The sequence below is a fragment of the Chlorocebus sabaeus genome, chromosome 21 (genome assembly GCF_047675955.1).
Source record: "Chlorocebus sabaeus isolate Y175 chromosome 21, mChlSab1.0.hap1, whole genome shotgun sequence".
Classification (NCBI taxonomy): Eukaryota; Metazoa; Chordata; class Mammalia; order Primates; family Cercopithecidae; genus Chlorocebus; species Chlorocebus sabaeus.
In genome coordinates this window covers 3,032,448-3,104,536 of record NC_132924.1, presented here as the reverse complement: position 1 = coordinate 3,104,536, position 72,089 = coordinate 3,032,448, and the positions used below count along the sequence as shown (strand labels likewise).

The following is a 72,089-nucleotide window of genomic DNA, read 5'->3' as shown; positions in this document are numbered from 1 at the left end:
TCAGGTGTTCTGAATCCCTTTTCCTGCCTGGCTTCTGCACCCAAGAGGCTTTTTACCTATTGCCGAACCCTGCACCTAGCTATTGTGACTTTTTTCTTGTTCTTAGGTTCTGCCCACAAGGGAGATTTTGACTTACTGCTGTGCTCAAAATGAAGGTGATGTGACACTTTTGCCTTGGACCCTCCCTTGAAGACATTGTAGCATATTTCTCAGCTCGGTGTCAAAATGATATGTCTTCTTACTAGACTACCAACATGGGGCATTGTGACATATCTCTGGGCCCATCAACTATTTGATGTAACTCTCTTCTCTTATATGGACTTTGCTCACAGAAGGGACTATTAAATATCTCGGGGCCCAGCAAATAGGTGATGTGACTCTTCTCTACTGCTTGGGCTCTGCTCATGAGAAAATTGTGATGGATTGCTGAACTGAGCAATGTATGCTGGGCCCTGCATACATTATGTATTTTGACAAGGTGCTCGATTGCAAACTAGGTGGTGCTACTCTCTTGCATTGTTTCTGCCCACCGGAGTATTATGACAAAACTTTTCATTCATCACCCAGGTGATGTGACCCCCACTCCTCTGCTTGGACCTTGCCGAAAGAGGAAACTGTGATATATCACTGTACTCAGCACCTAGGTGCCATAACTTGCCTTTTTCCCCAGGCAATGCATATACTGGGAATTATGACACATCTCTGGACCCAATATGTGGGGACTAAAATACTTCTGCCTGTGTTCCGCTGATCTAGAACCTTGTGAAACATCTCTCCATCTATCACCCAGAGGATCTGACTCCCCTCTTCTGCCCGTACCTTGTCCACAAGAAACATTGTGACATGTCACTAGACCCAATAACCAGGTGGTATGTCTCTCCTGCCTTGGCCTTTCTCACAGGGAGCTTTGTGAAATATCACTGGACCCAGCACCCAGGTGATGTGACACTGCTGGCCCGTGTCCTGCTTTCAGGAGGGGATTGCAAAATATCCCTGGCCAAAAACCCGGATGATGTTTTCTGGGTTTGGTCCTTGTCCTCAGCGGAGATAGTGACATATCCCTAGCCTAGCACCCAAATAATGTGACACTCTTATTTGCTCACTTCCTACAGGTGGGATTGTGACATATATCTGGGGCCAGTTCACAAGTACAATGATGACTCTCATACCTCAAATCAGCCAATAGGAGAGATACTGTTACTCATAGCTAGCTTAGAAAAATGGGTAAGATCCTGGGTCTTCTCTTTGTATGAAGGTTATTCAAGACTACTGCTCTTTTGCATATCACATAAAGTCCTTGGGTGGTACAGCGTGACATGCCAGAGCCCAGCACACAGGTGAGATTGTGTTTCTCGTATGCACACACCACCAACCATAACGATTGTCACCCTCAAACATGGACAGATCCCACTGGTGAGGTCCTGAATCTGACACGGAGATGTAGTTCACAATTGGAATTGTGATTGTCATTTGTTAACATCTGGCCACAGTTTGAATGGTGACTCATTTCTAAACTTACCTTATGGGCAGGTGATGACTATTATTTTTACCCAGCCAATTGAAAAGATGTTGACTCTCATACCTGGGCTTAGGACCACAGGTACAATCATTGATCTGTACCAGCATGAATGTTTCAGAGCATATTGTTATTGTGACTCTCACGTATATTATATAAAGCCCTCGAGTGGTACAGAGAGTGTCCTAACAAGGCCCAGCACACAGGTGAGATTGTGACACTGGTATGCAAACTAAGTTGATGGTAAAACTTGTCATCCTTCACATGAACACAGCCCACTATTGCGGTTCTAAATTTCAGACACTTAAGCAGTTAAAAGTTTTAAAATTGCCTCTCATACCTGGATCTGATCTCCAGGTTAGTTGGTACTCTCAGAAACAAATTCAGCACACCTGTGAGGCTGTGACTCCACTAAAGCAACACAATCTGCAGAAAGGATTGAGGCGCTCATGCACAGATACAGTTTACCAATGAGACTGTATCTCATGTAGTTAGACAAAAAGCACAGAAGGTGCTAATACTCACACCTACAACCAGGACATGTGCGGAATTTTTAGTCTCATCCCTGGACTTTCCTGCAGGTGTGATTGTGAAATATACCTCTGCTCAGCACCTGAGTGATTGAATCTTCTGCCTAGGCCCAGCCTGGAGACGGAATAGTGACATATGGCTGGACCCACCGTCTACTTAATGTGACACTATTCTCCTGCATTGATGCTGCTCACAGGAGGCATTTTGAAACATTGCTGGGCTTTGCACACAGGGGATTTGAGTCTCCTCTCCTGCCTTGGTGCTGGTCACAGAAGAACGCTGTGACATATACTTGGCCCTTTACCCAAGTTATGTGACTTTTCTGCCATGCCCTGCCCACTGTGGCCATTGTAACATACTGCTTGGTCCATAACTAGTGTTATGTTGCTGCTGGCCTCTTCCTACAGAGGGCATTGTGATGTATCTCTGTACCCATTACCCAGGTGTTGTGTCTCTGTGCCTTCTTCCTGCTAGCAGAGGGGATTGTGATCTTTCACTGGTCCCAGTGCTTAGTTGATGAGACTCTTTTTGTCTTCCTAGGTCCTGCCAATAGAGGAGATTGTGTCATATTGCTAGGCCCAACAAAAACCTGACATTACTGGCTGGGCATGGTGACCCATGCCTGTAATCCCAGCATTTTGGGAGTCCAAGGGTGGGGGGGTGGATCATGAGGTCAGGAGTTTGAGACCAGCCTGGCCAAGGTGGTGAAAACCCGTCTCTACTAAAAATACAAAATTACAAATTACAAAAACACAAAAATTAGCCAGGCATGGTGGCAGGTGCCCGCAATCTCAGCTACTTGGGAGGCTGAGGCAGGAGAATTGCTTGAACCTGGGAGGTGGAGCTTGCATGAGCCGAGATCACGCCACTGCACTTTAGCCTGGGCAACAGAGCAAGACTCCATCTCAAAAAAAAAAAAAAAAAAAAAAAGAGCTGAATTTTGCTCAGCCCTGCCCTCAAAAGGTATTGTGACATATTGCTGAACCTAGCACCAAGGTGATGTGAGTCTCCATGTAAACCTTGCCCACAGGTGGCATTGTGGCATGTCCACAACTATTTGATGTCATTCCCCTCTGTTACCTTGAGTTTGCTCATAAAAGAGATTGTGACATATTTTTGGGCTGAGAACCTAGGTGATGTGACTCTCTTCTCTTACCTGGGCCATGCCTACAAAATAAGGTGACTTATCACCAGTACGCAGGTGGTGTGATTCTTCTGCTTGGTCCCTGCCCACAGAGGTAATTTTGACTTACCTTGGGCCCATCTTATAGATGATTTGACTCTCTTCTTACTGGGGTCTATCTATGGTTAGAACTGTGACATATCATTTGGCCCAGTACCTATGTTATATAACTTTTTTTTTTCCCTGAGTCCTACTAACAAAGGTCATTGTGATGTATCTCTGGGCCCCTCACCTAGGTGATGTGAATCTCCTGCCTCACTGTTTCCCTCAGAAAGTACCATGATGTATTTCTTGACCCAGTATCTAGGTGATGTAATTCTCTTCTACTGCTTGGGCTCTGCCTGGGCACAGAACCTAGGTGACATGACTCTCTTCTCCTACCTGGGTCCAGCATACTTTGTGTATTTTGACATATGGCTGGGACCAACACCTAAGTGATGTGACTCCTCCCTTGGCCCTGTCCACAGGTGTATTATGACATATCTCTTTATTCATTACATAGGTTATGTCACTTTCTTCTGCTGCCTGGGCCATGTCAAAAGGGAGGATGGGACATATTACTTGACCCAGCAGCTAAGTGATATGACTCTCCTATTTGCCTAGGCTTTGCAAGTGTTTAGTATTGTGACAAATCACTGGGCTCTACATTTATAGAATTGGAGGTTTCTACCTTGGCCCTGCCCACAGAGGGACTATTTACATCTCCCTGCATCCATCACCTAGAAGATGTGACTTTTGTTCTTCCTGCATCCTGCCCACAAAGAAGATTGTGACATATCGCTTGGTCCACCATTAAGGTAATCTGCCTCTCCTGAGAGGTCATCACTCATACTGAGCATCGTAAGATATTACTGGGCCCAGAACCCATGTGATGTGACTATGCATTCTGTGCCTTGTTTTCAGGAGTGGATTGTCAAATAAGATCCCTCCCTGAGCACCCAGGTAGTGTGACTCTCCTGCCTGGTTCCTGTCCTCAGGGAAGATTGTAACATATCCCTTGCCCAGCACCCAGGTGATGTGACTCTCCTGCTTGCTCTCTACCCATAGGCAGGATTATGATATATATCTTGGTCCAGCTCACAGGAGAGATGATGACCCTCTTCCTAGAAACCAGTCAATGTAAGAGATACTGTCATAGCTAGGCTTAGTGAGTTAGGTAAGAGCCGGGGTCTCCTCTTTGTATGACAGTTATGGAGAAAGCATTGTGACATATTGTGGAGCCCAGAACAAAGGTGATTTGAGTCTCTTACCTGGAGCCTGATTACAGGGGCATTGTGACATATCTCTGGGTCCATCAACTATTTGATGTGACTCTCCTCTGTTACCTGGCCTTTGCCTATAGAAGATATTGTGACATATCTCTGGGCCCTGCACCAGGTGATTTGGCTTGCTTTTTCTACTTGGGCCATACCCACAGATAAAGAGGGACTTATCACAGAGACCAGCACACAGGTGATGTGTTTCTGCCAACAAGTGTTATTGATACATATCAATACATATACATATCTGTGGCCTCAACATGTAGATGATGTGACTATTTTCTTTTTTTTTCCTTTTTTTTTTTTGAGATGGAGTTTCGCTCTTGTTGCCCAGGCTGGAATGCAACGGTGTGATCTTGGCTCACTGTAACATCCACCTCCTGGGTTCAAGCGATTCTTCTGCCTCAGCCTCCCGAATAACTGGGATTACAGGCATGTGCCACTACACCTGGCTAATTTTGTATTTTTAGTAGAGATGGGGTTTCACCATGTTGGCCAGGCTGGTCTCGGACTCCCGACCTCAAGTGATCCACCTGCCTCAGCCTCCCAAAGTACTGGGAATACAGGCGGGAGTCACTGCACCTGGCCTAATTTTTATTTTGTACAGATTATTTTATCTCTTCCATAGTGATAATGGAATGCACAGCTTTTTAATAATGGAAGCTTTAGGAACTCAGGAATGAACAAGTGGCTATTGGCTGTCTAGGTTCTTCATGGGTCCACACTTAACATTAAATTTATGTCCTCTTAAGTACCAAGTTTGTGTCTCCAAATTAGGAGCATAGCACAGATAAATGAGGGGTTCTTATAGGTAATTTGACTTGGACTACAGAGTTTATTAAAATGGCATATCTAAAAAATTTTAGTGCAGCTTCAGTGGACTTAAACGTTCCTGCCTGACGGCTTTGAAGAGTGCAGCAGACCTCCCAGCTCAGCGTTTCAGCTCCGCTAAGGGTCAGACTGCCTCTTCAAGTGGGTCCCTGACCACCATGTATCCTGACTGGGAGACACCTCCCAGTGAGGGCTGACAGACACCTCAAACAGGAGAGCTCTGGCTGGCATCTGGCAGGTGCCCCTCTGGCGCTTCCAGAGGAAAAAACAAGCAGTAATCTTTGCTGTTCTGTAGCCTCCTCTGGTGATACCCAGGCAAACAGGGTCTGGAGTGGACCTCCAGCAAACTCCAGCAGACTTGCAGCAGAGGGCCCTGACTGTTAGAAGGAAAACTATCAAACAGAAAGGATTAGCACGCCCACTCAGAGACCCCATCCGAAGGTCACCAACATCAAAGACCAAAGGTAGATAAATCCACAAAGATGGGGAGAAACCAGCCCAATAAGACTGAAAATTCCAAAAACCACAATGCTTCTTCTCCTCCAAAGGATCACAACTGCTTGCCAGCAAGGGAACAAAACTGGACAGAGAATGAGTTTGATGAATTGACAGAAGCAGACTTCAGAAGGTGGGTAATAACAAATTCCTTTGAGCTAAAGGAGCATGTTCTAACCCAATTCAAGGAAGTTAAGAACCTTGAAAAAAGGTTAGACAATTTGCTAACTAGAATAACCAGTTTAGAGAAGAACATAAATGACCTGATGGAGCTGAAAAACACAGCACAAGAACTTCATGAAGCATACACAAGTATCAATCGCTGAATCAATAAGTCAGAAGAGAGGGTACCAGAGACTGAAGATCAACTTACTGAAATAAAACAAGCAGACAAGATTAGAGAAAAAAGAATAAAAAGGAATGAACAATGCCTCCAACAAATATGGGACCATGTGAAAACATCAAATCTACATTTGATTGGTGTACCTGAAAGCAACGGGGAGAATGGAACCAAGTTGGAAAACACTTTGCAGGAGATTATCCAGAACTTCCTCAACCTAGCAAGACAGGCGAACATTTAAATTCAGGAAATATGGAAAACACCACAAAGACACTCTTCGAGAAGAGCAACCTGAAGACACATAATTGTCAGATACACAAATGTTGAAATGAAGGAAAAAATGTTAAGGGCAGCCAGAGAGAAACGTCGGGTTACCCACAAAGGGAAGCCCATCAGACTAACAGCAGATCTCTCGGCAGAAACCCTATAAGCCAAAAGAGAAAGGGGGTCAATATTCAACATTCTTAAAGAAAAGAATTTTCAACCCAGAATTTCATATCCAGCCAAACTAAGCTTCATAAGTGAAGGAGAAATACAATCATGTACAGACAAGCAAATGCTGAGAGATTTTGTCACCACCAGGCCTCCCTTATGAGAGCTCCTGAAGGAAGCACTAAACATGGAAAGAAACAACTGGCACCAGCCTCTGCAAAAACATACCAAATTGTAAAGACCATCAACACTATGAAGAAATTGCATCAACTAATGGGCAAAATAAACAGCTAGCATCATGATGACAGGATCAAATTCACATATAACAATATTAACCTTAAATGTAAATGGGCTAAATGCCCCAATTAAAAGACACAGACTGGCAAATTGGATAAAGAGTCAAGACCCATCAGTGTGCTGTATTCAGGAGACCCATCTCACATGCAAAGACACACATAGACTCAAAATAAAGAGATGGAGGAATATTTACCAAGCAAATGGAAAGCAAAGAAAAGCAGGAGTTGCAATCCTAATCTCTGATAAAACAGACTGGAAACCAACAAAGATCAAAAGAGACAAAGAAGGGCATTACATAATGGTAAGGGATCGATGCATCAAGAAGAGCTAACTATCCTAAATATATATGCACCCAATAGAGGAGCACCTAGATTCATAAAGCAAGTTCTTAGAGACCTACAAAAAGATTTAGACTCCCACACAATAATAGTAGGAGACTTTAACACTCCGCTGTCAATATTAGACAGATCAATGAGACAGAAAATTAACAAGGATATTCAGGCCTTGAACTCAGCTCTGGACCAAGTGGACCTAAAAGACATCTATAGAACTCTCCACCCTAAATCAACAGAAAATATATTCTTCTCAGCACCTCATCACACTTATTCTAAAATCGACCACATTATTGGAAGTAAAACACTCCTCAGCAAATACAAAAGAATGGAAATCATAACAGTCTCTCAGACCACAGTGCAATCAAATTAGAACTCAAGATTAAGAAACTGACTCAAAACCGCACAACTACATGGAAACTGAACAACCTGCTCCTGAATAACTACTGGGTAAATAACAAAATAAAGGCAGAAATAAAGATGTTCTTTGAAACCAATGAGAATAAAGACACAATGTACCAGAATCTCTGGGACACATTTATAGCAGTGTGTAGGGGGAAATTTATAGCACTAAATGCCCACAAGAGAAAGCAGGAAAGATCTAAAATTGACACCCTAACATCACAATTAAAAGAACTAGAGAAGCAAGGGCAAAAAAATTCTAAAGCTAGCAGAAGACAAGAAATAACTAAGATCAGAGCAGAACTGAAGGAGATAGAGACACAAAAAACCCTTCAAAAAAATCAATGAATGCAGGAGCTCATTTTTTGGAAAGATCAACAAAATAGACAGACTGCTAGCTAGACTAATAAAGAAGAAAAGAGAGAAGAATCAAATAGATGAAATAAAAAATGATAAAGGGGATATCACAACTGATCCCACAGAAATGCAAACTACCATCAGAGAATACTAGAAACACCTTTACACAAATAAACTAGAAAATCTAGAAGAAATAGATAAATTACTGGACACATACACTCTCCCAAGTTTAAACCAGGAAGAGATTGAATCCCTGAGTAGACCAATAACAAGATCTGAAATTGAGGCAATAATTCAATAATAGCCTGGTAGAGACACAACCATATGAGAAAATTTCAGGCCAATATCCCCAATATCCCTGAACATTGATGCAAAAATCCTCAATAAAATACTTGCAAACCAAATCCAGCAGTATATCAAAAAGCTTATTGACCATGATCAAGTCAGCTTCATCCCTGGGATGCAAGGCTGGTCCAACATACGCAAATCAATAAATGTAATCCATCACATGAACAGAACCAATGACAAAAACCACATGATTATCTCAATAGATGCAGAAAAGGTCTTCGACAAAATTCAACACCCCTTCGTGCTAAAAACTCTCAATAAACTAGGTATTGATGAAACGTATCTTAAAATAATAAGAGCTATTTATGATAAATCCATAGCCAATCTCATACTGAATGGGCAAAAACTGGAAGCATTCCCTTTGAAAACTGGCACAAGACAAAGATGCCCTCTCTCACCACTCCTATTCAACATAGGATTGGAAGTTCTGGCCAGGGCAATCAGGCAAAAGAAAGAAATAAAGGGTACTCAATTAGGAAAAGAGGAAGTCAAATTGTCTCTGTTTGCAGATGACATGATTGTATATTTAGAAAACCCCATTGTCTCAGCCCCAAGTCTCCTTAAGCTGATAAGCAACTTCAGCAAAGTCTCAGGATACAAAATCAATGTGCAAAAATCACAAGCATTCCTATACAACAATAACAGACAGAGAGCCAAATCATGAGTGAACTCCCATTCACAATCGCTACTAAGAGAATAAAATACCTGGGAATACAACTTACAAAAGATGTGAAGGCCCTTTCAAGAAGAACAACAAACCACTGCTCAAGGAAGTAAGAGAGGACACAAAGAAATGGAAAAACATTCCATGCTCATGGATAGGAAGAAGCAATATCGTGAAGAAGTAATTTATTGATTCAATGCCATCCTCATCAAGCTATCATTGAATTTCTTCACAGAATTGGAAAAAAACTACTTTAAACTTCATATGGAACCAGAAAAGAGCCCGCATAGCCAAGACAATCCTAAGCAAAAAGAGCAAAGCTGAGGCATCACATTACCTGATTTCAAACTATGCTACAAGGCTACAGTAACCAAAACAGCATGGTACTGGTACCAAAACAGATATATAGACCAATGTAACAGAACAGAAGCCTCACAAAGAACTCCACACATCTACAACCATCTGATCTTTGACAAACCTGACAAAAACAAGCAATGGGGAAAGGATTCCCTATTTAATAAATGGTGCTGGGAAAACTGACTAGCCATATGCAGAAAACTGAAACTGGACTCCCTCCTTATACATTATAGAAAAATTAACTCAAGATGGATTAAAGACTTAAATGTAAGACCTAAAACCGTAAAAATCCTGGAAGAATACCTATGCAATACCATTCAGGACATAGGCACAGGCAAGGACTTCATATCTAAAACACCAAAAGCAATGGTAACAAAAGTCAAAATAGACTAATGGGATCTAATTAAACTAAAGAGCTTCTAAACAGCAAAATAAACTATCATCAGAGTGAACAGGCAACCTACAGAATGGGACAAAATTTTTGCAATCTATCCATCTGACAAAGGGCAAATATCCAGAATCTACAAAGAACTGAAACAAATTTACAAGAAAAAAACAACCCCATCAAAAAGTGGGTGAAGGATATGAACAGACAATCCTCAAAAGAAGATATTTATGTGGCCAATAAACATATAAAAAATGCTTATCATCACTGGTCATTAGAGAAATACAAATCAAAACCACAATGAGATACCATCTCATGCCAGTTAGAATGGCGACCATTAAAAAGTCGGAAACAACAGATGCTGAAGAGGATGTGGAGAAATAGGAACACTTTTATACTGTTGGTGGGAGTGTAAATTAGTTCAACCATTGTGGAAGACAGTGTGGCGATTCCTCAAGGATCTAGAACTAGAAATAACATTTGACCCAGCAATCCCATTACTGGGTATATACACAAAGGATTATAAATCATGCTACTATAAAGACACATGCACATGTATGTTTATTGCAGCGCTATTCACAATAGCAAAGACTTGGAACCAACCCAAATGTCCACCAATGATAGACTGGATAAAGAAAATGTGGCACTTACACACCATGCGATACTATGCATCCATAAAAAAGGATGAGTTCATGTCCTTTGCAGGGAAATGGATGAAGCTGGAAACCATCATTCTCAGCAAACAACAAAATAACAGAAAACCAAACATCGCATGTTCTCACTCATAAGTGGGAGCTGAACAATGAGAACATATGGACGCAAGGAGGGGAAATCACACACTGGGGCCTGTTTTGGGGTGGACGGTTGGGGGACGGATAGTAGGTGATGTGCTGATGGGTGCAGCAAACCACTATAGCATGTGCATAACTATGTAACAAAGCTTCACATTCTGCACATGTACCCCAGAACTTAAAGTACAATTAAAAAAAAATCTAATGTAAAAACAAAAATTTTAGTGCTAGCTGATTTAGCATAAAAATGTGGCAGATTATTTACCTGATGTTCAATTAATTTGTGTTTTCCCTAAATTAGCAGTTTTGTGTGTTGGTCTCTTCATTAGAATTTTCACAGGGTTTTTTTTTTTTTTTTTTTTGAGATGGAGTCTCACTCTATCGCCTGGGCTGGAGTGCAGAGGCGCCATCTCGGCTCACTGCAACCTCCGCCTCCTGGGTTCAAGCAATTCTCCTGCCTCAGACATCTGAGTAGCTGGGATTACAGGAGCCCACCACTAGGCCCAGCTAATTTTTTGTATTTTCAGTAGAGATGGGGTTTCACCATGTTGACCAGGCTGGTTTAGAACTGCTGGCCTCGTGATTTGCCTGCCTCGGCCTCCCAAGGTGCTGGGACTACAGGTGTGAGCCACCGTGCCCGGCCGAATTCTCACAATCTTTACCTAATTCAAACAATATAATTCTAACGTGATCAGAAATCTGTACTCAACTCATCTGGGCCTTTTCCATCTTTTCATGAACCTCCTTGAAAACATAGTATTCTAGGATTTTTCATGCTTTTAAAGTTTTTAGAAACTACATCAGAATTAAGCCATTAGCTGTGGAAATGACTTTACATGTTTGCAAAGAAACAAATTAAAAGAAATTAATTATATCTGTTGCCTACAATAATTTATCATAATTACCATAATTATGAATGAGTATATACTCAGATATATTAGATTTTTAGAAATTTCATACAATTTTGACATAAATATTAATAACATATTTATTAAAATATAAGTTAAGGAGGTCAAATATATATATATACACACATATATATACACACACACACATATATATATATATACACACACACACTTTTTTTTTTTTAAAGGCGGAATCTCCCTCTGTTACCCAGACTGGAGAGTAATGTCACAATCTCGGCTCACTGGAACGTCTGCCTCCCGGGATCAAGCGATTCTTCTGCCTCAGCCTCCTGAGTTGCTGGGATTACAGGCACCAACCACCACGTCTGGCTTAATTTTTGTATTTTTAGTAGAGACAGCGTTTTGCCCTGTCAGCAAGGCTGGTCTTGAATTCCTGACCTCAGGTGATTCATCCGCCTCTGCCTCCCAAAATGCTGGGATTGCAGGCATAAGCTACCAAGCCTGGCAAACATTATTTTTATTTTGATAATGCTTCCAGGTAAGTTAACTTTTTTTTTTTCAGTCGAAGTTTGCTCCTGAGTAGCTCAGATTACAGGCACTCGCCACCATGCCCAGCTAATTTTTGTATTTTTAGTAGAGTCAGGGTTTCATCATGTTGTCCAGGATGGTCTCCATCTCTTGACCTTGTGATCTGCCCACCTCGGCCTCCCAAAGTGCTGGGATTACAGGCATGAGCCACCTCACCCTGCTTGTTTATCACTCTTTTGCATGCTGCATTGGCACTCTATAGCATCCAAAAGTTCGGGGTCTAAAAAAAAGACACTTTTTAAGCAAAATTTCATGTTGGGAAGCCTGTCAAATATGTTATAGGGTTAAAACACTTCACTAAAATATAGGATCACAGGTCACTATAAAGTAATAGCCATTTATTTATCCAAAGTGATAATTAAAAGATTTAAAAAAGAAAATCATTTACTGTTTGATACAGGAAATTCAGTTTTCCAGTCAAAAAATCTGAGAACGATAGCATGAGAAAAATTCTATCTCTTTTCTACTTTCTTTATTTTAAACTTTATTCAAAAGGTGAACAAAAATATTTTACTATGTCATATTGATATGTAAAATTTTTGTTTGAAAGAAAATCAACTTTTACTTTTGTATTAGTGTATTATTAATACTAAAGCTAATTTTAATAAAACTTTATAAATAAATCCATCAAATGTGTCATTTTTGGCTACTGTAGATTTTCATAAATGTTTTATAGTCTGTTATAATAAATTTTTCATTTTTTTATATTATATTTTTGGTTTTTTCTTTTAATTTGAAACAATCATTAAGTAATTTCAAACTAGATAAAATGTTTCTAACTTTCTTCATTAAAAGCATATTTTGCCTTTGTTTATGTATTATGCAGAATTGTTTTTCATACATCTAGTAGTTTTAATTATATCCATATTAATTACGTTAACTCTTAACAACCTTGGGTTATTTTATTCCTGCTGCCCTCTGCTCTTTTTATGGCCACGGTCTGTTCCACCTCAGAACTGAAGAGAGATATTGGTCGGGAGAGGCCAATATCTTCCCTCACCTCTGGCAGAAAAGGAATGTTCAGGCCCTTCAACCCCCTGTTGTCGAAGCTGCACTTTAATGTGACAGCTATTGGCCATGTATGACTACTGGGCGTCCAGAATGTGGCTGGTCTGAACTGCGATGTGCTAGAAAGGTAAAATACAGAGTTAGAGTAAAGATTTAGTTCCAAAAATACATACACTTCATTAATAATTACATATTGCTCAGATATTAATATAATATTTTTGATATAGTGGGTTAATTAAATGGTTAGAATGAATTCCACCTGTTTCTTCTTCCTTCTTAAAGTTTGACTGCTAGAAAATTCAGAATACACATGTGGCTCACGTTTTATTTCAGAGGATTGCCTCCTTTTTAAACTCTCAATTGGCCTGCTCAAAGGACCAGAATTCAGAAAGGACATAAAATCTGGAATTTTAAAATAATTGTTACATTATTTTCATGTGTGAATAGCCACATAATACATTATTCATAAATGCATATGACTTTATACGCAGATTAAATGCAAATGCCTTCTGGGGTGGACCTGGCTCAACTCAGGGAGGAAGCCCTGCCTGAAAAGGCTGCAGCTTAGGTTTCACTTTATCTTCTTCCAGCCCAGCATCTGAGCGTATCTTCTGTCACTCCTGAGGGAGCGGAGCAGCAAACGTTATCCAATCAGCATCGCTGGGCTGGGAACCGTCCAATCAGGCACGCAACTGGAGTGGACAGGACGGCTTCCGGGATTTGGCGGGGCCTTTGTCTCTGGCTGCAGCCGGAGGTCCTGGTTTTCTCTTCACTGCTCAGTGTCCTCTGCTCGTAGAGGCCCAGCCTCAGTGTCCTTGTGACCTGCAGATATTGGGAGATCCACAGCTAAGACGCCGGGACCCCCTGGAAACCCAGAGATGGTGAGAGTGCTGGATCCGACATCCCGAGAGAGGGGGAGGGGCTGGTTGGAACCGGTCGGAAGTGGCTGTGGCTGGACTCGGGCCTCCAAAATCCGCGGCCCCGAGTTCTTGGCGCAGCTTGGCCCTCAGTCTCCCGCGGCCCGGGGTTCTCTTTGGCGCAGCTCGGTCCTTAGTCCCTTTCAGCCGTAAGATGGCGGCTGGGCTGACAGCCGGGGCCTTGGGCGTTCTGTTTTCTCCCTGCGCAGTGACTGTGCCCTGGCCTGGAGCCCTCTCTGGGCAGCTCAGCACCCGCAGCGCCGCATCTCTACCCGATTGTGCAGGGATGCCGGGAGGGTCATCAGGAGAGAATCCTGACTCGGAATGCGGGGTTCATGAATGTTTAAAAGCTTTAGTCTGTGGGGTTCCTAGTCCATCTTTTTTCTCTTAAAAATCTGTGGAAGTCACCGCAAAAATATTGAAGAATTTAATCAAAGAGTAATTCAAGAATTGTGGAACACCCAGCTGTGGTTTGTAGTTTGTTTTCCATGGGAGGGACTTAAGAAAATACTCCTATAAGGTGCATGATAAAGGAAAGCAAATTCAATAATTGGTTAGGGAGAGTTATGTAGTTTCTTAGTTTTAGATCAAGGTGGAAATTTTCTGGTCACGTAATCAGAGCTTAATTGGCAGTTTATGGTTGATTAAGCCTAAATTTTGTTTTCCCCAATGTAGTAATTTACAAAAAAATGCATTTGAGTTAGACTTTTTTAAAAGTAAAAACCCTGGGACTAGAGCCACCTCAGTCTAATTGTCTGCCATTTAATTATTTTCACACTCCACAGGGGACAGATTTTCCCCTGTAACTTTCACATGTGTCTCAAGCAGGGTCTCAAGACTACTCCCTATTCCCCATTCTTTTAGTCTAACTGACTTGCAGTGAAATGCTAAATTTCCAGTTTCTTCTGACATTCCCAAATGCCAACTTCCACTCCCTAATTCACATTATCAACTATTTGTCCTTTAGTGTACATTTTAGATACTGTATTTTAATTAATCATTGTTGACAAATTATTGGGTGACACTTTAAAAAAATTGTTTGCTGTTTGAAAATATTTCCAATGAGAAGAAAACAAAAAATAATCCCCTGACACTGTATTGTAAAAAAAAGTCTGTGCCTATTTTCCTTTTGTCTTCCCTAGGCACAGAGATCTTTTTTTTTTTTTTTTTTTTTTTGAGACGGAGTCTTGCTCTGTCGCCCGGGCTGGAGTGCAGTGGCCGGATCTCAGCTTACTGCAAGCTCCGCCTCCCGGGTTTACGCCATTCTCCTGCCTCAGCCTCCCGAGTAGCGGGGACTACAGGCGCCCGCCACTTCGCCCGGCTAGTTTTTTGTGTTTTTAGTAGAGACGGGGTTTCACCGTGTTAGCCAGGATGGTCTCGATCTCCTGACCTCGTGATCCGCCCATCTCGGCCTCCCAAAGTGCTGGGATTACAGGCTTGAGCCACCGCGCCCGGCCCAGAGATCTTATCAGAATGTTTTTGGGTCAGGGGTTCCCTTTGGAAACTTTATGGGGTGATGTGTCCTCAGCCACCTTGCAGTTTTCTCCTGGTCCTGGATTTCAGTACTGTGGATAAATCAAGATATCTACTGTGGCTGTGTATGCTAGAATCTCTGGTAAATTTCAGCTCCTGGCCTGGAATGGAACTCTGGGTGTCTGGGAATGGAAGACATAGGACAATCTGAGGTTGGAGTGTAGCCTCTCAAGGGAGCAGGTGGATGCCCCGGGGCTGAGAGGAATCTCCTTCCTTTGGAAAGCTAACTCTTTGAGGCATTAAGATTGTGTTGGCTCAACCCAGCTTCCATTTCTGAGGCATATTGCTGGTCAGCCAATCAGATGCTGGTATTGAGAGGAAAACACAGAAATAATTTCTGCCCCCTGGATTCTCTAAGATTTGTGAAAGAAAAAATGGTATCCCAGAAGACAAAAAAAAAAAAAATTCAAACTTGACTCTAGTGAGATGGTACAAGAACTTGCAAAGTGAAATGCATAGGGTGGTCACTGAGCACTTAAGTGAGCAGGATGGGGTGGGAGAATCTCTCTAGTGATTGGGTGGCCTGACTTGACACATAAGTCAGACACATCTGTTTTTTAATCAGCACCGCCACTCCCTGGGTTTGTCACCTTGAAAAGATTTGTTCACTTATTTTGATTTCAGTTTATAACTGTAACTTGCATTTTATTAGTAGGATTTAAAAGGTAAGAAAATATTTACAAAGAGCATAAAAGAGGTGAGTTTCAGAAAAAAAAATATCTAATCATATATTCCATTTATTAAGAATTCTAATTTACCTTTTCTTTCCCAGACTTAGTTTAGGAATTTTCTCAGGTATGTTTTTTATGCCTGTGTGATGTCCAACAGTATTCCAAGGCTTAGTTTTTAGAGTGCTACCAGGGAAACAAAAAGGAAAAAAACCTCTCTTCCATTTTGGCTGTAGAAAATGAATACATTTTTACAAGAAAATGTGGTAGATAATTGATGAATTACATAGATTTATGAAAACAGCAGTTCCTCTTTTTGCAGGGTACGTTTGTTACAGTGAATACCTCTGTGCTATAGCCTGTCATCTTGGTTTGTAAGGATAGTGCTACATTTTTACTTTATTTTATTTTTGAGACAGAGTCTTGCTCTGTCGCCCAGGCTGAAAGGCAGTGGTGCGATCTCGGCTCACTGCAACTTCTACCTTCCCGGCTCAAGCAATTCTCCTACCTCAGCCTCCCAAGTAGCTGGGATTACCGGCATGTGCCACCATGCCCGGGTAATTTTTGTAGTTTTATTAGACACAGGGTTTCACCATATTGGGCAGGTTGGCCTTGAACTCCTGACATCAAGTGATCTGCCCGTGTTGGTCTCCCAAAGTGTTGGGATTACAGGCATGAGCCACTGCACCCAGCCGGTTAATGCTAAATTTTATAAGATGAAAGTTGGTACCTCCTAGAAGTGTTCTCATATGACCAATTGATTACTACATGATTTTAAATGAAAATCATAAAATAATACATTTATCATCTGAAAGGAATAAATACTTTTGCATTTCTTGTTGAGGTATGAAATGTAAGCACCTTAAAATTTCCTTCCTTTGGCTGGGCGCGGTGGCTCACGCCTGTAATCCCAGCACTTTGGGAGGCCGAGACGGGTGGATCACCAGGTCAGGAGATCGAGACCATCCTGGCTAACAAGGCGAAAACCCATCTCTACTAAAAATACAAAAAAAAATTAGCCGGGCGTGGTTGGCGGGCGCCTATGGTCCCAGCTACATGGGAGGCTGAGGCAGCAGAATGGCCTGAACCCGGGAGGCAGAGCTTGCAGTGAGCTGAGATCCGGCCACTGCACTCTAGCCTGGGCGACACAGCGAGACTCTGTCTCAAAAAAAAAAAAAAAAAAAAAAATTTCCTTCCCTTGGCTGGGTGCAGTGGCTCATGCCTGTAATCCCAGCACTTTGAGAAACCGAAGTGGGCAGATCACCTGAGGTCAGGAGTTCAAGACCAGACTGGCCAACATGGTGAAGCCCTGTCTCTACTGAAAAATTAGTCAGTCATGGGTGAAGGGCACCTGTAGTCTTAGCTACTCGTTAGCCTGGGGCAGGAGAATCGTTTGAACCTGGGAGGCAGAGGTTGCAGTGAGCCAAGAGTGTACCACTGCACTCCAGGCTGGGCAACAGAGCAAGACTCTGTCTCAAAATAATAATAATAATAAATTCCTTCCCATGTATAAATACTGTGCATAATTTTGCTGAATTTTTAAAGCTGTTTCAAAACCCAAGTGAATAACCTTGACATGGAAATTAAAGCTTGTGCCCAGTGATTCCAAGCTAAGGCTAATACTGAGCCTGCAAAGGGAAGGGAGGTTATTAAAAGCCCAGTTAGTTCTTTCTTGGAAGCCTCCCCTGCTCACCCCAGCCATGGAAGAAGCCTTTATTCTGAGAGAAGCTACAGAGCCCTGGACATCGGGGGACCCACAGGCAGATGCAGTTAACATTAAGATGGAAGAGGAATGGGAGAGTCTTACTAAAGATGAAGTTGTTATCGTTTTGAGGCAGTATTTTACTTTTTTTTTTTACTTTGTAAAAACAGAATGAAGTTTCTCTAAAAAAAATTTGAATTTTAAAGGAGTATTGCAACAGAAGGAAGTACCAACTATAAGATCTTTAAGAATTGCAGAGTTTATGCAGACGAAGACTTTTTTTCTTAGGGAGGAGCAAAGAAGTTTAGAAAGAAGATCACAGGGGAATGGCAAATGAAAAGTGAAAAAATCATATACTAGATTAGAAAATGTTTTATCCTGAAGTCATCAAGTTTTTAGGAGGGACAAAAAATGGGGTTGTATGTTGGCTCAGACTGAGGGTAGCTCAAAGTTCAGGAGCCTGTGGAAAGGAGATAAACTTAAGTGAAGTTTGATTAAGAAGAATTTTATTTTGACCACTGAAGAAAAATTCAGCTAATTTTTTAATATGAAAAAGAACAAAATATGCAGAGTGAGTGTTTGGTTATTAAATAGTTAAGAAAAAGAGCACCATCGAAGTCATAATGGGAAGGGTGTTTCTTTTCATAAACTGTTCCTGGAGAACACAAAGGATGGGGAATTTTATTAATCACAGCTATTTACCAGGATTATCTATGTGCTTCATCTTTCTCCACCTCTTTTCTTTGTCCTGTACATTTTTTCCATTTAAATTTTCCTGGGTTGTATCTTGTATAATAAACTGGTCAACATAACTACAGTGTTTGCTGAGTTCTGTGAGTAGCTCTATCAAATTATTGAACTGGAGGGAGTTTATGGGAGTTCTAAATTTTCAAACAGTAGTTTTAGAAGCACAGATTGGCCCATATGGTGTTTGGCATCTGCAGTGAGGACAGTGTTGTGGGACTGAGCCCTGAATCAGGGTCTGCTGACTCTGGGGTCGGAATTCAAATGTTAAACAATGTGTTAGTTTTGGAGAATTGCTTGATATTAAGCAAACTTTACAGATTTGGTGCCAGAAGAAAGATATCAAACAGGCCTGGCCTGGAGTGGAACTCCGGGTGTCTGGGAATGGGATGCTCTACTTTCCTGTACACAGACTGTCACACTGCCCATTGTCCTGTGATTCCAGGTCTCCTGCCATGGTGAGAGAGGACTGAAAACTTAGAGGAAAGGCGCTCTGATTATAGACCCACTTTTCTTGCAGCTGCCATCCCAGAATTTCCACCCACTCACAAACATACCCACTAGACATTGATGTGTCCACCCCCCTCTCAGGACTAGGCACTGCCCTCAGGTATTTCACTACAGCATTTTTTTGTTCTAGTGTTTTTTGCCAAAAACCCACAAAAGTGTCTACAAGTGTGGCATATTGCTATTCCCAGACACTGAATCTGCAGAGCAAACTGCTCTCTCTACTAACCAAGGGTTCTGGACCACCTGTTCATAATCTCATCTGCTTGCATGGACACAGATAAATCAGAGGACAGCTCCATCTGGGCCACTGTCTGTAGCACAAACCAGTCCTCTCACCTACATTGCATTCTGTCACACCCATGGATTTTTTTCCTTTTAACTTTTATTTCTGTTTTGGGGTACACATGCAGGTTTGTTATATAGGTAAAATTGTGTCATGGGGGTTTGGTGTGCAGATTGTTTTATCGCTGAAATACTAAGCATAGCACCAAACAAGTATTTTTTTGACCCTTTTTGTTCTTTCACCTTCCACCCTCAACTAGGCCTCTGTTGTGCCCCTCTTTGTGTCCGTATGTTCTTATTATTTAGCTCTTATACATGAGAAAATATATTTGGTTTTCTGTTTCTGCATTAGTTTTCTAAGGCTAATGGTCTCCAGCTCCATCCATGTTGCTGCAAAGGACATGCTCTTGTTCTTTTTTATCGCCACATGGTATTCCATGATGTTGATGTATCATATTTTGTTTGTATTAAATATTTTGTTGTATTTTATTTTTATTGTAATTATTTTTGGAGACAGGGTCTCATCCTGTCGCACAGGCTGAAGTGCAGTGGTGTGATCTTGGTTCTCTGCAGCCTCAGCCTCCCTGGCTCAAGCAGTCCTACCTCAGCCCCCAAGTGTGTACTGACAGGTGTGTACCGTTATGCCCGGCTAATTTTTCTTTTTGTATTTTTTGTAAAGACGTGGTTCTTTCACATTGCTCAGTCTGGTTTTGAACTTTTGAGTTCCGGAAATCCACATGCCTCAGCTTATGAAAGTGCTGTGGTTACAGGTGTGAGTCACCGTGCCCTACCATACCATATTTTCTTTATCCAGTCTACCATTAATAGGTATTTAGGTTGATTCCATGTCTTTGCTATGTGAATAGTGCTGCAGTGAACATGCATGTGCACGTGTCTCTATGACAGAATAATTTATATTTCTTTGGGTATAAACCCAATTATGAGGTATCTGGGTCAAATGATAATTCTGTTTCTAGTTCTGTGAGGAATCACCACACTGCTTTTCACAATGGTTGAACTAATTTATGCTCCCACAGGTAGTGTATAAGCATTCCCTTTTCTCTTCAACCTTGCCAGCATCTCTTATTAACAACAGCCATTCTGACTGGTGTGAGATGGTATCTCATTGTAGTTTTTCTCTGCATTTTTCTAATGATTAGTGATGAGTATTTATTTATTTATTTATTTATTTATTTTTTGAGACGGAGTCTCGCTCTGTCGCCCAGGCTGGAGTGCAGTGGCCGGATCTCAGCTCACTGCAAGCTCCGCCTCCCGGGTTTACGCCATTCTCCTGCCTCAGCCTCCCAAGTAGCTGGGACTACAGGTGCCCGCCACCTTGCCCGGCTAGTTTTTTGTATTTTTTAGTAGAGACGGGATTTCACCGGGTTAGCCAGGATGGTCTCGATCTCCTGACCTCGTAATCCACCCGTCTTGGCCTCCCAAAGTGCTGGGATTACAGGCTTGAGCCACCGCGCCCGGCACAGTGATGAGTATTTATTTATTTATTTGAGACAGAGTCTCACTTTGTCACCCAGGCTGGAGTGCAGTGGCATGATCTCGGCTCACTGCAACCTCTCCTGCCTGAGTTCAAGCGATTCTCCTGCCTCAGCCTCCTGAGTAGCTTGGATTACAGGTGCCTGCCACCGTGCCTGGCTAATTTTTGTATTTTTAGGAGAGACAGGGTTTCACCATCTTAGTCAGGCTGGTCTCGAACTCCTGACCTCGTGATCTACCCGCCTTGGCCTCCCAAAGTGCTGGGATTACAGGCATGAGCCACCACGCCTGACCGAGCATTTTTTAAATTTGCTTTTTAGCCACATGTATGTCTTCTTTTGAAAAGTGTCTGTTCATATTTTTTTGCCTACTTTTTAATAAGGTTGTGTTTTTCTTATAAATTTCTTTAAATTTCTTATAGATACTGGATATTAGACCTTTGTCAGAAGCATAGTTTGCAAATATTTTATTTTATTCTGTAGGTTGTCTGTTGATAGTTTCCACTGCTGTGAAATAGCTAGTTTAATTAGGTCCTATTTGTCAATTTTAGCTTTTGTTGCAATTGCTTTTGGCATCTTCATCATGAAATCTCTGTCAGTTTGTATGTTAGAATGGTATTTCCTAGGTTATCTTTCAGGGTATTTTATAATTTTAAGCTTTACATTTAAATCTGTAACTCATCTTGAGTTGATTTTTATATATGGTGTAGGAAGGGTATCCACTTTCAATGTTCTATATAGTGTTAGCTAGTTATTCTAGCATCATTTATTAAATACGGAATTGTTCCCGCATTCCTCTTGTCAGCTTTGTCAAAAGACCGAATGGCTGTAGGTGTGTGGCATTATTTCTGGGCTCTATTCTGTTGCCCTGGTCTATTGGTCTGGTTTTTGTTGTTGTTGTTGTTGTTGTCTTCTTCTTTTTTTTTTTTTTTTTACCAGTACCATGCTTCTTTGGTTACTGTAGCCCTGAAGTATAGTTTGAATTCAGGTAATGCAATGCCTCCAGCTTTGTTCTTTTTGCTTAGAATTGCCTTGGCTATTCGAGCTCTTTGTTGTTCCATATAAATTTTAAAATCTTTTTTTTTTTTTTTTTAAAGTTCTGCTAAGAATGTTTTTGGTAGTTTGATGGGAGTAATATTAGATCTGTACATTTCTTTGGGCAGTATGGCCATTTTAATAATTTTGATCTTTTCTATCCATGAGCATAAAATGACTTTCCATTTATTTGTGTCATATCTAACTTCTTTAAGCAGTGTTTTTGATTGTTATTGTAGAGATCTTTCACCTCTCTGGTTAGCTGTATTCCTAAATATTTTATTCTTTTGTAGCAATTGTGAATGAGATTGTGTTTTTGATTTGGTTTTCGGCTTGGATGTTGTTGATGTAGAGGGATGCTACTTATTTTTGTGCATTTATTTTGTATTCTGAAATTTTGCTTCAGTTACTTTTCAGTTTATGGAGCTTTTCTGTGGGGACTATAGGCTTTTCTTAATGTGTTGTCTGCAAACAGGGATAGTTTGACTTGTTTGGTTCCTATTTGGATGCCTTTTATTTTTGTCTTTTGCCTCATTGCTCTAGTGAGGACTACCAGTTCTATGTTGAATAGGAGTGGTGAGAGAAAGCATCCTTGTCTTGTGCCAGTTTTCATGGAGAAATGCTTCTAGCTTTGTCCATCCCGTATGTTGGTTGTGGGTTCCTCACAGATAACTCATTATTTTGAAGTATGTACCTTCAATGCCTACTTTGTTGAGGGCCTTTAATTATTTTAATGCGAAGGATGTTAAATTTTATTGAAAGCTTCTTCTGCATCTATTGAGATAATGTTGTGGTTTTTGTCTGTATTTCTGTTTATGTGATGAATCACATTTATTGATTTGTGTATGTTGAACTAACCTCATATGCCAGGGATAAAGTCTACTTGATCATAGTGGATTAGCTTTTATGATTAGCTGGATTCAATTTCCCGGTATTTTGCTGATGACTTTTGCATAAATGGTCATCAAGGATATTGACCTGAAATTTTCTTTTTTGGTTATGTCTCTGTCAGGTTTTGGTATCATATGATACTATTCTTATATAGTGGGATGGGAAGAGTGCCTTCTCAATTTTTTGGAATAGTTTTAGGAGAAATGGTACCAGCTCTTCTTTGTACATCTGGTAAAATTCAGCTGTAAATCTCTCTGGTCCCGGTCTTTTTTCGGTTGCTTGGCTATTTATTAGTAATTCAGTTTTGGAGCTTGTTATTGGTCTATTCAGGGATTCAATTTCTATGTTTGCTCAGTCTTGGGAGGATGTATTTGTTCAGGAATTGATCCATTTCTTTTAGATTTTCTAGTTTGTGTGCATAGAGGTGTTCATAGCAGACTTCAACAGTTATTTGTATTTTTGTGGGGTCAGTGGTAATGCCTCTTTTGTCATTTCTAATTGTCTTTATTTAGATCTTGTCTTCATGAATCTAACTAGTGGTTTATTTAACTCATTAATTTTTTCAAAGATTTAACTCCTAGGTTTCTTGATCTTTTGTATAGTTTTTCATGTCTAAATTTCCTTTGGTACAGATGTGATTTTGGTTATTTCTTGCCCTCTGCTAGTTTAGAAGTTGGTTTCCTCTTGCTGCTCTCATTCTTTTATTTATAATGTCAGTTTGTTAAATTGAGATCTTTTTAACTTTTTAATGTGAACATTTGGTGCTGTAAATTTCCCTCTTAACACTAGGTCAACTGTGTTGCAGTACTTTGTTCTCATTTGTTCCTAAGAACTTCTTGATTTCTCCCTTAATTTTATTATTTACCCAAAAGTCATTCAGGTGCAGGTGTTTGTTTGTTCTTTGAGACAGAGTCTCACTCTGTCACCCAGGCTGGAGTGCAGTGGCATGATCTCGACTCACTGCAACCTCTGCCTCCCAGGCTCAAATGATTCTCTGCCTCAGCCTCCCACCACCATGCCTGGCTAATTTTTTTGTTTTTAATAGAGGTGGGGTTTCACCATGTTGGTCAGGCTGGTCTCAAACTCCTGACCTCAAGTGATCTGCCTGCCTCTGCCTCCCAAAGTGCTGGATTACAGGCGTGAGCCACCATACCCAGCCCAGGTTTTTTAATGTGTATGTAATTGTATGGTTTCAAGTGGTTTTCTTTGTATTCCATTGTATTTTCATCAGGCTGTGATCTGAGTGTGTGGTTGGTATAATTATGGGATGTTTGGATTTGCTGAGAATTGTTTTATTCTGATTAAAAATTGGTCAGTTTTAGAGTATGTGCCATGTGGTGATGAGAAAAATGTATATTATGTTATTTGTAGATGAAGAATTCCGTAGATGTCTATTAGGACTATTTGGTCAAGTGTTGCATTTAGGTCCTGATATCTTTGTTAATTTTCTGCCTCAATGATTTATTAGTGTCTGTGGGGTGTTGCAGTCTCCCACTATTATTGTGTCAGAATCTAAGTCTCTCTATACATCTTTAAGAAATTGCTTTATTCATGTGCACATGTGAAAGCAAATTAAATCCTGGGACTCCAAACTCAGTAAGCCAAACAGAAAAGTTAATCTGAGAACTGGGTCACACAAACCTGCCTTTCCCTTTTGGTTCCTAAATAAGATGGCTACAAGATGAAAAGCTGCATACCTCCCCCGATATGTGTCCACAATAAAATTCCTAGTGAGCTGCAGATCTTTACCCCAAGGTGTTTCTGTTAAAATTTTATCGTAGAAATGTAAATTGATAGTTTATAGGTTCAGTCACTTCCCTTTCCATCAGACTCAAATGCCTATCTGTTCCTCTGCCCCATTTTGTCTGTGTTATCTTATGTAAAAATTCAGGTTCCCTGCATTTTTCTTCTGCCCTATTTGTCTATGTCATCTGATGTTTAAAAAAAAAAAAATGCAGATTCACTGAGCCAGACAAAGGCATGAATGACTGTATTTTTCTATCCTCTTCTTACATGAAAATTGTGTACTTACCAGTATCCCACCCTTTTCCCTTTAAACTTGAAGTCCTCAAAATCATCTTGGAAGAAAGACATAGACTTGTCTCCAGGGCACATATCCTTAACTTTGGCAAAAAAACCTCCTAAAACGATTGAGATTTCTCTTGTCATTTTTCTTGATTAACAAACCCATAGATTTTTTTTTTTTTTTTTTGAGATGGAGTTTCACTTTTGTTGCCCAGGCTGGAGTGCAGTGGCATGATTTTGGCTCACTGCAACCTCTGCCTGCCAGGTTCAAGCCATTCACCTGCCTCAGCCTCCCAAGTAGCTGGGATTACAGGCATGCATCACCATGCCTGGCAAATTTTTGTATTTTTACGGGGTTTTGCCGTATTGGTCAGTCTGGTCTCGAACTTGTGACCTTAGGTGATCCACCCACGTTGGCCTCCCAAAGTGCTGGTTTTACAGGCATGAGCAACCGCACCTCGCTGGATTTTTTATAACACCTTTCTCTGTCCGTTTTTTTTTTTCTTTTTTCTGTTAACATTCTTTCAGTTGCATACAGTGTGCAAAATTACGATGTCCAAGAGTTTAGCTGGGCACGGTGGCTCATGTCTGTAATCCCAAGCACTTTGGGAGGCTGAGGCAGGTGGATCATGAGGTCAGGAGATCGAGACCGTCCTGGCTAACACGGTGAAACCCCATCTCTACTAAAAATACAAGAAATTAGCTGGGTGTGGTGGCGGGCACCTGTAGTCCCAGCTGCTTGGGAGGCTGAGGCAGGAGAATGGTGTGAACCTGGAAGGAGGAGCTTGCAGTGAGCCGAGATCGCACCACCGCACTCCAGCCTGGGCGACAGAGCGAGACTCCGTCTCCAAAAAAACAAAAAAAATTGTCCAAGAATTCAAAAACATGTCCAGAGACCTGTCTGTCGTAGGAGAAAATTAAAAATAAGAGGCTTTATTCTCCTATGTGAAAATAACGGAGGATATTTTGCTAATCTCTTTTTTCTTAAAGGATTTAAATTATATGTAGATTTTTGTCTTTGTTATTTTGAAAGATACGTAAATTATGTTAATAGCTAAATAAATTTTTGGTTATTGTTCTTGATTTGGGATTGTCTCTAAGACCTCAGATTTATTGCTTTGTTTTTGCTTTGGCCAATTTTTTGTAAAATTTTTAATCTTTTAAAGTAGACACAGATTTGTTTAAATCAAAGCTCATTTTAAGAGCACACAAAAGTTGAGCACAAAGATAGTATTAAATTTGGCAATACAGAATGATGAAGACTAAAAAATGCTGAGTAAATTCCTTTGACAGAAAACAGATTATCCAAGGTAATTATCTATTATTTGCAGACTGAAATACTTCCATTGTAAAAGCGAGGTTCAGTGTATGAACTGAACAGTGGAGTATGTAGTTGTTGTTTGGTTTCTATTTATTACTTCAGAACAATTAGCCAAGTTAGGTGTAGCATTTGTAGACAAACTGCATTCATATCAATTAAACAGTATTTTCTACACTAGTATTTATTTTGAATGAATCCCTTAGTCATTTTAATATTGAATATTTATTTTGAATGACTATTTCAAAATAAATATTCAATATTTATTTATTTTAAATGAATTTATTTATTTTGAGTGAATCCCTTAGTCATTTTAATATTGTTATTCATACTTTTGAAATATAAAGTGTTTTAATTATGGTTACATACAATATTTTAAAATCCTATGTATAGTATGACTAGTACATTAAAATTATTTATGCTTGGATATTTTATCCAATATGAAAGAAAATTTACTACCAAATTATTACAGTGGATATTAGTATGATATGCTTACTAATTTATTCAGTAGAGATAATATTAGGGAAGCATGATTTTAGTATCTTTTGTTTCACTAAATTGGAATGCTGCTATTACAAGACAAATAAACAAGGGTGATGTGGCCACTCAAAAACCGTAATAGCTCTTCAGTTAGCCATGATGCAAGCTCAAATATATTCCACTATATTAACAAAGTCCTATTCCAATTGTTCATCAAAATGTTTTGGTGGAAATTGTCAGGCATATTCCAGTATAGATCTCCCATTCAATGGCTAGAAGATAAGAGAGCAGCAGAAATGAAAGAGGAACCTTACTTTGTGTTAAGGTGTAGTCTGGATTGAAGAGATGACCCAGGCAGGCTTTGTGTGAGCGGTTAGGCTGTTTATTCACTTGGGCGCGAGCTCACATAAAGCCTGCTTGGGTCGTCTCTTCAATCCAGACTGCGCTGTAACACACATTTGATGCCAAAACCTGGGATAGGGGAACTCCTTTGGGAGTCGTGTCCCCTAACCCCATCCCCCGACTTCTTGAAGAGACCCAGTTGCGACCTCGGTACCTTGGACTGGCTCTGTAAAAGCCCCGCCTCTGCCTTCGAATCGGTAAGAGACCTCCGTCCTTTCTCAAACTTTCCTTTTCTTAAAGAGAGAGCAGAGGACACTCGCTGTCTGTGTTTCCTAAATCTAACATTGGTCATGGATTATCTCCGGGAAGATAGTCTTCCCTAGGTGAGTGGTCAACCACAGGGACGTGCATCTTGGTCACTCATCCACTGCACAACTCAGGACTCCAGTTGGGGACACCTGCTGAAGGTCCTTGTGGTTGCTGTCCTCCTAATTTCTCTCTCTCTGTCTCTCTGTTTCTTTAGTCCTCCACTGTCCATCATGGGCAACCTTCCGCCCTCCATTCCTCCTCCTCCTCCTCCCTTGGCCTGTGTTCTTAAGAATCTAAAACCCCTGTGTCTTTCACCTGATCTGGAACCTAAACATCTCATTTTCTTCTGTAATATGACGTGACCCCAATATAAATTAGACAGTGGCTCTCAGTGGCTGGAAAACGGCACTTTCAATTTCTCTATTTTGCAGGACTTAGACAACTTTTGTCACAAAATGGGCAAATGGTTTGAGGTTCCATACATCCAGGGATGTTTTACACTTCTGTCCCTCCCCAGCCCTTGTTCCCAGTGTGATTCATCTCAAATTCTCCTTCTGTCCTTCCTGTCTGCTCCCCTACCACCCTCTGGTGACAGCGAGTCCTCCCTGTCCACAAACCCTTCCGATATTTCTCCTTCCTGCCCGTCCAACTCTGGTCCCAACCCTTCTCCAGACCCCAGTCCCCCTTCTACCCATACTGCGCCTCCCTATATCCCTTCTGTCCCCACTCTGCCCCATACCCAATCTGGCTTACAATTTGGTCCCACTTCTAATCCCCCTCCTCCCACCCCTCTCTTTCCCTTTTGAGAGGTGGCTGGAGCTGAAGGAATAGTCTGAGTTCATGTTTCTTTCTCCCTGTCTGACCTGTCTCAGGTCAGCCAGTGTTTAGGTTCTTTTCCATCAGACTCCACTAAATATATCTAGGAATTTCAATATTTAACTCAGTCTTATAACCTCACCTGGAGTGACTTAAATGTCATCCTCACTTCTACACTCACTCCCGAAGGGAGCAAGTTTGGGCCCTAGCTCAGTCCTATGCAGATGACCACTGGCGCCTTGAACTAGGTCTCCAGGAAGATGCCAGGGAGGTCCCCCGTGAAGAGCCCCAGTGGAACTATCAAACAGGATCTCCTGGTATGGCCAGGCGAGATTATATGATCACTTGCTTAGTAGAGGGACTCCAAAAAGCTGCATATAAGGCAGTCATTATGATAAGTTAAACCACTCAGGGCAAGGACGAAAATCCAGCCCAGTTTATGGCCTGTCTGACTGCCACTCTCAGACGGTATACAGCTTTAGACCCTGAAGGGCCAGAAGGCCAACTTATTCTTAATGTGCATTTTATTACCCAGTCAGCTCCCGATGTTAAAAAAAAACTTCAAAAATTAGAATCTGGTCCTCAAATCCCACAACAGGATTTAATTAACCTTGCCTTTAAGGTGTTCAGTAACAGGGAAGAGGCTATCCGGTGGCAGCGTATTTCTGAATTACAGATGCTTGCCTCCGCTGTTAGATGAACCCCAGCCACACCAATGGCCCGTAGGGATTTCAAGGCTTCCAGATCGCAGCGCCCAGCAGCCCCTCCAGGGCCATGCTTCAAGTGCCATAAAAATGACCACTGGGACAAGGAATGCCTGCAGCCTGGGATACCTCCTAAGTCATGCCCTGTTTGTGCTGGCCCTCACTGGAAGTCAGACTGTCCAACTCAAGCTGCCATCCCTAGAGCTCCTGGAGCTCAACCCCACAGCCCCCTGGCTGACTCCTTCCCTGATGTCATCGGCTTGGTGGCTGAGGAATGACACTGCCCGAACACCTCAAAGGCCCCCGGACCATCATGGACCTCAGGTAACTCTTAAGGTGGAGAGTAAGTCCGTTCCCTTTTTGATTGATATGGGGGCCACCCACTCCACCCTTCCCTCCTTTCAAGGACCTGTCTCCTTAGCCTCCATGACTGCTGTTGTGGGAATTGACGGCAAAGCCTCCAGACCTCTCCAGATTCCACTGGTGTGGTGTCAACTAGGTCAGCACTCCTTTTTGCACTCCTTCCTAGTCATCCCCACTTGTCCATTCCCTCTGCTCAGCGGAGACATCCTAACAAAACTGTCTGCCTCCCTCACTATTCCTGGGCTACAGCCACATCTCCTTGCCAGCCTTCTCCCCAACCCCTCACCAACCCCACAAACTCCTCTAATGTCTCCCTTCCTTAGCCCCAAGGTCTGGGATATCACCTCTCCCTCCCTTGCTACAGATCACTCCCACCTCGTCATCCCTTTGAAGCCAAACCATTCTCACCCTGCCCAATGCCAGTACCCTATCCCTATGCCACCCCTAAAAGGCCTAAAGCCTTTTTACCTGCTTTTTACAACGTGGCATCTTAGTACCTGTTAACTCTGCCATCCTTCCCTTTCAAAAACCAGACAAGTCCTACAGATTAGTTCGAGACCTTTGTCTCATCAGTCAGATTGTACTTTCCATCCATCCTATAGTGTCAAACTCATATGCTCTCTTGTCCAAAGTACCTCCCTCCACTACCTATTATTCCGTTCTCAACCTAAAAGATGCCTTCTACACCATTCCCCTACACCCCTCCTCTCAACCTCTTTTTGCCTTCACCTGGACTGACCCTGACACCCATCAGTCCCAACAACTAAGCTGGACCATTCTTCCCAGGGCTTCCGGGATAACCCTCATTATTTTAGCCAAGCCCTTGCCTGCAACCTACTCTCTTTTCAGCCTTCCTTTTCCTACCTCATCTGATATGTTGATGATCTTCTCTGCATTCCCTCCTAGGAATCCTCCCAACAGAATATCCTCCTACTCCTTCAGCATTTAGACTCTAAAGGGTACCGAATGTCCCCTCATCAATATTTATGCTGATTCCAAGTATGCTTTCCACATCCTTCATCACAATGCTGCCATCTGGGCGGAAAGAGGTTTTCTAACCACACAAGGGTCTTCCATTATCAATGCCTTTATCATAAAGTTCCTCCTCAAGGCTGCTCTCCTGCCTGCCAAGGCTGGAGTTGTGTCCACTGCAGAGGACACCAAAAACCGACAGACCCTGTCGCTAAAGCAAATGCCCACGCCAATAAAACAGCAAAAGAGGTGGCAAACGCCTCAGTGTCTGTAGACGTTCCAGTCTCTGCTCCAAAAGGCCAGTACGTTTCTTTCTCATCTATCATCCCTACCTACTCTTGTTCTGAAAGCCTGCTCTACTTGTCCTTTCCAACTCACAAGGCAAGTGGTTCTTAGATCACAGAAAGTTCCTTCTTCTGCCTCAGAAGCGCAGTCTATTCTCTCATCCCTCCATGACTGCTTGCGTGTAGGGTACAAGCCTTTGGCTCACCTCCTAGAGCCCCTTATTTATTTCTCATCATGGAAGTCCATCCTTAAAGCAATCACCTCTCAATGTTCCATCGGCCACTCCACCAATCCCCAAGGTTTTCTTAGGCCCCCTCCTTTCACAACACATCGGGCCCGAGGGTTTACTACTACACAAGATTGGCAAATTGACTTCACTCATATGCCTCATGTCAAAAAATATAAGTACCTCCTAGTTTGGGTTGATACCTTCGCCAGATGGGTCATGGCTTTCCCTACTGGATCTGAAAAGGCTGCAGCAGTTATTACTTCTCTTCTAACAGATATTATTCTCTGTTTCGGCCTCCCTACTTCCATCCAGTCTGACAGTGGTCCAGCTTTCATTAGCCAAATCACCCAGGCAGTTTCCCAGGCCCTTGGCATCCAGTGGAATCTCCACACCCCATACCATCCTCATTCCTTAGGAAAGATTGAAAGAGCCAGCAGCCTCTTAAAAACTCACCCTCCAGCTCCGAAAGGACTGGACTGTTCTCCTACCACTTGTGCTCCTCCGGATCTGAGCCACCGCCCATGAACCTACCGGGCATAGCCCATTCGAACTCTTATATGGTAGTACTTTTCTACTCGGGCCCAACCTCATCCCAGACACCAGTCCTCTTGGGGACTATTTACCCAGTCCTCCAACAGGCTAGGAATGAAATCCGTCAGGTGCTAACCCACCCCAGATACCCAGCCATATGAGGACACTCTGGCTAGACAGCCCATCCTGATAAAGAGCTGAACCCCCCGATCTCTACAACCTCGGTGGACAGGACCCTTCCTGGTCATTTATAGCACCCCAACAGCTGTCCGCTTATAAGATCCTCCTCAGTGGATTCATCCTTCCAGAGTAAAGCTGTGTCCATCTGACACTCAGCCTGACCCTTCTTCTTCCTCTTGGAAGTTGCAAGTACTCTCCTCGACCTCGTTAAAACTCACCCGAATCCCTGAAGAAACTTAAATGTCCTGCTCCTGTCCACCCTGCTGCTTCACCCTCTTCCTCCACTCTATTTGCTAAGACATGTCCTGGTTTCATCCCCAAACTCCCACCTTAGATTCTCTCTTAAACCAGATAGATGATCTCATCTTTTAGGGCACCCTGTATGACTTCTCCCCAGATGAGACGCCTCTATTTACCTTCCTACTCACTTTATCTATCCCTCCTACTCCTTTGGCTACCCCGCATGGCTGCACGCCCACTTCCAGTAATGCCTAATTACCTCTACAAAACTCTCAACCCACTTTCTGTTAAACCAGTCCAATCCTTCTTTGGCAAAGGACTGCTGGCTTTGCATTTCTCTATCAGCTACCACTTACGTTGCCACTCCCATTCCCACAAAAAACTGGGTAGTTACTAACTTAACCTACCACCCTCGTTATGAAGGAAAAAGCCCTTTCCAACTCCTAAATATGCAGTCATTGGCCTACTTCTCCATCAATGAAATGACCGAAAATACCCCGACAGGACATGCAGTTCAACTTTTAGGCTCCTACATGTCCAGCCTCACCCATTACACAAGAAATGAAAAACCCATACACGGCCCTGTGACTACACTGTCTTAACTTTCCAAGCCCCTTTATGCATCCAACACAACCTATCATCAGGCCTACCCCTAGGTCACCTCCTGTTCCATCAGTGCAACTACACCTCGCAGCTTCAAGCCCCAACTGACTACATTAACTTCCAGGTCTCCCAAACGGCTACATTCAAACAGCCTGTCCACTTCTCAAAGCCCCCAGAAGTCATCAGCACCTCCCTGCTTAACAAACAATCCGGGTTTTGTAATGGCAGGCATACACACTGCATGACCAACCATTCACCCCTAGACCCCCTGCAGCAGCACTCCCACCACTGACAAATGCCTCCTTTCCCTGCTTTCAGCTACCCTTCTGAGTGGCTTCTAGTAGATACAAAATGATTTTTCCTCCAATGGGAAAATAAAACAGGGAGCCACTCAGCTTATCCCAAACATCCCTTTTCAGCCACTCACGGGGGCCACCTTGGCAAGTACCCTAAGGGTGTGAGAAAATGAAAACAACAAATTCACACACCTTTTTAACATACACAGCCAGTTCTGCCTACCCAGCCAAGGCATATTCTTCTTGTGTGGAACTTCAACCTATGTCTGCCTCCCCACTAACTGGACAGGCACCTGTACCCTAGTCTTCTTAAGCCCCAAAATTGACATTGCCCTTGGAAACCAAACCTTACCAGTCCCTGTCAGAGCCCATGTCCATCAGTGTAGGGCCATGCAGATAATACCCTTGCTTATAGGACTAGGAATTACCAATGCCACAGGAACAGGAATAGCAGGTTTGTCCCCTTCCCTGTCCTACTATTGTACACTCTCAAAGGATCTCTCAGCCTCCAAGACATAGTAAAATCCACCCTTACTCTCCAATCCCCAATAGACTCCTTAGCAGCAGTAACTTTCCAGAACCACTGTGGCTTAGACCTCCTAACCGCCGAAAAAGGTGGTCTGTGCACCTTTTTAGGGGAAGATTGTTGTTTTTACACCAACCAATCTGGACTAGTACGAGATGCTGCCCAGCGGTTAAATGAAAAGTCTTCTAAAATCAGGCAACGTCTTTCAGACTCTTAACACCAATCTTTGGAGCTGGGCATTGTGGCTTCTCCCTAAAGCTTGGCCCCTCATTTCCATCATTCTCCTTCTCCTGTTCAGACCCTGTCTCTTCTGACTAGCCTCTCAGTTCCTACAAAATCTCATTCAAGCTGTTACCAGTCAATCTATGCGGCAAATGCTACTCCTAACTGCCCCTGAATGTCACCCCAACCCCAAGATCTCTCTCCTGATTAGGAGTCCATGCCACCCCAAGTCCCGCTTGAAGAATCCCTGAGAAACATCTCTGCGTCCACTTCTTTTCTTATTAAAACAAAAAGACAGGAATGTCATATCCCAAAAATACAGCTGCACTATTGCCAGCAGGCCATTATTACAGTGGGCCATTAAGAACTCTGTGAACGGCACATATGCCTCCAGACTTCCTGGAACCAGAAAACCTGCAACAACCAAAAACCACAAAAGAAGAACAGCGGGTTCCTGTCCCAACTGGTCGATCAACTTCTTGAGTCAACAAGTCCCAAAACTGTGTTGTAATTTTCCACCCGCCACTTCGCCTTATAAAGACTGCTCTCCGTCACGCCTCCGGGCTGACTCCCTTTTCAGACTCAGCCCACTAGCACCCAAGTGAATAAACAGCCTTGTTGCTCACACAAAATCTGCTTGGGTCTTCAATCCAGACCATGCTGTAACACACACTTACAAAATTCTGCTGAGAATATGCCCGCCTTTATTCTTTATGCTCATGTTTCTCATACTGAGGGTAGCTGTACACTTTGGGTTTTTACAGAGAAATGTGTTTTAGGGGAATATTTTCTGACTGACTTGTTCAATCATCTAATCTGAGTTTTTTTCTAAAGATGCTTTTATCTTTTTTTTTTCTCTCAATATAATCATTTTCAGCTGTTTTTCTCTTGAATGCATTGGGTGTCTGTTTTGGAAGCCCTATTACTATCCCATGGTGTCTGTGAATGAGGTGGGCTGTCACAGTGAGAACTCTTGGAGCTATCTCTATATAGACTCTTGCTGGAAATCTAGCAGAGTGATTTCCATGTCACCATTATAAATAAAAAACTGAGGTTTAAACACTGCACCTATTCCCATTATTGTGAAGGTGCAGTTCTACCCAGGAGTCCTGCAGGCTTTCCTCCTGCAACTCAGGCTTCACTCTCTGATGTGGCATTGAAGTGCTGCTGTGGCAGTTGGGGTTATATATAGGGTGCCAGGTGTGAGCTCTGTGCTATGGACTCTGCCTCAGTGGCAGATGGTAGGAGTCAAGAGAGGACACAAGCCACCAGGAGATGGCAGGCAGGAGGCACCTGGCTTTAAGTTGCAGAATTACCTCTTGTCATGAAGATGTGAAAAGTTTATTTTGTCATTGATTATAATCAAGTAGCATATATGGATGGCCTTCCCAATTACCAGGTGAATTTAGGGTGAACTATGTATGACATGTGCTGTAAATTTTTCTACTTGTGGACTAATTATTGTGACTGTCTTTCTGTCTTTGCAATCTCTTAAGCAGATTGACTGTGATACATGTCACATTCTGGTTTAATTGTGTAATAAAATGGTTTTCTTTCTGTTCTGTCATTGTGGAGTTACTCTGGAGCTGGACAAAAGTTTTCTTTTAGTTATATTTTCCAAACACTGTCTAGAATTGCCACACATCATATAAACATATAAGGTGCCAACCAAGCTTTAACCTAGAGGAGGCTTTTCCTTTCAGGCTTTCAGTCAACTCACAATTGTGCTGCAAAATGCATGCTGTCCCCTAAATATGCAGGCAGAATTGTGTCTCTGCCTATTTGGTGTTATAGTCCTCTACAGTCACCTCTAGAGAGGCTAGGCCAGATTTCTACATACTTCACAGGGCAGCGATTAACCATTTTACCTCTTTAAATGACTCTTGTATCTTTAGACCAGAAGCTGATTTCAGAGACCATGGGGCCCAGAAACCCAGAGTAACGTGTGTGCATTAAGTAGACATGATAATCTCCATTTTTTTCCCTTCCTCCTCTTCTTTTTTTTCTTTTTTTTTTTTTTTTGAGATGGAGTCTCACTCTGTTGCCCAGGCTGGAGTGCAATGGCATGATCTCAGCTCACTGCAACCTCCACTTTCTGGATTCAAATGATTCTCCTGCCTCAGCCTCCTGAGTAGCTGGGATTACAAGCGTGCACCAAGACGTCCAGCTAATTTTTGTATGTTTAGTGGAAGGGGGGGGGTTTCACCATGTTGGCCAGGCTGGTCTCAAACTCGTGACCTCAGGTGATCGGCCTGCCTCGGCCTCCCAAAGTGCTGGGGTTACAGGTATGAGCCACCACACCCAACCCCTTCTTCCTCTTCTTAAAATACCCACAAATGTGTGGATGACACCTACTGCTACTGCACCCACCTAGGAACTAAATTTACAGCTCCAAATTCTGAATCAGGGATTTAAGATTTGGGAAAAAAGAAAACCTTTTATTTGAGAAATGCAAATTCTTTTAGTTACAAGGTTCAGAGACATTAAAATAATACCACAATTATGTATTTCTCTGTTCTTTGAGCTATGAATTTATCTCTTGAAACTGCTTGCTATTGCCACAAGTAGCTATAAATTTAAATTAATAATGACACACTGGATCCTGTAACCCACACCCTATAGCTTAACAATGTATATCCAATGGATAATCAATGTTTTTTTTTTGTAAACAAATGAGAGTTTCTGACAGGCAACTTTGTATCAGCCCACTCTCTGTCCCTCTCTTTTTGCCTTTACAAATCCACTTGTAACTGCGCTAATCAAAGTGTAGATTCCTGGCAACTTGAATCTTTGATCCCAGGTTACAATTCCCAGTCTTGGCCCAAATAAACTCTCTACTTATATTCATGAAGCTTTTTCCTTTCAAGTAGACGTATTATTTAGAATGTGGTAGAGCAGCCTCTATGAGGCAATCTCTCCTTTGGTTGTACTCTACTTGCTGTAACACCCAAGAATGCAGAAGCAGGCTGATCCTACCTAGAATCTGTAAGGTCTGGCCTCTACCTGGAATTTACAAGACAGGGCCAGACTCTGGATTGAGAATGTATAGGAAACCAACAGGAGGCATTTTCTGCATTGTGAGATGTCAACATAGACGTCTTAAAGCTTCCCTTTGAGAGTGTTGCTCTTAAAACTTTTCAGATCATGTTCAGTGACTTGCTACAGTTATGTGAGAGGGTCCAGGTGTAAATAGAATCTGATGACAGATTCTGTAAGAGTAAACAAGCATCTTAGGGGTGAGAGATGAAGGCCACAAAGTATTGAGAGTCATGATCACAATTATACCTACCCATAAAATGTAATACTGGAGTAGAGTATTTTTGTCTTTCCTTTTGCCCAAGAGCTAGCTAATCAGGACCCCGTAATCTGGAGCTCCACTGCGGCAGTTCGATTTTCTATTTAGAATCAGCCTGAGTCTCTCCTGCCTGCCTTATCCTTGGGCCATCAGCCCAGGGTCACTGGGAACTCTCTTACAATCACCTAGGCATCTTCGAGATATTTGAGGATGTCCAGAGCAGAATTGTGTCAGGTTGACAAGAGTGGTTAATTGTGCCTCTGTCTCAGTGTAAGAGAAATGAGTCATCCTGTGTTTGCTCCTCCCCTCATACAAGAGATGTCTTTGGTTGGTATCTAGTTGAGAGTTTTCCAGTTTCCTGGTAGTTGGGTAAAAAACAAGGAGGAGGTCTGGAGACTCAAGCAGATAAACTAATTGCTACCATTTCATATGGCCATTAGAAAAATAGATAAAGCAGTCATGGTCCCTACCATCTAGGAACAGTTAGTCTAGACTAGCAAGTGAATACATGGTTGAATTAAGCATCATATGGTTGGCAAAGTGAATAGATGTGTGGAAAAACGTGTGGGCTTTATTTGGGCCACTTTCTTTATATTGTTGTGACTTCTGAGGTCATCATTTGAATGAATGTTTATGGACCCAAGAGTTTTAAATATTTTTATTTCTTTTACTTTGCTAAGAATGCGTATTTATCTTAAAATTACCCTAGAAAACCCTAGGAGATTTGTTTAAATGGCTAATTAGTATATTTATACAGTTGATGGGGTGAGCAGAGTAATATATAGGGTTTACTCCCATCTCCAGTTCTGTTCAGATTCACCCTTTTTGGAGGCCTTATTTAGGTCTGGCCCCACCCTGGAGTCTTGCCTCACAGAACTGATAAGAAGAGATCAGAGTTTTGGCTGGTGCCTTTCTAGAGTGGGTGCTAACAATTTCCGAATTCCACAAGGAGATAAATGGGAAAAAAAAGTATGCATTTTAGAGTCCTAATTTTTAAAATTTTTTATTAAAACCAGTGCTTGCAGAGACATTCCATTTAGCAACATGTTTTCTATTCCTGCGGATCCAGTAGTTTCCTACAAGTCACAAAACAGTAAATATAAACACAATGAAAATTTCTCTAAACCATGTTAAACTGTTCTTATCTGTAGCCCTCTCATCTGTCTGTATTTAGCATACTTTTTTTATTCTATACATTTTTTTATTTTTTGAGACAGCATCTCACTCTGTTGCCAGACTGGAGTGCAGTGGAGTGATCTCAGCTCACTGCAACCTCTGCCTCCTGGGTTCAAGCAATTCTCCTGCCTCAGCCTCCCGAGTAGCTGGGATTACAGGCATGCGCCACCGCACCCTGCTAATTTTGTATTTTTAGTAGAGACGGGGTTTCTCCATGTTGATCAAGCTGGTCTTGAACTCCCAATTTCTGGTGATCTGCCTCTGCCTCCTAAAGTGCTGGGATTACAGGCGTGAGCCACCATGCTCGGCCTAATTTTTATATTTTCAGTAGAGACGGAGTTTCACCATGTTGGCCAGGATGGTCTCGATTTCTTGACCTCGTGATTTGCCCACCTTGCCCTCCCAAAGTGCTGGGATTACAGGCATGAACCACTATACCTGGCTATCCTATACATTAAAAAAAAATTCAATGACAGCTCATGACCACTTGGTAAGTGTGTGTGTGTTTGTGTTTTTCAGGAGCCATTGACATTTAAAGATGTGGCCATAGAATTCTCTCTGGAGGAGTGGCAATGCCTGGATACTGCACAGCGGGATTTATATAGGAATGTGTTGTTAGAGAACTACAGAAACCTGGTCTTTTTGGGTGAGGATAACTTCAATACACAATTCCTAAAATACCCTTAAAGTTTTATTTCTCTATTTTTGTAGACTGTTTTCTGGTAATTTATGCTTTGCATAAATGAGTTTCAGATCTCTGTTTTCAAGAAAATCTTTGAGATTTGTGTAGAAAATAATTCCTTCAAGATGTTTCATTTTGACCTGAGCTTTTCACATTAGTGAGCTAATCTGTATTTTTCACTCTAGATTAGTGATAATTCCAGAAATTTAGTGGCATGCAATATTGTTGTCCATGCCTTTAAATCTAATTTCCGACACCAATTTTTGATTCAATAGTACCAGATAGTAAAATTTAAAACCTACACATTTAAAATATTTTCTAAATATTTAGAAATTTATGTTATAAATTAGTATTTATTCTATTACATCCTCTTTACTGAGCACCTTACTGGATTGGTAATTGGAGAATATGATTAAGATTCATGTTATTTATTTTTAATAAAACAGGTATTGCTGTCTCTAAGCCATATCTGATCACCTGTCTGGAGCAAAAAAAAGAGCCCTGGAATATAAAAAGACATGAGATGGTAGCCAGACCCCCAGGTAGGTGAGAGTGAAAGTGAATACAACAGATGACAAAGATTAAAGGTCAAAGGTCAAAGAAAAAGCCAGTCCTTAACATGTGATTTGGGTAGCTGTATTCCAAAGGAAGTACTTTCTGGAAACCCTGAGTGTTTTTTTTTTTCTTTTGCTCTTACATAGGGGCGTCTTCTGTCTTATGCTTTTAAATTCTCTAAGGATTCTGCTTTCCCTTCAGTGATCTTCCTTCAAGTTCACAGTGAGAGCCAAAGTTCTTTTCATGGCATATAAGAGACTGCACAATCTGACTCTTTTGTTTTGGGGGACACATATATCTGCATAATTTTGAAAACCTCTATGTTAAACTGTTTTTTAAGTTATTTTTTGCATCATATCTGAAATGTGTGAGTAGTGGTTTCTGTTCCATTGGGTTTTTAAAAATTTATTTGTTCATTTTTCTGCACATTCCATTCTGTTTTTATTACTAGAGTCTTGAAATATAGTTTGAAATTGTAAACTATGATGTTCTTCTGCTTTTTTCTTTTTTTCACAAAATTGCTTTGGCTCTTCAAAGCTTATTGTAGTTTCATGTAAATTTTAGAATTATATTTTTCATTACTGTAAAAATAATGCCACTGGACTTTCAATAGGGAGTTTATTGAATCTATAGATCACTTTGGAAAACATGTACTTTATCAATATTTACTGCTTCAATCCATATTCATAAAATATTTTAAAATTTATTTGTGTCTTTAATTTCTTTCATTGTAAATTTTATTTACCTCCTTGGTTTAATTTGTTCTCAAGAATATATTATTTTAATGCTATTGTAAATAGCATTGTTTTCTTCCTCTGTTTTATCAGATAGTTTGTTTTGAGTGGATGGAACCATAATTTTTACTTGTATGTTAATTTTATATTTTGGTAATTTACTAAGTATATTTATCAGTTTTGACGGGTTTTAATGTATACTGTTTATGGTTTTGTATATGTAAGATTATATGATCTGCAAACAGCAACTTTTTACTTGTCTTCAATTTCAATGTTGTTTTATTTTATTTTATTTTAATTTATTTATTTTTGAGACAGAGTCTTGCTCTGTCGCCCAGACTGGAGTGCAGTGGCACTATCTCGGCTCACTGCAAACTCTGCCTCCTGGATTCACACCATTCTCCTGCCTCAGCCTCCCGAGTAGCTGGGACTACAGGTGCCCACTACCATGCCCAGCTAATTTTTTTTTTTTTTTGTATTTTTAGTAGAGACGGGGTTTCACCATGTTGGCCAGGATGGTCTCGATCTCCTGACCTCATGATCCACCCGTCTTGGCCTCCCAAAGTGCTGGGATTACAGGCGTGAGCCACCGTGCGTGGCTGCCCTTTTTTTTTTTTAAAACTAATTCTTTTGCCACATACTTTCAGTGCTATGATAAAAGCACTGACAATGGGTACAATATAGTTTTGCACTGGTGTCTGTGAATTTGAAAGAGCAAAAACCTCTTTAAGTTTTTATAAACTAATTTTAGGAGGTAAAGATCTTCTTTTGTTGAGCCCCCAGGTGACGGGATGCCCTCTGGTTTTGTAGTGGAGAGGGGTTGTAGCTCAGTCACAAGGATGCTGGGTCTGCACTAGGGTCTACCGTTATTAGCTTGTTACTAGAAGCTTGGGTAGTTTTAATTCCCATTTTAGTTTTGGATAGGCTGAATGTCGTTCAGGACGTTGCTCTGTAGGGCAGATATTAAGGCATGTTTTTGCAGTTGGGTCTGCATATGGTGGGCCTCATATCAGGATGTGGATGAGTATGGCTTTCACTGAATACCAGCGAGGATTTTTCCAGGTCACTGTGTGGGTTTTTTGTTTGTTTTTTTGAGATGGAGTTTCGCTTTTGTTGCCCAGGCTGCAGTGGCGTGATCTCGGCTTACTGCAACCTCCGCCTCCCAGGTTCAAGCGATTCTTGTGCTTCAGTCTCCCAAGTAGCTGGGATTACAGGCCCCTACCACCATGCCTGGCTAATTTTATATTTTTAGTAGAGACAGAGTTTTACCATGTTGGTCTGGCTGGTCTCGAACTCCTGACCTTAGGTGATCCACCTGTCTCTGCCTCCCAAAGTGCTGGGATTATAGGCGTGAGCCACCACGCCCAGCCACTGTGTGGGTTTCTATGTCTACAGGCAGAACTGACCATGAACTGTGGATCAGGGAGCTGGAACTGAGTCACTGAACTGTTTCAGGGACCACAGTAAAGGCCAAGGTCTGCAGGCCTGCCTGCATGGCTACAAAGGGGTGTTCTCCTCCAGGCCTCTGGAAAGACAAGACCTCTCGCAGAATGTGACTAGGAGAAATTTGAGGTGATGACAGAGTAAGTTCAGAATTCTTAGTCGGACTAAGTTGGGAGGGCCATTTCCTGGTCTGTAGCCAAGTACAGGGGTCTTGTAGTTTGCCTCCTGAATGAGGGCCCACCTTCTGAAAAGGAACACTTCTCAATCTTTGGCTCTAGCAGTTTCATAACTCCCTCCCTGCATCTCGGAGCTCTCTTAAAGGCACTTATTTTTTATGTATTTATTTATTTTCTATTTTTTTGTTTTTGTTTGTTTGTTTGTTTATTTTTAAAGGCACTTATTTTTTAGATGGGTTCTTGCTTTATAACCGAGGCTGGTCTTTAAATTCTGGTCTGAAGCAATTCTTCAACCTGAATATACCATGTAGCTGTCATCACAGGTGTGATACATGATTCCTGGCTCTCTCATAAACACATTTTTTTTTTGGTCAGAGATAGCTGATAAATGTTTTTGCTGTTGGGGTATAAGAAAATAGGGCACCTTTTATTTTTCCATCTTACTGATGTTACTCTCTGTATACATTTTTGTTTTTTATTTCCTACTTTAAACTTGTCTGTAACTTTAGATTCAGACATTTAGGGCAATATACTAGAATTTACAAGTTGTGCCTAAAGTAAATTAGATAATTAGTAGGCATTCCATATTTACTAAAATAGTTACTTACAAATTTGAGCTGTCGGTATAAACAAATCATAGGATTTTCACCCACTTTCTTCAGCCTATATCTAAGTAATAGCATAATTTATTCTCAAATACTTCTTTTATATATTAGAGACTCTAACCATATTCTGTGCGTGCGCACACACACATACTTACACATATAAATATATATTACATACACAAATATATACATACACATTCTTATTTTCTCTTTATTTAGCAGTGTAAGGGTATTCTTTGCTTCTAAAATCAGATTACAGAAGTTTTATTTTATGTAAGAATAGCATATATTTTAAATATCAGAATTATCTCCACTTCCTTTTAAATGCTCATTTATTAAAATTTTCTCATTAGCATTTTCTATTTATGATTATACTGCATTTTCTCTGAACTTTTACTGCCATACGACACATGCCATTGATTCAAAATACCTGTCTTCCATGAGTACACAGTTAAATATTGCAGTTATCTAGACAAATTCTTTCTTAATGGTACATCAATGTTGCAAAAAAGATTTCGTGAATAAACATTTCTCTTATTGTTTTGTAGTTCCATATTAGTGTGGTTTTTCAGTGTAGGTTTCTTAACATCAGATTATTGGTGTTTTGTTTTACTTACATAATTTTAGACAATTTGCAATTCTGTTTGTACACTTTTAAGTCAATATGGGGTTTAAAAAATAAATTAGCCATATGTCTATTACAATCAGATTATATATGTGTGTTTTATCTATAAATATGACCCAAATTTTGGTTATGGCTTATCTTGTTTATATTCTTTCTTAGCTGATTTTAAATGGTTGTTTTGTCTAAGTAGTCATGGAAATCATCTTTTTTCACTGTGTGTTTAATGATGAATTTATATTTCCTTTGTGTGAGAGAAACACTTTTGTGATTTGAGGCAATTTTTGAAAAGATTTATAATTCTATATTTTTTTCAGTTTTTCTTTAAAATATTGTTGTAAAAACCCATTATATAAAATATACAGTTTTAAATCTATTGAAGTGTCATTGTTTTGAGACAGGATCTTGCTCTGTCACCCATGCTAGAGTGCAGTGGCATGGCTGGCTTACTGCAGCCTCAGCTTCCTGGGCTCAAGTGATTCTTCCACCTCAGTTTCCTGAGTAGCTGGGACTACAGACATACTATGGGACCACCATGTCTGGATAATATTTTGATTATTTGTTGGAACATGGCCTCATTAAGTTGTCCATGCTGGTCTCAAACTTCTGGCCCAGTAATCCTCCCACCTTGGTCTCATGAGCCCCTGCAGTTCACTGGTATTTTTAAATTTCATAAGACTTGGTATGATTCCTAACAGAATACACCAGATGCAAATAAGAATATTGTACATTTTGGGCCAGGTGTGGTGGCTCATGCCTGTAATCCCAGCACTTTGGGAGACCGAGGCAGGCGGATCATGAGGTCAGGAGATCGAGACCATCCTGGCTAACATGGTGAAACCCCGTCTCTACTAAAAATACCAAAATTAGCCGGGCATCGTGGTGGGCGCCTGTAGTCCCAGCTACTTGGGAGGCTGAGGCAGGAGAATGGAGTGAACCCAGGAGGCGGAGCTTGCAGTGAGCCAAGATCGTGCCACCGCACTCCAGCTTGGGCAACAGAGTGAGACTCTGTCTCAAAAAAAAAAAAAAAAAAAGTGTACATTCTCTTGCTTTTGACTGAAAAGTTTTGTACATGTCTGTTAAGCTTAGTTAGTCTGTAATATGGTTTGCATGTCCATGTTCTGCAAACCTCATGCTGCAATGTACTCTTCAATGTTGGGTGTAAAACCTGGTGGTAAGTGTTTTGGCTATGGGGCCAAATTCCTCATGAATGGCTTAGCATCATCCTCTTGGTAATCAAAAAGTTTATACTCTGTTAATTCAAATGAGAGCTGGTTCATTAAAAGAAACTGGCTCCTTCACCTCATACTTCCTCTGTCTATGACCATGTGATATGTTCAGTTACTTTTTGCCTTCCACCATGATCGTAAGCTTCCTGAGATCCTCACTGGAAGCAGATGCTGTCATGCATTTCTTGTACAGGTGCAGTCTGTCAAACTAAGCCAAGTAAACCTTTTTTTTTTTTTTTTTTTTTTTTTTTGGAGACTGAGTCTTCCTCTGTTGCCCAGGCTGGAGTGAAATGGTGTGATCCCAGCTCACTGCAACCTCCACCTCCTGGGTTCAAGTGATTCTCCTGCCTCAGCCTCTGGAGTAGCTGGGATTATAGGTGCCTGCTACCACGCCTGGCTAATTTTTGTTTTTTTATTGGAGACAGGGTTTTGTCATCTTGGTCAGGCTGGTCTCGAACTCCTGACCTCAGGTGATCCACCTGCCTTTGCCTCCCAAAGTGTTGGGATTACAGGTGTGAGCCACCACGCCTGGCCATTTTTTTCTTTATAAATTATCCGCTCTCAGGTATTCTTCTATATGTAAAAAAATTAATACAGTCTATAATGTTTTCTAAGTTTGCTGTTTTCTTATTGATCTTTTATCTGAACTATTTATTATTGAAAATGGGGTCTTGATGTCTACAATTATTATGTGGCTATGTATTTCTTGCTTCACTTTTGTAAATATTTTCTTTATATATTTTGAAGCCTTACTGTTATATATACATATACATATAGATAAATATAATAGTTACATGTTCCTGGTGGATTAACTCATTATACTATTATATATCAATCTTTGTCTCATGCTAGTCTTCACTTAAAGCGTATTATGTCTGATATAATTATGACTACCTCACCCAATTGTGGTTACTATTTGTATAGAATAAAGATATTTTCCCCATTCTGATATTTTCAACCTATTTGACTCAATGCTAATATGAGTTTCATTTTTATTTCTTTTTGAGATGCAGTCTTGCTCTGTCACCCAGGCTGGCTCACTGCAACCTCTGCCTCCCAGGTTCGGGGGATCTCCTGCCTCAGTCTCCTGAGTAGCTGGGATTACAGGGGTGTGTCATCATGCTTGGCTAATTTTTGTATTTTTTTTTTTTTCTAGTAGAGACAGGGTTTTACCATGTTAGCCAGGCTGGTCTTTGCCTCCCAAAGTGCTGGAATTACAAGTGTTAGCCACTGTGCCAGGCCTAAAATTAGTCTCGTATAGGCAGCATATTGTATGCTTTTTTCTTAAGTCATTCAGGCATTTTCTGTTTTTCTTTTTTAAAATGTATTTACTCATTCACTTACATTTAAGATGGGGACATTTCACTCTGTCAATACGGCTGGCTCATAATGTTGTAATCACAACTCACTGCAGCCTCAACCTCCCAAACTCAGATAATCCTCTTATTTCAGCCTCTCAAGTAGCTCCACTACAAGTGACTACCATCACACTCAGCTAGATTTTTGTATTTTTTGTAGAGACAGGGTTTTGTTATATTGCCTACGCTGGTCTTGCAATCGTAGAATCAAGTGTTCAGCCCACCTTGGACTCCTAAAATACTGGGATTACATTTCTTTTTATTAAGTTGTTTAGTTAATTTATATTTTAAATGATTGTTTAAATAAATGAAGTTACTGTTATCAGTTTTATTGTTATTGTTTTATGTGTTTCCTTTAGATACGTTTTTTCTTCTGTTTTCTTCAATTTAAATTTTAATTGTGTAGTGACATGCTTTATTTTTAAAATTTTTTTCATACATTCTATATATATTATTTTCATAATGGTCATGAAAAATGGAGATTACATAAAACATCTTAAAGTTAAAACAATTTTTTTTTGTTTTTTTGAGACGGAGTCTCGCTCTGTCACACACGCTGGAGTGCAGTGGCGTGATCTTGGCTCACTGCTACCTCTGCTTCCCAGGTTCAAGTGATTCTCCTGCCTCAGCCTCCCAAGTAGCTGGGATTACAGGCTCGCTGTAATTTTTGTACTTTTAGTAGAGACAGGGTTTCACCGTCTTGGCCAAGTTAGTCTTAACTCCTGACCTCATGATCCACCTACCTCAGCCTCCCGAAGTGCTGGGATTACAAGCATGAGCCACTGTACCCGGCCAATATTTTTAATCTCATAACAACTTGAATTAAATACAAAAACTATACCTCTGTATTTTTCAGTTGTTGATATTACAAATTATTTTATATTGTATATTTATTAACAGATTGATATTTCATTTTTCATGTGCTTTTTTTTTTTGTTGAGACAAAGTTTCACTCTTGTTCAGGCTGAAGTGCAATGGCGCGATCTTGGCTCACCACAACCTCCGCCTCCCGGGTTCAAGCGATTCTCCTTTCTCAGCCTCCTGAGTAGCTGGGATTACAGGCATGTGCCACCACATCCAGCTAATTTTATATTTTTAGTAGAGATGGAGTTTCTCCATGTTGGTCAGGCTGGTCTTGAACTCTCCTGACCTCAGGTTATTCGCCTGCCTCAGCCTCCCAAACTGCTAGGATTATAGGTGTGAGCCACCGCACCCAGCCGACCTCTTATTTTGGAAAGTCTTTATTTATATTTTTTCTTTGAAGTAAAATAATTTTGAATCAAGTCTTACTGGTTAAAATTTTTTATTACATCAAAATTTGGGAAGTTCTCTGCCTTTTATGTCTTCAGGTAACCTTTTTATTACTTTTTTCCTATATTCTTCCAATATTTCTTTCTTGAATATATTGACATACTTGATGGCATTTGATAAGTTTTACATTCCATGTAATTTTGTTTTGCAATTTAATATTTTTGTGTTATATATTTTAGGATGTGCCATCTCACACCAGTTAATTGTATTTTGATGTTTTAGTTTATATTTTAATTGTATATGACAATATTTAACTCTGCAGTTTAAGACAGTGTGGAGCAAAATCAACTATAAATTAGCCATATTCATTGTCTACTGCCAATATAATTATCTGTCTTTATAAATATTATCCCTGTTTTTTTAATGACTTGTATTTTTCTGGTACAGGTTTGTTGTGAATGGTTGTTTAATTTTGTCTAGGTGAGCAGTCATAAAAATTCTCCTAATTTCAACATTTAGTTATATTTGAATCCATATTTTTGTGTGGGAGGAAACGTTTGGATTGAAAGATAATTTGAAAACTGTCATAACTCTATCTTTTTTAGGTATGATTGTTTATTTTTACTTGTCAAAAACACATAACAAAATTTATAATCAAGTATTTTTAAATATTCAATTTAGTCATCTTAATTATATTGACAGTGTTATGCAACATATCCCTAGAATGTTTTTATCTTGCACAACTAAAGCTCAATACATATTAAACAACTACCAGTTTTTCCCATTTTTGTCACACTTCACAAACACCACTCTGTTTTCTGAGTCTAAGAGTGTAACTGCTTTATATATATCATACAATCTCCATCTTTTTGTGGCTGGCCCATTTCATTTTGCATAATGTCTTCTAGCTTTGTCTTTATAGTTGTTAAAATATTTCCTGCTTTTTCAATCCTGGGTGATATTCCAATATTTCTGTATTTCAAATTATATCTACTGAGTGGTTTGGTGACAGAAATTTGCATTGTTTTTACTTATGTGCTTTCAGTGACAATGCTACAATAATTATTGGTATGCAAATGATCATATATGTGTAAGTTTATATATGTACTGCATTCTACTTTATTAGTCAACCTTTTTTTACCTTTATGCTCCTACCAAATTGTTTTAATTCTGTAGCTTTGTAATGTGTTTTGAATTCAAGAACTGTAATGCCTTTAACATTGCTTTTTTTTTTTTCTTTTTTTTTTGGAGGGGGAAGATTCTTGGGTACTTTATTGTCTCTTGAGATTTTATATACTTTTGTGGTTCCTGTTTCTATTTCTTCAAAAATGCGATGAGAAATTTTAAAAAACATTGCTTTAAATTAGTAGATTACTTTGAGCAGTATGGATATCTTCACAATATTAATTATTTCAACCCTTGAACAAGAGCATACTCAAGAGTGTGTTGTTTAATGTCTATGTATTTGTAAAAGTTTTCAGTTTCTTTTTTTTAGACACAGTCTCACTCTGTCACCCAGGCTGGAGTGCAGTGGTACGATCTTGGCTCACTGCATCCTCCACCTCCCAGGTTCAAGTGATTCTCCTGCCTCAGCCTCCCGAGTAGCTGGGACTACAGGCGCCCACCACCATGCCCAGCCATTTTTTTTTTTTTTTTTTTTTTTTTTTTTGTATTTTTAGTAGAGACGGGGTTTCACCGTGTTAGCCAGGATGGTCTCAATCTTCTGACCTCGTGATCCTCCCGCCTTGGCCTCCCTTATAGTTGTGAGCTACTGCGCCCAGCCAGTTTTTCAGTTTTTTTCTATTATTGTTTTATATTCTCATTTCATTTTTGTCGTAGAAAGTAATCCATAAAAATTCAGTTTTATAAAATTTGTTAAGACTTCTTATTTGGCCTACTACGTAGTCTGTCAAGGAGAATGTTCTATAAGCCATTGAAAAGTGTGTACGTGCTAATGTTCTTGAGAAGTGTTCTCTATATTTCTGTTAAATATATCTGGTTTTTACTACCTTTGAGTCCTCTTTTCCCTTATATTCTGTCTTTATTTTTATTACAGAAAGTGGGGTATTGAAATATCCTACTATAATTATGTTGCTCTCTATGTGTTTCTTTTATTCTGTTAATATTTGCTTTATGTGTTTGAAACCATAATGTGAGATACACACACACACAACATACACTTGTATATACAAATTTGTCATAGGTTCCTGGTAAATGAATCTATTATTGTTTAATGTTTCTCTTTGGAGTTTTGACTTAAAGTACATTTTATAAAATATGACAGTTTTTGACTTAAGATGTAGCTTGTGTAATTTTTTGGACATCTTTTCTCATTTTGTTAATATTTGTGTAGAATATATACATCCATCATGCCACTTTCAGTCTTGTTTTATAATTAGGTCTCAGCTGACTCTTGTAGAAAATCAAGTTGGATCTTGGTTTTTGAAAATTTTTAATCCCATTATTGAATGTATGTCTTTATTTATTTATTTTTTTTTTTTGGGAAATGGAGTTTCGCTCTCGTTGCCCAGGCTAAAGTGCTGTGGTATGATCTTGGCTCACTACAACCTCTGCCTCTGAGGTTCAAGCAATTCTCCTGTCTTAGCCTTCTGAGTAGCTGGGATTACAGGCACCCGCCACCATGCCCAGCTAATTTTTGTATTTTCAGTTGAATCGGGTTTTACCATGTTGGCCAGGCTGGTCTTGAACTCCTGACTTCAGTTGATCCACCTGCCTCAGCTCCCAAAGTGCTGGGATTAAAGGTGTGAGCCACCATGCCTGGCCAAATGTTTGTCTCTTGATTTAATATATAGATATTTAAACAAGGTTAATTATGTGTATATTTAAATAATCTTCTGAAACAGAAAGACTTGGTAACCTTATTGTTTAATTTGATTCTTGTATCCTTGTCCCTTGTTTTCTCTCTTTCCTTCTTCCTTTGTGTCTTTTGATTTTTGTATTTATATGCTTTTATTTCTTTTTTACTTGGTTTTGTGTATCTACACAGATATATTCTTTGTGGTTCCTTGGGGATTACATAAAACCTCTACAAGATAAAACAGTATATTATAATCTAGTAAAAAAATCAACTTTATTTGCATATGAAAATTCTTATTCATTACATCTGCCCTCAACTTTGTCATTGATGTTGTTAATTATATCTTTATATGTTGTATATTCATTAGCAGGTGTTTATAATAATTTCTGTGCTTTTTATCTTTCACATTTTAGAGAATAATTAAAAATGCTTTATGCACCATTATGATAATGCTGTGAAATTCTGTTTTTGTGTATGTGCATATCTTTCCCAGAAAGTTATTTATTTATTTTTTTTAGATGGAGTCTTACTCTGTCGCCAGGCTAGAGTGCAGTGGTGTGATCTTGGCCCACTGCAACCTCTGTTTCCCGGGTTCAAGTGATTCTCCAGCTTCAGCCTCCTGAGTAGCTGGGATTACAGGCATGCACCATCACACCCAGCTAATTTTTGTATTTTTAGTAGAGACAGTGTTTCACCATGTTTGCCAGGATGGTCTCAATCTCTTGGCCTTGTGATCTGCTCTCCTCAGCCTCCCAAAGTGCTGGGATTACAGGCATGAGCCACCGTACCTGGCCAAAAGTCATGTATTTTCATGATTATGTGCCGTTTTCTTGTATCATGTTATTTTCAGTGGAAGGAACTCCTTTCAGCATCTTCGATATGTAGGGCATAGGCAGCACCAAAATACATTTTCAGAATTTTGTTATTTATTTATTTATTTTGAGATGGAGTTTCACTCTTGTTGCCCAGGCTAGAGTGTAGTGGTGTGACCTCGGCTCACTGCAACTCCACCTCCTGGATTCAAGCGATTCTTCTGTCTCTTACTTCCCAAGTAACTGGGATTACAGGAGTGTACCACCATGCCTCACTAATTATTTTTTATATTTTTAATACAGATGAGGTTTTACCATGTTGATCAGGCTGATCTCGAACTCCTGACCGCAAGTGATCCACTCACCTTGGTCTCTCAATGTGCTGGGATTACAGACATGAGTCATCACACCTAGCCGAATTTTGTTATTTTGGAAGGTGTCTTTCTTTTATTTGGCAGGACAGTTGTTGGTATTCTCACTTGACAGCTATTGTTTTCAGCACTTTGACTGTATCACACTTCCCTTCTGGCCTGATTCACTGGCTATCTTATAAGACTATTATTATAAATGACATATCACTTTCATCTTGCAGTTCCCAAGATTCTCTTGTCTGTTACTTTTGAAATTTTGCTTATATATGTTTTATATACATCTTTGTGTGTATTCTAGTTTGTTTGTTGTCTTTATTTTTACATTAATTTTTCTTTGATATTTTTGGGTTTTTTGTATTTTTACCTCCACAATTTCTGTTTTTTGCTATTTTTAATAGTTTTGTTGGTATTCTCATTTTTCTGATTTTCCATAGTTTATATTCCTATTCACTCACGGAGTATTATTCAATTTATTTTAAATTTAAAAAATTAATTTGTATATTTTTAGTTTTTAATGGTTGCTTTCTGAAAATTGTATAATTTTTGTGGGGCTGTATTGCCCTAATATTTTTTGTACATTATAATCTTTAATTGAAATTTGTAAATTAAAAACAAGTTGTTTGTCACAATCTTTATAATGTAGCTTTGTCCTGGCATAGTTAGAAACCATTTGTCTCGAGTAGTGATTCTGAGAGTCTTTCAGACATGTTCTTAGGATGTGTCTTGTCTGAAATGTTCTAGCTTTTTTTTTTTTTCAGTTAAAAGAGTTTGTTCGTGTTTCTTCTTGATAGTCAGTAATCACTTGCTACAACTGTTACCTGTCTGTAGTACTGCTGTCTCTTCACTGCTGTAACATTTACCTTTGATCTCAGCAGACTCAAAATGTCATTCCAAAGTATACCACCATTTCTTTCAGCCTTCTATGTCATGGGAGACAGAAACCAATGTCTGCGAAGGCATGTAGAAGCCAGAAATGAAGATGTATATGTTTGTTATTATTTTTCTTTTCTTTAAAAAAGAAAAACTAGGAGTAGGCAATTTACTTCTAAAGGCACTGTGTTATATTGGGGAGCAGAAAGAACTTTGTTGGTAAATAAAACAGACTTGTGTCTTCTCTGTGGCTCTTTGCATTGTGCTCACCTGGGGCACTGCACACCGAACTCATGTATACATTTTCCACAAATGTATTTTGGTCATTATGTTTTTGTTACATTTATGTGTCTATGAAGAAATTAGAGCCTGTGGTATTTTACTATGCAATCTTGCTTATGTAGTTTGTACAATTTTATAGATTAGATTTGTAAAGTATATTTTTCTGAGTCCAGCAAGTAGAGTAATTTCTTATTTTGATTTCTTTCAGTAATGTCTTTTCATTTTGCCCAAGACCTTTGGCCAGAGCAGAACATAAAAGATTCTTTCCAAAAAGTGACACTGAGAAGATATGGAAGATGTGAATATGAGAATTTACAGTTAAGAAAAGGCTATAAACATGTGGATGAGTGTATGGGGCACAAAGGAGGTCATAATACAGTTAAACAATGTTTGACAGCTACCCCAAGCAAAATATTCCAATGTAATAAATATATGAAAGTCTTTGATAAATTTTCAAATTCAAGTAGATATAAGAGAAGACATACAGGAAACAAACACTTCAAATGTAAAGAATGTGGCAAATTATTTTGCATTCTTTCACAACTAACTCAGCATAGAAGAATTCATACTAGAGTGAATTCCTACAAATGTGAAGAATGTGGAAAAGCCTTTAACTGGTTCTCAACTCTTACTAAACATAAGAGAATTCATACTGGAGAAAAACCCTACATATATGAAGAATGTGCCAAAGCCTTTAACCAGTCCTCACAACTTACTAGGCATAAGATAATTCATACTGAAGAGAAACCCAGCAAATATGAAGAATGTGGCAAGGCCTTTAAACAGGCCTCACACCTTACTATACATAAAATAAATAATACTGGAGAAAAAGCTTACAAATGTGAAGAATGTGACAAAGTCTTTAGCCAGTCCTCACACCTTACCACACAAAAGATACTTCACACTGGCGAGAACCTCTATAAATGTGAAGAATGTGGAAAAGCTTTTAACCTATTCTCAAATGTTACTAACCATAAGAGAATTCATGCTGGGGAGAAACCCTTCAAATGTAAAGAATGTGGCAGAGGGTTTAACATATCCTCAAACCTTAATAAACAGGAGAAAATTCATACTGGAGAGAAACCCGACAAATGTGAAGAATGTGGCAACCAGTCCTTAAAACTTACTGCAGATAAGAAAATTCTAATGGAAGGGAAACCCTACAAATGTGAAGAATGTGGGAAAGTCTTTAACCAGTTCTCAACTCTTACTAGACATAAGATAATTCATACTGGAGAGAAACCCTACAAATGTAAAGAATGTGGCAAAGCTTTTAACCAATCTTCAAACCTTACTGAACATAAGAAAATTCATACTGCAGAGAAATCTTATAAATGTGAAGAATGTGGCAAAGCTTTTAACCAACACTCAAACCTAATTAACCATAGGAAAATTTATACTGGAGAGAAACCACACAAATGTGAAGAATGTGGAAAAGCTTTTAATCGATCCTCAACCCTTACTAGACATAAGAAAATTCATACTGGAGAGAAACCCTACAAATGTGAAGAATGTGGCAGAGCTTTTAGCCAGTCTTCAAACCTTACTGAACATAAGAAAATTCATACAGGAGAGAAACCCTACAAATGTGAAGAATGTGGCAAAGCTTTTAACCGATTCTCAACCCTTACTAAACATAAGAGAATTCATACTGGAGAAAAACCCTATAAATGTGAAGAATGTGGAAAAGCCTTTAATCAGTCCTATCAACTTACTAGACATAAGGTAATTCATACTAAAGAGAAACTCAACAAATGTGAAGAATTTGGTAAGCCCTTTAAACAGTCCTCACACCTTACTATCCATAAAATTATTCATACTGGAGAGAAACCCTACAGATGTGAAGAACATGGCAAAGTTTTTAACCAGTCCTCACACCTTACTGCACAAAAGATAATTCATACTGGAGAGAACCTCTACAAATTTGAAGAACATGGAAAAGCTTTTAACCTATTCTCAAACATTACTAACCATAAGATAATTTATACTGGAGAGAAACCCCACAAATGTGAAGAATGTGGAAAAGCTTATAACCGATTCTCAAACCTAACTATACATAAGAGAATTCATACGGGAGAGAAACCTTACCAATGTGCAGAATGTGGCAAAGCCTTTAACTGCTCCTCAACCCTTAATAGACATAAGATAATTCATACTGGAGAGAAACCTTACAAATGTAAAGAATGTGGCAAAGCTTTTAACCTATCCTCAACCCTTACTGCACATAAGAAAATTCATACTGGAGAGAAACCCTATAAATGTGAAGAATGTGGCAAAGCTTTTAACCAATCCTCAAACCTTACTACACATAAGAAAATTCATACTTCAGAGAAACCCTACAAATGTGAAGAATGTGGCAAATCCTTTAACCAGTTCTCATCTCTTAATATACATAAGATAATTCATACTGGAGAGAAACCCTACAAATGTGGAGATTATGGCAAAGCTTTCAACCTATCCTCAAATCTTACTACACATAAGAAAATTCTTACTGGAGAGAAGCCCTACAAATGTGAAGAATGTGGCAAAACTTAATTGATCCTAAAAACTTACTACACACAAGAAAATTCATACTGGAGAAAATCTCCACAAATGTGAAGAATGTATTAAAGCCTTTAACAAGTCTTCAACCTTTTCTACACACAGAAGATATTTTATACTGGTGAGAAATCCTACAAATGTAAAGAATGTGGAAAAGCTTTTAACTAATCTTCAAACCTTACTGAACGTGAGAAAATTCGTACTAGAGAGAATCCTGCAAATGTGTAAAATGTGGCAAAGCCTTTAACTGGTCCTCACTTTTACTAAACATAAGGTAATTCATACTGGAGAGAAGCCATACAAATGAGAAGAATGTGACAATGCCTTTAATCAGTCCTCACACCTTTCTACACTTAAGAAAATTTATACTGGAGAGGCACTCTATAATTGGGAAGAATGTGGCAAAGCTTTTAACCAATCCTCATACCTTACCGTACAGAAATTCATACTGGAGAGAAAGTCTACAATTGTGAAGAATGTTGCAAAGCTTTTAACCTTCCTTAACCCTTACTGCAGATAAGAAAATTCATACTAGGAAGAAACCCTACAAATGTGAAGTCTGTGGCAAAGCTTTTAACTGATTCTCAACTCTTAACTACATGTAAGAGTATTTATACTGGAGAGAAATCCTACAAATGTAAAAAATGTGGCAATGCCTTAACTGGTCCTCACACCTTGCTACACATAAGACAATTTATACTTTGAGAGAAACCCTGCAAATGTGAATAATGTGGCAACACTTTAAACCAATCCTCAAACCTCACTAAACATAATACTGAAAACTTTACAAACCTGAATGATGTGACAATAATTTTGACAACACCTCAAACTTCCTAACATAAATCATACTGGTGAAAAATCCTAGAAATGTGAAAAATGTCACAAAGCCTTTAAATGGTTGTCACACTTGATTGTAGGTAAGATAATCCATAGTGAAGAAAACTCCCAGAAGTGTGAAGAATGTGGTGACACTTTTAATAAATGCTCACCCCTTATTGCACAGGAAATCATTTATGCTTCTGAAAGATTGTACAAATACAAGGAATGTGGAAAAGCCATAATTATCTGCTCACATTTTACTCAACATTAGAGAGTACTTAATAAAAACATTACAAATGCAATTTTTGTCAAGAGATCTTTCAGAAAATATAAGCCTTTAAAGTGAAGAAGAGGAGCCAGGTATGCTGGCTCACATCTGTAATGCCAGCACTTTGGGAGGCCAAGGTGGGTGGATCACGAGGGCAGGAGTTTGAGACCAGCCTGGCCAACATAGCAAAACCCCATCTCCATTAAAAATTTTACAAAAATTAGCTGCATATGGTGGCACGCCCCTGTAATCCCAGCTACTTGGGAGGCTGAAGCAGAATTGCTCAAACCTGGGAGGCAAAGGTTGCAGTGAGCTGAAGTCACACCACTACACTCCAGCCAAGGCAACAAGAGCAAAAACTTCGTCTCAAAAACAAAACAAAAGTATTCATTAGTATTCATTTTGAAGACAAACGTTACAAATACGAGAGGGTTTTAGTACCTTTACTTGTATCACAGATATTGTTGTACCCATTTTGTACTAGAGGAAAACCCTGAAGCAGTTGCTCAAACTTTGTTCACCAGAAAATTTATATTGGAGAAAAACACTGTAAATGTAATGCATTTGGAAAAACGTTTTTAAAAAACTACAGGTTAGAAAATACCAGAGGCCTCATACTAAAATATATTTTTGCAAGTGCAGTAAATATAAAAATAATCCAAAATTAAGTCTATGTAAATATCAGAGAATTCACAGTAGAAATATCTAAGGTAGTGACACTTCAGACATTGCACTAAATCAGAATGCTGAGTATAGAAAATAATTTAAAGCTAAAGTTGGTAAATAATTTGTATATAACTTTAAAAGTAGAATTTTTTTGTAGATGTATTATTACATTCAAATTATATTTTTTCTTGAAAAATTAGTTTTTGAAAAGCAAATGATGTAATTCAACTCTCAAATTACTTCATGCTCTTCATTCCTATTCACACATGAAAGCATGTGATTAATTTTTCATGCATCAAAGATATGAGAAATCATTTCTGTTAGGTGGGTATTATTTACGACACTTTCTATGAAAGAATAAGGACATTAAAATGTAAGATGCGTGATGAAAACCTGAGTGAAGAAGCTTTTTGTGTTTAACTTATAATACTGAGTGATCCATGAAGTAGGTGTTCAGAGCAATATTCTTCTGCATTATGGTAAAACATTTTTAATGTTAAAGTTAATTAGTAGTACATCATTTTACTAACCACTTTTATGTGATAAAATTGTGTGTGAAAAATTTTTGGATTATGCATGAACTTAGTTTTTTAATTAAACTTCTTTTTTTTTTAACATGTTAAAACTATTGTGCATTCAATGAAGTGTTTTCATGCCACTGACTTTACCTGTCCTGCATTACTCAAGGGTTTAGGTAAAAGAGGGTAGCAATATACTACTTGATAACATAATGGGCTAACATCTCTAGTAATTATTTTTGCTAATGGCTTTAAATTACTAATAAAGAATATTGTTCCCATAGTTTATATTTTTATTGTTTTTAAAATTTAAACTTATTTTTTTTGATTTTTGTGGATACATAGTGTATGTATATCTTTATGCCATGTATGGCATATTTTGATACAGGCATATAATTTTATGTATTAATCACTTCAGGGCAAAAGACGATCAACTCCAGCATTTCTCCTTTGTATTACAAACCAATTCTACACTTTCAGATACTTTAGAATGTACAATTGTTACTGACTACAGAGTCATTTTATGGTTGTAATAAAATTACATACAAGTATAAATAAATCATGAGGAAATTCTGAGTTCTGAATAAACATTTAAAAATGTTATATATTTTTCTTTGAACATGTGACCTCTCTGCCTGCAAACATACAGGATTTTAGTTTTGATTTACATACACTTAACTATACACATATATTACTCTAAAACCTTAGGTATAAGAAAATTATGGAGCAAATGAGTATGTTTGTGTATTAGCTTGTACCTATTTTCAGAAGAAAAGAACAATATTGGAACAAAACTAAAATTTTTTTTTTTTTTTTTTTTGAGCTGGAGTCTTGCTCTGTTGCCCAGGCTGGAGTGTAGTGGCGTGATCTCGGCTCACTGCAAGCTCCGCTTCCCAGGTTCAGGCCATTCTCCTGCCTCAGCCTTCCTAGTAGCTGGGACTACAGGCGCCTGGCACCACGCCCAGCTAATTTTTTTTATTTTTAGTAGAGACGGGGTTTCACCGCATTAGCCAGGATGGTCTCAATCTCCTGGTCTCATGATCCGCATGCCTCGGCCACCCAAAGTGCTGGGATTACAGGCCAAAACTAGTAATTTTTAAAAGATGACTAATTTACTAGACAACTGAAAACCTCAAAAATACTGGAAGCAAATCTGTATCCTCTGCTTTGCATTGAATTCATTTCTGTAAAATCTGGCTTATGATTTAGAATCTCCCCATGCAAAGTTTTTGTTTATACTTGCCTGATACTCATGCTACACCTATAATTTTCTTGTTACTTATGCTTTTGTCTTTTATAATTTATGAGATATTCATCATATGAGCTGGTCTTGGATTATAAGAATGATTTTTTATAGTTTAGCAGTGTACACAAAATAACTTCTAGATGTGTTTCCAAAATTTGTGTATTACATTTTATTTAGTTAGAACATTCTATTTCTTCTTTCCACTGGAGAATCCTATGTAAGCCTACTTTAGTTAGTGTTCTTTTGTCTTATTATAATTGACATAAGTAAATTTATTTATTGAGCCAGTTTGTTCAGGTAAGAACTTGAAAGACTTCATAAGTCATGAAAGTGCTTTTATATATGAATGCAGCAAACAAACATGACATTGCTTATTGTGTAACAGGTGCTCCATAATGAGCCATATGTATTTCTACTGGTGTTAGTTTGTAACTACAAGTCAGAGATGGAAAATATTAATAGTGAAGAAATAACATTGATTTTTTCATGTGGAGAGAACTTTTTTTTTCAGGCTGCAAAGCTGAATCTTGCTGAATTTAATGAGAAATTCTGTTTTTTTTTTTTTTTAAATTTCCTAATTATCTTCAGTTTTGTTTATCTTATTATGTGTCTTCCATGTATTCAACACAGTCCTCCTTTTTCTGTGTTACTGCCACAGTTTTCTCACTGTTGTCTTCATGCCATGTCAATTCACATGGTACTTTGTAGGTTTTGATGAGAAAATTGGTATTTTTTAATGCACTGAAAAATTGGTTATAACTAGAGAGTTTGCTTATCAATATAACTTTCAGATTAGTTAAGATAAAAGGCATACCCTGTCCACAGGTGAGAGGATTAAATCAGCGTTGTTTTTCTCTGTTTTTAAAAGGAAAATCTTATTAAATTCTTACATAAAGTGTGGCACATATTGTTTGCTAGAAAATATATCTTAGAAATTAAATTTTTGAGAGAGCTAATGGTAAGTGAAGAATTTTAAATTTAATTTTCTATGATACAGCACAGCATTTTTTTTTTTTTTTTTTTTTTTTGCAGAATCTTATGTTTTGAAGTGTGAATATTCAAGGTTGCAAAATAACGACCTTTGTTGATTCAATATTTGGAATACTACGTCTTTTCTATATTGATAGTACAATTCAGAAAAATTTCTCTTATTTTATATAATTATTTTAATGAGTGAAGTTTAGTCTACAGTTTTTATTGTTAGTCACCTAACTAGCCAACTTCTTTCTCTTTTCTACTTTCCATTTTCTATTGGAAAACTTTTGGAGATCATGGCAGCTTTTGGATTAAAACGTTTTCTGTTATTTTGCATGCAAGCTTGTTTACTGTGTTAACATAGTAGTTAGTCATGAGACCTATAAGAAACACTCTCAGTGTCTTTCATGCCATTACTGTCTGCAATAAATACATGTGTATTTGTTCTGTAAAACATTATGTTTGGAAGTATATATACATTGTCAAATGCCTAATTTTAGGTCATTAAAGCTTTACCTCACAGAGTTAACATTTTTGTGGTGAGAGCACATGACATTGCCAGCATTTTCCAAAAATACTAATATATTATTATAATCTATAGTCACCATGCTGTAAAAAAAACCTCCTGAACTTCTTTCTATCCAACTATAGTTACGTATTCTTTGACATCTTTCCACCCCCCCCCGCCCCTTTTTTCTAAATACCTTGGCCTCTGGTGGTCACCATTTTACTCTCTACTTCAATGAGATTACATTTTGTTTATGTATTTATGAGACAGAGTCTCACTCTGTCACCCAGGCTAGAGTGCAGTGATGCGATCTCGGGTCACTGCAACCTCCGCCTCCCAGGTTCAAGTGATTCTCCTGCCTCAGCCTCCTGAGTAGTTGAGATTACAGGTGTTCACGACCACCCCTGGCTAATTTTTTGTATTCTTAGTAGAGACAGGGATTTGCCACGTTGCCCAGACTGGTCTTGAACTCCTGAGCTTAGGCGATCCAACCCCTTGGCTTCCCAAAGTGCTAGGATTACAGGCATGAGCCACCGCACTCGGCCGAGATTACATTTTTTAGAATCCATGTCTAAGTGAAATCATGAAATGATAATCTTTCTGTACTTGGCTCATTTCAACAAATATTATGTCCTCCAGTTTATGTGATTGAAAACAATAGAGTTTTCTTTTTTGAAGATGAATAGGATTTATTCTATAGTATGTACTACATTGTCTTTACTCGTTAAATGTTGAACTGTTGATTCCATATTTTGGAAATTGTGAAGAGTGTTGCAAGCCGTATAGAAGTGCAATTATTTCTTCATTCTGATTTCATTTGTTTTGGATATATAAACAATAGTGAAATTGGTGTTTGTTTTGTTTTGTTTTGTTTTTTTTTAAAAGAGTCTAGGTCTGTTGCCAGGCTGGAGTGCAGTGGCGCGATCTTGGCTCATTGCAACCTCCACTTCCTGGGTTCAAGTGATTCTCCTGCCTCAGCCTCCCGAGTAGCTGGGATTGCAGGCGTGCACCACCATGCCCAACTAATTTTTGTATTTTTAGTAGACAGGGTTTCACCATGATGGCCAAGATGGTCTCGATCTCCTGACCTCGTGATCCACCCCCCTCGGTCTCCCAAAGTACTAGGATTACAGGCATGAGCCACTGTGCCTGACTGAAATTGCTGTATTATATGGTAGTTTAATTTTAAATTTTTTGAGAAATCTTATTTAGTTTTTTATAATGACTGTCCTCATTCACATTCAAACCAGTGTGCAAGCATATTCCGTTTTCTTCACAACCTATTATCTTTGTAATAAAGTAATTCTCACAGGACTGACTTGATATCTCATAGGGTTTTGGTTTCTTTTCTCTGATAATTGATACTGAGCATTTTTTATATGTCTCTTGGCCATATGTCTGTCTTTTCTTGAACAATATTTAAGCCTTTTGCTCATTTTTAATGGTTATTTGTCTTTTATTGTATAGTCATTTGAGCTTTTTATTTTTTTTATATTAACCCCTTGTCACATGTGATTTGCAAGCATTTTCTCCTCTTTTTTAGTTGTCTTATCCTGTTGGTCATATCAGATTCTGTGCAGCAGCTTTTTAATTTGAAGTGGTCCAACTCGTCTATTTTTTCTTTGATTCCCTGAGATTTTGAGGTTAAGCTAAAGTCACTGCCTAGACCAATGTTATAGGGATTCACTCTATACTTCTCATAGTAGTTTTAGAGTTTCAAGCCTTATGTTTAAGTATCTAATTTATTTTGAGTTGATTTTTATATATGGTGTAATATGGTATCATTTTATTTCTCTGCATGTGGATGTAAAGTTTTCTTGACACCATTTGTTGAAGATACTATTTTTTCCCTAGGAAATGTTCACCTACATCTATAATTAGTTATCTGTAAATACATGAATATACTTCTGGTCTCACTTTTCTGCTCCATTGGCGTATGTGTCAATACACACAACTACCCATGATTGGATCTGGAAAAAAGAGAAGTCTTGAACAAAGCAAAAATGTATTAAATGTATAATAAAATTGAATTTGTAATAAAAAACCTACAAAATATAACAAACCCTGGATCAGATGAATTTGCAGCCTAATTTTACCACAAATACAAATATTATCTGGTACTAGTTCTACTGAATGTATTCCAAAAATGAAAATGGGTTTCCTTCCTAACTTGTTATATGAAATCAGTATCATCTTGATACGAAAGTCTAAGACACAACAAAAAAATCTACAGTCCAATATTCCTGGTGAACATTGAAACAAAAATCCTTCCTGAAATATTAGCAAGCTGAGTTCATAAGCAAATCAAAAAGTTATTTTTCCACAATCATGTGAGTATTATTTTATGACTGCGAAGATGTTTCATCATATTCAAGTCAATAAGTGTGATTCACCATGTAAAGATAATTAAACTCATAAGATCAGATCATTATAACAATAGATGCAGAAAAAGCACTCAAGAAAATCCAATATTTGTTAAAAAAAAAAAAAATCCTCAGCAAACTAGGCATTGAAGAAACATATCTCACAATAATAAGAGCCATCTATGACAAATTCTCGGCCAACATCATACTGAAGAGGTGAAAGCTGTATACATTCTTCATAAGAATAAAAATGAGAATATCCACTCTAAACACTCCTATTCAACATAGTTTTGGAAGTCCTAGCCAGAGCAATTCAACAAGATAAAGAGATAAAAGTCCAACATACCAGAATCTCTGGGACACATTTAAAGCAGTGTGTAGAGGGAAATTTCTAGCACTAAATGCCCACAAGAGAAAGCAGGAAAGATCTAAAATTGACACCCTAACATCACAATTAAAAGAACTAGAGAAGCAAGAGCAAACACATTCAAAAGCTAGCAGAAGGCAAGAAATAACTAAGATAAGAGCAGAACTGAAGGACATAGAGACACAAAAAACCCTTCAAAAAATTCAATGAAACCAGAAGCTGGTTTTTTGAAAAGATCAACAAAATTGATAGACCGCTAACAAGACTAATAAAGAAGAAAAGAGAGAAGAATCAAATAGATGCCATAAAAAAAGATAATGGGGATATCACCACGGACCCCATGGAAATACAAATTACCATCAGAGAATAAACACATCTACACAAATAAACTAGAAAACCTAGAAGAAATGGATAAATTCCTGAACACTTACACTCTCCCAAGACTAAACAAGGAAGAAGTTGAGTCCCCGAATAGACCATTAACAGGCTCTGAAATTGAGGCAATAATTAATAGCCTACCAACCAAAAAAGTCCAGGACCAGACGGATTCACGGCCAAATTCTACCGGAGGTACAAGGAGGTGTTGCTACCACTCCTTCTGAAACTATTCCAATCAATAGAAAAAGAGGGAATCCTCCCTAACTCATTTTATGAGGCCAGAATCATCCTGATACCAAAGCCTGGCAGAGACACAACAAAAAAAGAGAAGTTTAGAACAATATCCCTGATGAACATCAATGCAAAAATCCTCAATAAAATACTGGCAAACCGAATACAGCAGCACATCACAAACCTTATCCACCATGATCAAGTGGGCTTCATTCCTGGGATGCAAGGCTGGTTCAATATATGCAAATCAATAAACGTAATCCAACACATAAACAGAACCAAAGACAAAACCACATGATTATCTCAATAGATGCAGAAAAGGCCTTTGACAAAATTCAACAGCCCTTCATGCTAAAAGCTCTCAATAAATTCAGTACTGATGGAACGTATCTCAAAATAATAAGAGCTATTTATGACAAACCCACAGCCAATATACTGAATGGGCAAAAACTGGAAGCATTCCCCTTGAAAACTGGCATAAGAGAGGGAGACCCTCTCTCACCACTCCTATTCAACATAGTGTTGGAAGTTCTGGCTAGGGCAATCAGGCAGAAGAAAGAAATAAAGGGTATTCAATTGGGAAAAGAGGAAGTCAAATTGTCCCTGTTTGCAGATGACAAGATTGTATATTTAGAAAATCCCATCATCTCAGCCAAAAATCTTAAGTTGATAAGCAACTTCAGCAAAGTCTCAGGATACAAAATCAATGTGCAAAAATCACAAGCATTCTTATACACCAGTAACAGACAAACAGAGCCAAATCATGAACGAACTCCCATTCACAATAGCTTCAAAGAGAATAAAATACCTAGGAATCCAACTTACAAGGGATGTGAAGGACCTCTTCAAGGAGAACTACAAACCACTGCTCAGCAAAATAAAAGAGGACACAAACAAATGGAAGAACATACCATGCTCATGGATAGGAAGAATCAATATTGTGAAAATGGCCATACTGCCCAAGGTAATTTATAGATTCAATGCCATCCCCATTAAGCTACCAATGACTTTCTTCACAGAATTGGAAAAAACTGCTTTAAAGTTCATATGGAACCAATAAAGAGCCTGCATTGCCAAGACAATCCTAAGCCAAAAGAACAAAGCTGGAGGCATCACGCTACCTGACTTCAAACTATACTACAAGGCTACAGTAACCAAAACAGCATGGTACTGGTACCAAAACAGAGATATAGACCAATGGAACAGAACAGAGCCCTCAGAAATAATAGCACACATCTACAGCCATCTGATCTTTGACAAATCTGACAAAAACAAGAAATGGGGAAAGGGTTCCCTATTTAATAAATGGTGCTGGGAAAATTGGCTAGCCATAAGTAGAAAGCTGAAACTGGATCCTTACTCCTTATATGAAAATTAATTCAAGATGGATTAGAGACTTAAATGTTAGACCTAAAACCATAAAAACCCTAGAAGAAAACCTAGGGAATACCATTCAGGACATAGACATGGGCAAGGACTTCATGTCTAAAACACCAAAAGCAATGGCAACAGAAGCCAAAATTGACAAATGGGATCGAATTAAACTAAAGAGCTTCTGCACAGCAAAAGAAACTACCATCAGAGTGAACCGGCAACCTACAGAATGGGAGAAAATTTTTGCAATCTACTCATCTGACAAAGGGCTAATATCCAGAACCTATAAAGAACTCAATCAAATTTACAAGAAAAAAACAAACAACCCCATCAAAAAGTGGGCAAAGGATATGAACAGACACTTCTCAAAAGAAGAAATTCATACAGCTGACAGACACTTGAAAAAATGCTCATCATCACTCGCCATCAGAGAAATGCAAATCAAAACCACAATGAGATACAATCTCACACCAGTTAGAATGCAATCATTAAAAAATCAGGAAACAACAGGTGCTGGAGAGGATGTGGAGAAATAGGAACACTTTTACACTGTTGGTGGTACTGTAAACTAGTTCAACCATTGTGGAAAACAGTGTGGTGATTCCTCAAGGATCTAGAACTAGAAATACCAGTTGACCCAGCCATCCCATTACTGGGGATATACCCAAAGGATTATAAGTCATGCTGCTATAAAGACACATGCACACGTATGTTTATTGCAGCACTATTCACAATAGCAAATACTTGGAATCAACCCAAATATCCATCAGTGACAGACTGGATTAAGAAAATGTGGCACATATACACTATGGAATACTATGCAGCCATAAAAAAGGATGAGTTCGTGTCCTTTGTAGGGACATGGATGCAGCTGGAAACTATCATTCTCAGCAAACTGTCGCAAGAACAGAAAACCAAATACCTTATGTTCCCTCTCATAGGTGGTTATTGAACAATGAGATCACTTGGACACAGGAAGGGGAGCATCACACACAGGGTCCTATTGTGGGAGGGGGCAGGGGGAAGGGATAGCATTAGGAGATATACCTAATGTAAATGATGAGTTAATGGGTGCAGCACACCAACATGGCACATGTATATATATGTAGCAAACCTGCATGTTGTGCACATGTACCCTAGAACTTAAAGTATAATAATAATAATAAAAAAGAAATAAAAGTCATCCAATAGGAAAAAAGAAAGTCAATTTAATTCTCTACCAGGGAAACGGTAGAGATTTCACCAAAAGACTCCTAAGCCTAAAAAATGATTTCAGCAAAGTGTCAGGATACAAAATTAACATACACAAATGAAGTAGCATTTCTGTACACCAATAATATTCAAGCTGAGAAAGAAATCAAGAACACAGCTTTATTTAAAATAGCCACAAACAAAAAAATAACATACCTAGGAATGCATTAAGTCATGGAGGTAAAATATCTCTACAAGGAGAACTACAGAACACTGCTGAAACAAATCAGAGACAACACATAGAAATGGAAAACATTCCATCCTCATGAATTTGAAGAATCAATATAATTAAAGTATCCATGCTCCCTAAAGCAACCCACAGATTAAGTGTTATTTCTATCAAACTATCAATGCCATTTTTGTTGGAACTAGAAAAAAAAAACTTCAAAATTCATATTAAGGAATAAAAGAGCCCATATAGCGTAGGTATTCTTAAACAAAAAGAATAAACCTGGAGGGCTAACATTACATGACTTCAAACTGTACTACAAGCTACAGTAACTGATATAACATGGTTCTGGTACAAAAAATATACATATATACCGATGGAACAGAAGAGAGCGCCCTGAAATAAAGCTACACTCCTACAAACAACTTATTTTTGGCAAAGACAATAGAAATAAACAAAGGGAAAATAACTCCCTATCTATTAAGTGGTACTGGGAAACCTGGTTAGTCATATGTAGAAGAAAAAAACTGTACCCCTACCTCTCACCATATAAAAAACATAACTCAAGATAGTTTAAAGACTTAGCTGTGAAGCTTCAAGCTATAAAAATCCTAGTTGAACACCTAGAAAGTACTCTTCTAGATACTGGCCTCTGTAAGGAATTTAACACCTTAAAAATAAATGCAATAGGCCAGGCGCAGTGGCTCACGCCTGTAATCCCAGCACTTTCGGAGGCCTAGGTGGGCAGATCATGAGGTCAGGAGTTTGAGACCAGCCTGGCCAACACAGTTAAACCCTGTCTCTACTAAAGATACAAAAAAATCAGCCAGGCATGGTGGTGCATGCCTGTAATCCCAGCTACTTGGGAGGCTGAGACAGGAGAATTGCTTGAATCCAGGAGATGGAGGTTGCAGTGAGCTGAGATCACGCCATTGCCCTCCTTCCTGGGTGACAGGGTGAGAGTGTGTCTCAATAAATAAATAAATAAAAACAAATAAAAATTGAAAATTGACATCTAATCTAGAGCTTCTGCACAGCAAAATAAACTATTGACAAGGTAAGTGGACAACCTACAGTATGGAATAAAATAATTGCAAACTGTGTACAACAAAATAATATATAGAATCTAAAGGAAATTTAATAGGAAAAAAGCAGACAAATAATATGAATAGATACTTCTCAAAGGAAGACATGAAAACTGGCAATAAACATGCAAGAAAATTGCTCAACATCCCAAATTATCAGAGAGATGTAAATCAAAATGACAATATGATACCATCTCACACCAGTTAAAGTGGCTGTTACTAAAAAGTCAAAAAATAACAGATGTTGTAGTTGTGGAGCAAAGGGAATCTACACACTGTTAGTGGCAATGCAAATTAATTCAGCCCCTGTGGAACACAGTTTGGAGATTTCTCAAAGAACTAAAGATAGAATTGCCATTTGACCCATCAACCTTGTTACTGAGTATATGCTTAAAGAAAAATAAATTATTTTACCAAAAAGACACCTGCACTCAGATGTTTACTGCAGCACTATTCGCAATAGCAAAGGCATGGAATTAAACTAGGTACATATGAATCTTACATTGATGTTTCATGTTAATTTGCTTAAAATAAAGGCCTGCTGTAGCCATGTTGCTGCAAAGAACATTCTTTTTCTTTTCTATGGCTCCATAGTATTGCATGTTGTATAAGTATCTCAAATACTACATGTTCTTATTTATAAGTGGGTGCTAACCCTTGGGTGAACACGGAAACAAAAATAAAAACAATAAACACTGTGAATTCTAAAAAAGAAAAAAAAAAGGAGATAAGCTTTGAAAAACTACTTATGAGGTATGATGTACCCTACTTGGGCAATGGGATTATTAAATGCCCAAATCAATATCGTGCATTATACCTATGTTACAAATATGTACGTGTAACCCCTGAATCTAAAATAAAAGTAATAAAACACTTTGTGGAATAATGACATGTTACATTTCTCCAGTTCTAAGTTAATAGTTGGAATTAGGAGTGAAAGACAGAGAATTATGTTTGCTTTGGGCATAGGGCAAATGTTTATGGTTGGTTTTTTTTTTTGTTTGTTTTGTTTGTTTTTTTTTTTTTTTTTTTGGAGACAGAGTCTTACTCTGTCGCCCAGACTGGAGTGCAGTGGCACAATCCTGGCTCACAGCAACCTCCGCCTCGCGGGTTCAAGTGATTCTTCTGCCTCAGTCTCTTGAGTAGCTGGGATTACAGGCACCTGGCACCACACCCGGCTAATTTTTGTATTTTTAGTAGAGACGGGGTTTCACTGTTAGCCAGGCTGGTCTCAAACTCCTGACCTCAAATGATACGTCCATCTCGGCTTCTGAAAGTGCTGGGATTACAGGCATGAGCCACCACGCCTGGCACGAGGGGTGAATGTTTCTATACCAGGTCTCCCCACATTCTATAAACTAACATATTTGAAAGCTCTTGGCCTGTAGCCCAAGAAGTGTTATTTTCCCAATTGTGCAGTTAAAATAAATGACTCAACATCTTTGTTTTTCATTTATTTACTGTACACTAGATTATAGAGTTAATTTGTTACTCTACTCTTTGGGAGAAAAATGTTAAGCTGTTCAATTATGTTTGTGTTGGGCATAGGGCAAATGTTTATGGTTTTTTGTTTGTTTGTTTGTTTGTTTGTTTGTTTGTTTGTTTTGGAGACAGAGTCTTACTCTGTCGCCCAGACTGGAGTGCAATGGTGCAATCTCGGCTCACTGCAAACTCCCCCTCCCGAGTTCAAGTGATTCTCCTTCCTCAACCTCCCCAGTAGCTGGGATTACAGGCCTGCGCCACCACGCCCAGCTAATTTTGTACTTTTAGTAGAGACGGGGTTTCTTTATGTTGGTCAGGCTGGTCTTGAACAGGCTGGTGACCGAGTGACACTCTGTCTCAACAACAACAACAACAACAAAAAGCTGTACTTCAACAAAAGTTGCCATAAATTTCAAGCTAATATGCTCACACATATATTCTCCCTAGACGAGCCTTGGTGTGTTTGGAATCAAGGTATATAGCATTTCTGGCTTTTCTTGGGCTTCTTTACATAAAATAGGAAGACGAAGTAAAACAGTCAACCATGACATATCTAGTTTCTACAACCACAGCATCTGAATTCTCCTGTTATGTCAACTAGAAATATTGATAGTATTTCATAACTGAAAAAAATTGATACTTTATATTTTTAATTTTTTTAGTTTATAAAAATTTTTAGTTTCTGAACTGTATAAGTTAAACAACTTGAACATGCAGATACCTAAAAGTTTTACTTAGATAATAGTAATAATATTTTGGCTGAGCACGGTGGCTTGCGCCTGTAATCCCGGCACTTTGGGAGGCCGAGGCGGACGGATCACCTGAGGTCGGGACTTCAAGACCAATCTGACCAACATGAAGAAACCCCGTCTCTATCAAAAATACAAAATTAGCCCGGCATGGTGGCGCATGCCTGTAATTCCAGCTACTCGAGAGGCAGAGGCAGGAGAATCCGCTTGAACCCGGGAGGCAGAGGTTGCGGTGAGCCAAGATGGCACCATGGCACTCCAGCCGGGGCAACAACAGCGAAACTACATCTAAAAAAAATAGTATTAATATTTTAATATCTTATGATTGTGAGTCACAATTGCTCCATTGGGTTTAATGGAAAGCAGTTATTTATCTTCTAAATGTAAACAGAGAATAGACTTTCTATAATCCTTAGCATACAGATCTTTTAAGATTAGCACTGTGTTTAGATAACATTCATAGGTTTGTAGTAACAGAAATGTTAATTTTTTTCTAATGAAAGTGAAAAATCAATAGAAATAACTTGTTAAAATGAGTTTAAAAGAAACCTCACGTGTACATTAAATAGCATTTAAAACCACACTGATTATTCCAGTATATTTCATTTTAATCACTGAGAAAAGTTAGTATTTTTAAATTCTTCAGTTGGAAAAAGTATTCTTATATTAGCGTTTCTGAAAGTTTCAGAAACTGTAGACCACTCAGTAATGAGGAGGCACATACAGATCACAAATTTTCTATATAATAGGCTTATCCTAACTTCTTCTTTTTTTTTTTTTTTTGAGACAAAGTCTCCCTGCGATGCCCAGGCTGGAGGGTAATGGCACAGTCTCAGCTCATGGCAACCTCCACTTCCCAGGTTCAAGTGATTCTCCTGCCTCAGCCACCTGAGTAGCTGGGATTACAGGCAAGTGCCATCATGCCCAGCTAATTTTAGTATTTTTAGTAGAGACAGGGCTTCACCATGTTGGCCAGGTTGGTCTCTAACTCCTGACCTCGGGTGATCCACCCACCTCGGCCTCCCAAAGTGTTGGGATTACTGGTGTGAGCCACTGCACTCAGCCATCCTAGCTTTTAATATAAAAATTAAACATATTTCAAAAGTAAAATTAGTGGCCCTTTTAAGTCATGAGAAGGATGTCATTGTTAGAATCGATTTGCCAAAGTATTTATGTTAGGCTTAGTAATAAGTGCTTTAAACCAAAATTCAAGTTCTACATACTATCTCAGGATAAAAAGTGGCTTTTATTTTATTTTTTTACCAATAAAGTATTTTTAAATGTTATTTCCAATTTAGAGGGGGAACACTTAACCTTTCTAGACTCCCTCAGTAATTTGTAAATTACTTTTTATTTTGTTATTATTACTTTTTTCTTTTTCCTTTTTTTTGAGAGAAAGGGTCTCAGCCCGTCACTCAGGCTAGAGTGCAGTGGTGCAATTATAGCTCACTGCAACTTCAAACTCGTGGCCTCAAAAAATCCTCCCTCCTCAGCCTCCCGAGTAGCTGGGACCACAGGCACAAGCCAGTGTTCCCAGCCCATTATTATTACTTTTAATGTCTGCTAGTTCTAGGTGTGCACACAGATTTAAAGGGCACATTTTTTCCAGGGTTTGGCCATAACATGAGCACTGGAAATCAAAGAAATAGGTCCCACAGGGAAGGCAGTGCCCATGAGGGTAGAATCTGGGTGTGGGTGTGACCACTTCACATCCCAACTTGGCTCTTGTCCTTTGAAGAGTCAGAGTAATAGCAAAAGGCAAGAAGGGGACTTGGGTTTGGGGTCAGAAGGTCTGATTTTATGTCTGGAGTTGACCTCTTAAAGGCTATGTGAGGTTGGCACTGTCTTCAGTCCCTCTCTTGCATCTGTAAAATGAGGAAGGTGAGGCTTGATGAGTTCTGAGTTTCCTTGCAGTCTCTTTTTTGTTAAATTTTTTATTTCCATAGTTTTTGTGGGGAGGAGCAGGTGGTATTTGGTTACCCGAGCCAGTTCTTCAGTGGTGATTTATGAGATTTTTGTGCACCCATCACCCAAGCAGTATACACTGACCCCAGTTTGTAGTATTTTATCTCTCACCTTCTTCCCAGCCTTTCCCCCTGAGTCTCTAAAGTCTGTTGTGTCATTCTTATGCCTTTCATCCTCATAGTTTATCTCCCACTTATGAGTAAAACATAGGATGTTTCGTTTTCCATTCCTGAGTTATTTCACTTAGAATAATAGTCTCCAGTCTCATCCAGGTTTCTGTGAATGCCATTAATTCATTCCTTTTTATGGCTGAGTAGTATTCCATTATATATATATATATATCTCCACTTGTTTATACATAGTTTTTATCCACTTATTGATTGATGGGCATTTGGGTTGGTTCCACATTTTTGCAATTGCAAATTGTGCTGCTATAAACATGCCTGTGCAAGTATTTTTTTTGTATAATGACTTCTTTTCCTCTGGATAGATACTCAGTAGTGGGACTGCTGGATCAAATGGTAGTTTTATTTTTAGTTCTTTAAGGAATCTCCACACTGTTTTCCATAGTGGTTATACTAGTTTACATTCCCATCAGCAGTGTAGAAGTGTTCCCTTTTCACCACATCCATGCCATCTGTTTTTTTTTTTAATCTTTTGATTATGGCCATTCCTATGAAAGTAAGGTGGTATTGCATTTTGGTTTTGATTTGTATTTCCTTGATCATCAGTGATGTTGTGCACTTTTTCATATGTTTGTTGGCCATTTGTATGTCTTCTTTTGAGAATTGTTTATTCATTTTCTTAGCCCACTTTTTGACGGGATTGCTTGTTCTTTCTTGTTAATTTGTTTGAATTCATTGCAAATTCTGGATATTAGTCCTTTGTGAGATGTATAAATTGTGAGAAATTTCCCCCGTTCTGTGTGTTGTTGTTTACTAACTGTTTCTTTTGCTGTGCTAACGTCCTTTAGTTTAATTAAGTTCTACCTATTTCTCTTTGTTTTTATTGCATTTGCTTTTGGGTTCTTGGTCATGAAGTTTTTGCAAAGCCAATAGAATGGTTTTTCTAATATTATCATCTAGAATTTTAAGTTTAAGGTCTTAGATTTAAGTCCTTTATCTATCTTGAGTTGATTTTTGTATAAGGTGAGAGATGAGGGTCCAGTTTCATTTTTCTATATGTGGTTTGCAAATGATCCCAGCACCATTTGTTGAATAGGGTGTCCTTCTTGCACTTTTTTTTTGTTGTTGTTGCTTTGTCTAAGATCAGTTGGCTATAAGTATTTGGGTTTATTTCTGTTTCATTGGTCTATGTGCCTATTTTTATATCAGTACCATGCAGTTTTGGTGACTCTGGCCTTATAGTTTGAAATCAGGTAATGTGATGTCTCCAGAAATGTTCTTTTTGCTAAGTCTTGCTTTGGTTTGTGGACTCCTTTTTGGTTCTATATGAATTTTCGGATTGCATTTTCTTTTTCTTTTTTTTTTTTTTGAGATGGAGTCTCACTCCGTCACCCAGGATGGAGTGCAGTGGCGCAATCTCGGCTCACTGCAAACTCCGCTTCCCGGGTTCACGCCATTCTCCTGCCTCAGTCTCCTGAGTAGCTGGGTCTACAGGCACCTGCCACCATGCCCGGCTAAGGTTTTGTATT

General features: G+C 39.1%; 1 protein-coding gene across 2 annotated transcripts; it reads left to right on the top strand.

Moving 5' to 3' along the window:
- The first annotated feature begins 13,541 nt into the window (after positions 1 to 13,541).
- ZNF107 (zinc finger protein 107) lies at positions 13,542 to 67,115 on the top strand. 2 transcript variants are annotated; one of them, XM_037995315.2, is made up of 4 exons: positions 13,542 to 13,866; positions 38,192 to 38,318; positions 38,801 to 38,896; positions 51,689 to 67,115. In XM_037995315.2, the coding sequence occupies exons 1-4, from the start codon at positions 13,864 to 13,866 to the stop codon at positions 54,013 to 54,015; spliced, it is 2,553 nt and encodes an 850-aa protein (XP_037851243.1). In that variant the 5' UTR covers positions 13,542 to 13,863; the 3' UTR covers positions 54,016 to 67,115. The 2 variants fall into 2 exon arrangements, with proteins under 2 accessions (XP_037851243.1, XP_072864838.1); XM_073008737.1 differs by lacking the exon at positions 13,542 to 13,866 and adding an exon at positions 37,447 to 37,465.
- The last annotated feature ends 4,974 nt before the right edge of the window (positions 67,116 to 72,089 follow it).

Bases quoted from the DNA above. Each gene is read 5' to 3' on its own strand.
- ZNF107 (XM_037995315.2), top strand. The intron at 38,319-38,800 runs GTGAGGATAACT...TTAATAAAACAG, and splicing joins CAGAAACCTGGTCTTTTTGG to GTATTGCTGTCTCTAAGCCA. The intron at 38,897-51,688 runs GTAGGTGAGAGT...GATTTCTTTCAG, and splicing joins GATGGTAGCCAGACCCCCAG to TAATGTCTTTTCATTTTGCC.